Source organism: Erpetoichthys calabaricus, chromosome 13, assembly GCF_900747795.2.
Source record: "Erpetoichthys calabaricus chromosome 13, fErpCal1.3, whole genome shotgun sequence".
Lineage (NCBI taxonomy): Eukaryota > Metazoa > Chordata > Cladistia > Polypteriformes > Polypteridae > Erpetoichthys > Erpetoichthys calabaricus.
This window is the reverse complement of record NC_041406.2, coordinates 56,444,128-56,516,216: the sequence shown is the minus strand read 5'-3', so window position 1 is coordinate 56,516,216 and position 72,089 is coordinate 56,444,128. Positions and strand designations below refer to the sequence as shown.

The window sequence follows — 72,089 nt, the reverse complement described above, 5'->3', positions numbered from 1 at the left end:
CTATGTTTGCATGCTACATGTTCATGCCAAAAGGGTTACATGTCTGCTCCATCCCATGCAGAATTTCATAATCTAGGCATATATTCAGTTGCATTCCCATACTTAGATTAAATTAAACCAAAACAGATGTCTTAACCTACAGCTTCATGAACAGCACTGAAACCCATTAGTCTCTTATGCTTCTGTATGTCCCTTCTGAAAGGCAGTGTTTTGTTGACACTGGCAATAGAGGTGAATTTACTGCAATCTACAATATATGACCATTTCCATTATAAACTGCATGTCTTCGTTTTAGACCCCACTGGATGGTGAGGCAACTGTTAGCATTGCTGTCTCAGAGCTCCAGAGTCAGAGGTTCCATTCTTTGTCCCACTGTGCAACTCTAATGTTTTCTTGTGTGTATGAGTATACTGTAAATACTCTGGTTACTTCCCACAGGCCAAAACACAATGTTAGGTTAAATAGACACATTAAAGGACAGTACACCAGTAAATGCTAGAGGTCCATCCACAGTTACTTTATGCTTTGTAGTCAGTGCTACCAGGAGAGGCATTACCTCACTGTGACCCTGTCTAGAACAAAGCAGGTCCAGGATAACATATGAACTAATACCAACTTGATAATAAAATTTGTCAAATGTAACAGTACTAGATATCAATAATAGTGTTGATTGGCGAAATTCAGATTTTGCCAGGTAACCTTGTTCGGCAAATTTTTCCATTAAAGTGCACCACATGGTAGGTTTAGACAATCTTTTTTCCTGGCACCTCATGATGCTTTGCGAGACAAGCATGACACCATAGACCAGTAGCAGCCAATGCTGGACAGGACAGAAGCCAGGGCATAATGCTGATCCAAGTAGTTGGCAGTATGCCGGATTAACCAGTATATCAGATGAAAACCTTATTCTGCTATGGATTTAAGAAGAACTGTTTTACTAATGTGATAAAAAATTAGCTGAATACATTTAAACATCAAACATATAGAAGGAAACTGAAAATGTGCCTGTGTATTTGTTTCTTAAAGGAAATGTCTCTTTGTATATACGTGAGCCCCCCCTTTAAACAGTATTACCAAGATTGAAGTGCAGGAAGGAATGAAGAAGAAATGTGCTTTAGTGTTCTGCTTATTTCACAGCAGCTGTTGTGAGCAAGCAATTGCGGTAGGTGGCGGGGGTGAGGGAACCTGAATGTTTCAGTATGAGAGGTGGGGTAAGCCTCAGTGAAATCATGCTTCCTGATCCTGTTGATACGGTTTATAAAAATGTTTTAAGTGTCCTTATAATTCTCTTAATTTTATCTCAGGAAGGCACAGTGATTATCACTGTTACCTCACAGCTCAGGTCACATTTTTGGCCACAATAATCAGTCCAGCACAGCTGATAGACGCGGCCCTAGCTCTTAGGAACATTTAAAAGTAGGCGGAGTGGTGGCTCTGAGGCTAGGGATCTGCACTGGCAATCGGAAGGTTGCTGGTTCGAATCCCATAAAATGCCAAAAGGGACTCTGCTCTGTTGGGCACTTGAGCAAGGCCCTTAACCTGCAATTGCTAAGCGCTTTGAGTAGTGAGAAAAGCGCTATATAAATGTAAAAAATTATTAATTATTATTATTATTATTAAAAGACCACTGCACAATTATAGTCCCCATAAAACGAACCCAGTTTGTCCTTTGCCATTAACTTCTACAAATTTTGTTGAGATTGTTGAAATTCACAACTATTTCCACATTTTTACTGAACTCAATCAAATTCAGTTGGATTTGCTCATCATTAATCAATAGTACTGACTAATAGTTCGTAACAGACTTATTTCTGACTACAAGTGCTGGAATAACTCTGCATTGCCCTCCAAGACATGAGGCAATCTGTTAGGGAAAACTATGTATGAGAATGGTGACAGTACAGATGCTATAGCACCATAAAACTATCCCTTGTAACAAAGAAAAACAGTAAAAGCATGGGCAGCTAAATGTATTGTATTGATTGGAGAGTGGGGGTATGTTGATACAAAAAAAAAAAGTGCCGTGGGACATATCACTTGAAAGTTTCACATTTTATTATTAGAAAATATTATATTTCATTTGACTTTATTGACACTGATCAACAGAAAAAATTCAAATCAACATTAAGAGATTTCTTCAAAGTGGTCAAAGTGATGAAAGCTGAGCTTTTTCCAACCAAGCCTAGAGTTCCATATTTCTTTTTTCTACTCTTCCTAATAATATCGTCAGATACTGAAAAATGTCTTGCTCTAACTAACGTAAGAATTGGTTTAGACTGGGTCAGTGAGAATTTTATCTGCAGATTTTAGTTTAAAACTCTTTGTCAAAGAGCTGTAATTTTATAAACAAACTAATTCAGAATTAAAGGAGGACCCCGCTTCAATATGAAAAATACATTTAATCTGTTACTTACTCTATGTTGTTTGTAGTAATGCCCAAGAAAAAAGTCATCACATATTTTTTAAGAATATAGATAAAGTTCTAAACACATGAAGTTAATAAATTAAGCATTTACAGAAAATCCGCTTCTGAATGGCTGAGGAACAAATTCAAACAGGACAGAGCTTTTTGAATTGAAGAATTTACTTTATCACATGTGGCTTCTGACTGTGATGTGCTGTCACCTGAAGTTGGATACATCTAACTGTAGTGCTTGACAAGGACTAGGCGATTGCAATTTAAGCCTCAATAACGAAATTTCAGAAGTATAGAGGGTGTGCTTACCTACCGATATGACTATATTTACCCTGCTCAGTTAATTTATTGTATTATTAGCAGCAGCCATACTAACACTGAAATTCAATAGTTCCGTTTAAAAAACAGAGCTTCAGTTTTCAGTCATCTTTCCTGGCTTTATTTTGCTTCCATCTGCAGTTACAAAAGTGAACTGCATCAGAAAGGCTTCAAATCAATTACATACAAAATATACTGGAATAAACTGTTTATATATATATACACACACACATACAGGTGCTGGTCATTAAATTACAATATCATGACAAAGTTGATTTATTTCAGTAATTCCATTCAAAAAGTGATACTTGTATATTAGATTCATTCATTACACACAGACTGATGTATTTCAAATGTTTATTTCTTGTAATGTTGATGATTAACTGACAACTAATGAAAGTCCCAAATTCAGTATCTCGGAAAATCAGAATATTGTGAAAAGGTTCAATATTGAAGACACCTGGTGCCACACTCTAATCAGCTAATTAACTCAAAACACCTGCAAAAGCCTTTAAATGGTCTCTCAGTCTAGTTCTGTAGGCTACACAATCATGGGGAAGACTGCTGACTTGACAGTTGTCCAAAAGACGACCACTGACACCTTGCACAAGGACGGCAAGACACAAAAGGTCATTACTAAAGAGGCTGGCTGTTCACAGAGCTCTGTGTCCAAGCACACTAATAGAGAGGCGAAGGGAAGGACAAGATGTGGTAGAAAAAAGTGTACAAGCAATAGGGATAACCGCACCCTGGAGAGGATTGTGAAACAAAACCCATTCAAAAATGTGGGGGAGATTCACAAAGAGTGGACTGCAGCTGGAGTCAGTGCTTCAAGAACCACCACGCACAGACGTATGCAAGACATGGGTTTCAGCTGTCGCATTCCTTGTGTCAAGCCACTCTTGAACAAGAGACAGCGTCGGAAGCATCTCGCCTGGGCTAAAGACAAAAAGGACTGGACTGCTGCTGAGCGGTCCAAAGTTATGTTCTCTGATGAAAGTAAATTTTGCATTTCCTTTGGAAATCAAGGTCCCAGAGTCTGGAGGAAGAGAGGAGAGGTACAGAATCCATGTTGCGTGAGGTCCAGTGTAAAGTTTACACAGTCAGTGATGGTTTGGGGTGCCATGTCATCTGCTGGTGTTGGTCCATTGTGTTTTCTGAGGTCCAAGGTCAACGCAGCCGTCTACCAGGAAGTTTTAGAGCACTTCATGCTTCCTGCTGCTGACGAACGTTATGGAGATGTAGATTTCATTTTCCAACAGGACCTGGCACCTGCACACAGTGCCAAAGCTACCAGTACCTGGTTTAAGGATCATGGTATCCCTGTTCTTGATTGGCCAGCAAACTCACCTGACATTAACCCCATAGAAAATCTATGGGGTACTGTGAAGAGGAAGATGCAATACGCCAGACCCAACAATTCACAAGAGCTGAAGGCCACTATCAGAGCAACATGGGCTCTCATAACACCCGAGCAGTGCCACAGACTGATCGACTCCATGCCACGCCGCATTGCTGCAGCAATCCAGGCCAAAGGAGCCCCAACTAAATATTGAGTGCTGTACATGCTCATACTTTTCATGTTCATACCTTTCAGTTGGCCAACATTTCTAAAAATCCTTTTTTTGCATTGGTCTTAATTGATATTCTAATTTTCCAAGATACTGAATTTGGGACTTTCATTAGTTGTCAGTTATAATCATCAACATTAAAAGAAATAAACATTTGAAATACATCAGTCTGTGTGTAATGAATGAATCTAATATTTAAGTTTCACTCTTTGAATGGAATTACTGAAATAAAATCAACTTTGTCATGATATTCTAATTTTTTGACCAGCACCTGTATGTATATATATTTTATATATATATATATATATATATATATATATATATATAAAAATCAGGAGTGGTCTCCCTTAGACCTCCTTGTATACTCAGATATAGGAATGGATATTTGAGGAGTAAACCGCAAAACAATGATTTTTATATTATATAAATTAAAGAACCATCAACAACAAATCAAAATAAATAATATATTGAACAATTATTATAAAAGTAAATTTGAATAAATTGGACTCTGCAGCAACATGAATAAAACATAGAAATCTAAGTTTTGTACCTAATACTTGTATGCAAAATTTAGTTGACCCAAGTAAAAGCGTACTCAAGTTATCGTGTTTACATACTCATACTCACACACACACACACACACACTTCCAAAAATGGCATTTTCAGACTCGGGGAGGTCTAAAATGTTGTGATTCATCAAAATCTCAAAATGGAATTTTTGGAGGATTCCAATACTTTCTCGTATATGCTTTGTGCAGCATCAACTTAAATTTTAACTACTACAAAAGCAATTCAGTATTTTTAAAAATCAAACTATTTTTTGGGTGTAGAAATGAAGCCTTAGCACAAGACAAGGTAGTTATCATTAATGAAAATGAAGTAAAACAACTAAAACAGCATTTTGTTAACCAAAATAAACATTAAAAACAGAGTGAAAAATGACAACTGAGCAAACTGAAATTACACACTGAAATCTGAAAAAAATAAATTAAATGGGAGGAAGCGATTTATTTATATATATATATATATATATATATATATATATATATAAAATTTGATTTGTGATATCATTTTTAAGAGTCAAGCTTCAGTTCAGTATTCACTGTGTAGACTTAAAACACAATGGAATATTAAAATATTAAAGACTGTCAAAATATTAAGTATTTTAAAGTCTAATGCAAGGATGACATATTTATTACATCTTTAATTGCCACAGAACACTTGCCATAGAACATAAAACTTCACCAAAAAATAGAAGCCTTACATAATACTTGCTTCACTGACATCAGAACTTCTTCTCAACACTCATTGTGGTCTTTACAGATTTTTTTTTGTCAAGAACACCAACACGTCAACCTTTGCTGGTTTCAGACACACGACCACACTGTCACTAGCACTAAACTAACCCCAGTGTGTATGCCTTATAAGGATTTAGTCTCTTCTTCCTGACTGTTTTTATGGTTTGCTGTCCTAACAAGGATGAAGACAAATAATGGCCAGTCAGTTAGTAAGACTGCAACAGGCTGAGTATAAGGGCGGAGTGGTGGCTCTGAGGCTAAGGATCTGCGCTGGTATCCCGAAGGTTGCCGGTTCAAATCCCCATCACTGCCAAAAGAGATCCTGCTCTGCTGGGCCCTTGAGCAAGGCCCTTAACCTGTAATTGCTCCAGGGGCGCTGTACAATGGCTGACCCTGTGCTCTGACCCCAAGGGGTATGCGAAAACTACCAAATTCCTAATACAAGAAATTGTATAAGGCGAAACAAAGAACAAAAAAAAAAAAAAAAAAAATAGTGAACGAAGAAGAACATCAAGCGGATATATATAAAAAAAAAAAAAAAAAACTTGTTTTATTATTTTGGGGGTGACCACTGCAGAGTGGGCAGTGGCAGGGTACATTTAATATCACGGCATTCAGTTATATAAAAAAAAAAAAAAAAAAAAAAAAAAAAAAAAAAGCGCCAGTTGACACCTTTGGACTTGCTAGGAAATGTGTGATCATCACGGTATCAAGTCAGGGTCATACAATCTACTTTTTCGCCTTCAGTCTATTCAGATACAAAATTATACTTTTACATCACTAGAGAAGCATTTAGAAAAATTGCCCCAGTATACTTGTGCCAAACCCATCACCCACACCAAATCTTAAAGCGAGAGTTTGCATTTCTGTTGGCGGGAAATAGCCAATACGAATTTCTAATTTTAAATATAATTAATCCTTTTGCACTTTTTTTAAACAAAGCACTAATTTCAAAATAAATGAACAGCTGAGATGCTGACATGCTAATCAATGAAGTTCTAGTTTAAAGAGATGATTTGTAACGAGAGGTTGGTGTCACTTCAAAAGCAGACAAGCTCACGTCAGTGCAGCAGACCTCTCACACAGATGCCAAACAACAGAGTTAACTGAAGAACAGCGTTAAGCGAAGGCCTCCAAAATAATCATAAAACCAGCCAATAAATGCTCTGCAGTCTTTAGAATGTTAATCCATTGCTACAGACTGTACTAAACCCACTGGACATGAGAATTGCGCATCACCAAGCCAGGCAGCACATATTTAATAAGGCAAAATAAATAAAGCAGCGGTTCTGCAGCAAGCACCTGTGACAATGCGGGTTCCGCTCCATGCTCTCATCTTCCTTCTGGGAGCTCTGAACCCGACACCGTTGGAAATGTCACCGATGAGCTGGACAGTGAGGCACAACAATGAAGCAAAGAGGATGGTGCAAAAGTGCAAAGTACTTTTATTAAAAACTAAAATCAAAGTATCCAAATAAATAGTGCAGTACTTCAAAGTTAATAAAAAAATAATCCAATAAAAACGAGTTAACAGTGGAGGTTAAAATCCAATAAAAAAAAAATCCTTTTTAAAACCAGAGGCTAAAATAATGGCTGGAAGCTGTCCTTTTAAAAAACAGATCCCGGTGCCTTTCTGCTGGCAACTCCCCTGCTTCTCCCATCCAGACTATGCACCAGGGGAGCCACCCTACCTGCAGCCTGACCACCTTTCTGCCTTCTACAGTTGGTCTGTTCGCCTTTCCAATCCCTGGATCCAGTAGGCTTCACCTGACCATGACTTGGGCTCCCCAGCGACCAGGGCGCTCACACTGGGGCTTTCACGTCCCAAGTCCCGATTCCCGCTGCCTTCTCGGCCTTATGCGGCGAGCCATCCTCCTTCCAGTCACTACCGCTCTTCACTAAATGCTCAGCGGGAGCGACCACAATCAACTGTTCCCGTGGTGCCGGCCAAACACCCAGGCTCACTGCTCAGTTGCACCTTCGCTCATTCACACACCAGCTTTCTCCTCCCTGCTTCCTGCTTTCTTCTTCTTCTACTCCTGTAACCTCTGTTCATCTTTTTCCGTTTCTTCCTCTGCATCATCCGCCTTGCACTTCTATTAAATGATCCGGGGACATGGATCAGGTGTGACAATCAGCAGCTCCCGGCAACAATTACGGATGCGGATGACTCCTCACCTGTGCACTTAAGCGAGGACCATCTGCATCACGAATCACCCGGGAAACCGCTTCGGCCACACTACCACTCCCCCTCTCTAAGCCACGAGTGCGGTGACTATTTATTTAAAAAGTGGCCTTTTTGACTTGAGCTGTGGACCCGCTACACCACAGGACCCACAAGCACCTAAGCACAAGAAATCAAAATAAAACCCAGCACCATATGGAGCTCCCTCAGAACAACTTGGTTAGGATCGTCCTTGCCCAGATCATGTATGAGGATATTTTTTTTTTTTTTTTTTGTTAAATTGATGTGCTATGCTTATTAATCATTAACATTACACATTGGCAACTTTGGATGCATGGGCAACCTCCTCCCAAAGTTAATGCAGAGTTACTTATTCGCACCAATTAACGATTTTGGATATGATATTTGATCATACTTGCTAGAATGGCACCTAACAATTTAAAATCACCAATTCAGTTCTTTATGAATCAATAAGTATGCACATTTTATACGAAAGTATTTTTTCCTGAAAGAAAAAAAAAATTAATGGGTGGCTCTACTGATCTGTTTGGAGGGTTCAAGGCGCCCTGAGGACCACCCAAAGCAACAGGTCAGACTTTTGCATCAAACAGTACAGCAGTGAGACAGAAACTGCAAGTTTTAGTAATGAAGAAAACAAGCTAACCATTCAAAATTCCGAAAAGGACGATCATGGAAGCAAAAAAACAGATTTGCATGCACATCTAGAGTAACACAATGCCAAAAGCAGTGCGAATAAAATTAAACAACTGTTCTTTTACAATCGAATGTCAGCTTTTGCCTTTGAATAAGACTATTTTTTATTAATAAATTCAAATTACAATTAAATAGCAACATTCAATCTAACAGCCCTATTGGCCAGACACTCTGCATAACATATATCCTAAATCAGAGCCCTTGCGATTTGCTAATCGCATTGCTTCAAATCACAATTTTGATTTGAAATTGGTGTGCAAATGGTGAAGATAATAGAAACTTTTGGGGTTTGCTGGAATATGATATGGAGATAAACTCAGTCTTCAACAAAAACACTACCCTCTTCCCCGATAAATACTTCAGACAATAAAACCCCCTAATGTTATACAGTGCAAAAGAAATATGTGCACTAGTAGGGTGTACTTACAATGTGTTCTCTCACCAAGCACAAATGTAGACACTGGAGTCCTATTTTAATGTGTAAATGTATTCTGACTGAACATGGTGGTAGGAGTTTCTACTTGGAAGAAGCTTTTCTGATCTGAAGCTAGACAAGTTTTCATCACTGAAACAATTTAACATTTGAGATTTGAAAAGGCTCTGTATTAAATTTTTTTTTTTTTTTTTTTTTTTAAATTGCACAATAATTGAATGTAGAGAAAAGCCAAGCAAAATGACACCTTTTATTGGCTAACTAAAAAGATTACAATATGCAAGCTTTCGAGGCAACTCAGGCCCCTTCTTCAGGCAAGATGTAATCAAGATGTTACATCTTGCCTGAAGAAGGGGCCTGAGTTGCCTCGAAAGCTTGCATATTGTAATCTTTTTAGTTAGCCAATAAAAGGTGTCATTTTGCTTGGCTTTTCTCTACATTCATAATGACTAACACGGTACAACACCCTAGTACTAAAAATAATTGAAGATATTTATTACAAAATATTGTATCCATTTTTGCCAAATTTAGAAAAAAACATCCTTTTCGATTGTAATCACCTTCAATATAGAATACTAACAAATTTTAAATCTTTGTAATATATGATATAAAAATCAGTATTTTCCAGGAAAATGCAGTATCTAAGAAAAAACTTTCAATAAAGATAATTTTCCGTACCCACATAAACAATGAACACAATTAATAAATCAGAACAGATTAAAACAGAAACACTAGGTAAAGAAAAAGGAAAAGACAAGGATGATGAAGAACCAAGAACCAAAATATCTTCAGAGGTACTGAGCAAAAAATTATCATGAAGAGGGTATCAAGTAGTTTTAATCAGAAATATCACAAAAATATGACAGTCGCCATCTGTAACCTTTAAGCATTAATAGCAAGTACTTCAGATCAGCTGTGTGCACAACTTAACAGCGCTTACACACGAACCATGCAGAAGGCATGACCCCAAACAAGAGGTGATAAAACAAGTGGAGGAAGAAGTAGGCAAGTGCCAGCCATGTGCAATCATTATTAAATAAATAACTCAACAAAAGTAAATGAACAACACCACTAACACTGCCTTCAGAGAAACTTGGACCAGTTATGTTAGATATTTGGAAGGTAGGCACTGACTGAAAGTGGCTAATGCTTTAAGAAGAAGAAAAAAAAAGTATTTGCTCCCTGCTAATCTCATAAAGGCAATCGCTTTGTTAAAATGTGGTGTTAAACTAAACATATGCCATGGGATGGGTGCGACTATAACAGGTGTTGTTGCATGTGTTTATTTATTCTAGATGGTTTACAATTTAGCATTTTAGATATTTTATGTCAGACTATGTGATAAAAGGGCATTGATTAAGTTAGGGAAATACTATTTAAGTTTTACATACCAATAAGTTAAATTAATTTTGCAGACTGATAGACTGGAAATAACTTTACGTACCCGTTTATATATAGCCTTCCTCTAATAAGAACAACTCCCACAGCATCAGCATCTAACTGCAGGACTTCAAACTCCAAGCTATCCCCCAGTTTCCATCCAAATTCTTGCCAAGTAACTGCAGACATTTGCCAAGGCTTTGGTATAGATGCGTTGAAACATCCATGCACGAGACATCCTATGTGTGTTGGGCTTACTTTGTTTACTATTCCCTATTAAGGAGAAAAAAAAAAAAAACATTTTAAATTACATATAACAATATTTACCTGGTATATTTGCATAAACACAGTACAAAACTAGAAATAATAATCAAAGCTAAGCTAAATTGTCCAAAGCATCTTATCTCAACTTGATTAACAATAACTTATTACATCTATGTTTAATGTTGTGTGTGTTGGGCCTTTACATACACCTATGGCTTGTTTATGTAAAAGATAAAAGGCCATTTTTGGGTTACAGGCTCTGAAATTGTACTGCTACAATGAGAATAGAAACACACACACACAAACATAATATTAACTGCCAATTTTAAATTAGTCTGGCGAGAGTTTGTGTATATGTGGATGCATAAGTGTGCATGACACCTTACCTAAGGTTATTTCTGGAAGGTTCCAAACCAAAATCTTAAACTGGATTAAGTAGATTAAAAAATGGAGGGATGGCCTAATTGTTTAATCATTATATTTATGGATTTACAGGGGATGAAATGAACCATATATTTTATTATTAATATCGTATCACTCATTTTCTTTGGACTGCTCTATGGTTGGAAAAAAAAGAAACAGATTTAAAAGTGGAAGTATTAATTATTTGAAATCAGGTTAATTGAAACAAAATCCATAGCAATTGCCAAAAACATTTTTTATAACTTTTGCTTTTACAATAACATACACTTTAATCAATTTAAGCTTCTCCAAGTTCCTCAAAGAAATGCAATCAATTTTAATTATTACAGCATCCTTTCCATGGCATTCCCATTGATTCACTATATATAGTTTCTGCCATAATTTCAGTAGCTCAAGATTCCCTCAAGATTTATTTTGCATTTTCAAATATTTACAATACATGATTTCACCGAAATGTAATCAGGAAGTGGCTGCATTTCACCAATCTTTATTTTCCCACCTTAAAGACTCACAAAATTATGAAAAAGGACTACTAAAAGAAAACATATAATGGGGAAAGGAGCAGACTGAGTACTTGTTTATGCTTTGTTAACACCTTTCTGATAAAACAGTAAACTGACATTTTAAAAGCATTTCAAGTCAAAACAAAAAATATCACTAAGATATAAAAATGGCCCGATTTACCAATAAAATCCATACAATGTGTTAGAGTAAGATCTTATAAGGGGGAGCAGTTTCCCCTGGGGTATATTTCAATCACAGTGTTTCTTTCCTCCTACTGTACAATTCATTTAGATAAAAACTACCAGTTATTAATTAAGGACTGCAATCTAGAATGCTTATCTTGTGTGAATCCCAGGTACAGAAAGTTTCATGATTAGGGAATGAATTACTATTTGACTGTACAAATATAAAAAATATATATTTTTAAGTAAAAAAAAAAAAAAAAACCACAATTTCTATAAACACATTAAGATAACTCTGATAACTGTTTACAAGTGTTAAAGTAATTAACATATTTCATTTACAAAGAAATGCCTGTCTATACAAATAAAACCTATTCACAAGTCAGTAGATATAACTCTAGGAAGTGTCAAATGCTTCTGCCAGTACTCCCTTCTTCAAAAACATTATCACTATATACTAGACCTAATAATAATAATCATCATCATCATCATCATAATACAGATAACACAAATAAACTGATTAAATAAAAGTATGGATGGAAAGTTAAATGTTGCTCTATACATGCACATAACACTCCCTGAACAAAATATTAGGAAGGCTGATTAGATAATTGCATCTACTGGCATATCATGTGGCAGTTGTGCAATGCCAAAAAATAATAAATAAATAGGCACACCTGAAATGCCTAACGGCTGGACTGTTCTCAGCTGATAGAAAGGCTACAGTAATTCAGATAACCATTCTGTACAACTGTGGTGGGCAAAAAAGCATCTCCGAAGGTAATGGGCTACAACAGCAAAATATCACATTGGATTCTACTCTGGTCAGCTAAGAACAGAAAATTGAGGCTGCTGTGGTCACAGGCTCACCAAAACTGAAAGGCTGAAGAACATAACCGCGTCTGATGAATCTCAATTTCTGCACAGATGACAGGATTAGAATTTGGTACCAACAACATTAATCCATGTGTCAACAGTCTAGACTGGTGATGGTGGTGTAGTGATGTGGGGAATGTTTTCTTGGCACACGTTGGGCCTATTAATATCAATTAGCACTTGAATGGCACAGCCTATTTGAAAAAATTGTTGCCGACTACGAGTATCCCTTCATGGCCACACATCTTCTAATGGCAGCATGCTGGTTTCAGATACATGATAATTATAATTAGTTCAGTATCCTTCAGTGACCTTCCCTGTCTCCAGATCTGAATCCAGTAGAAAACTTTTGGACTGCTGTAGAACGGGCGATTCACAGTATGAATGTGCAGTTGACAAATCTACGGAAACTGCGTGATGCAATCATATCAAAAAGGACAAGAATCTCAAAGAAATGTTTCTATCACCTCGTGGAATCCACTTCATAAAGAATTTACTCTGTTCTGAGAGCAAAAACCGACCGTATCCATTATCAGTACAATAATCCTTAGAATAACCTTCTCAAAGAGTATAAATGTGAAACCGTTTGACTGATTATTGCAGAAGGTTTTCTTTTCGCTCATTTTGGCATAAGTAAGCACGTAAAACAGGCCCGATACATACCACTAGTTTCCGTCCTTTGCCAGGTCTGAAGATTACAAAGTCTGCTTCTATATTGATGTGAATGTAGCCTTGATCATCGTGGATATCCCCCAAATCTCCCAGTATTCGTATGTTATCATATGCAACAGGTACACCTTTTAAACTTTAAAAAGACAACTGTTAACACACCACACACACACAAATGCAAATGATCCATACTAAATCATTAGGTACTAAACAAAACTAGTTAAAACAGTATACTTGTTTGCGTTTTAAGTTGTCAGAAAATCAAATTACTTGAAAATGCTCACTTTATCTTTCTGAACGGCAAACAAACATTAAATACATACTATATACATAATACGTCTAGGAAAAAGAAGAATGTGGGACTGCATTACTAAAGCATTTTCGGAATACGATTGTTGAAAGTTTTCTTAAGTTTACTTCAGGTTAGAACTGAGATAACTCACAGGAAATGCTAAGATTAGAAGGGGAAACTGGAAAACACGTTCGGCGACAAGCCTACCTTTCAGAATATTTCAGCAGTTCCGCACTGAGTTGCTCCTGAATGCCTGTCTTCTTCTTCTTAATGTAAATAGGAGACAACACAATATGCCTTCTGTGAGTGTCCACCACTAAACAGGAGTAAGGTTTGTCGATGAAATTACAAGCTTCAGTAAACGAAGGAATAAGACAAGTCAAGGGTGCATGTTCTTTTACTTCAGAAGTAACTCCTTCAGAAGCTGTCTGTTCCGAAGCACATTCATTAGCTGACTGTTTCTCATTTTGCTGTTTACCCTCATGCTTCTTTTTCGCCATGCTCCCTACTGTCGTAAAGAAAGTGGCCTTGTGCCGTACAGCGCATTGTTATGCAGTAAAGCGAGCCTGTTTTCGAATTTCCAAGCTTCTGCTGTCGCAGAGGGGAATAATTGAATGCTGCAATGAAAATAAAAACGTGTTACGACATTATTTTGTTCATTTTGTAATATTTCTATTTGCAGCTATTTTTTATAGCATTCCTTGGTGCTCAGTCGTTTAAAACTGATATCTTTTCATGTTTAATGTTTTACTATATTGCTCTGGACTTTCTAGTAAGCTTTTTATGGTCTGGCACTAGACAGATAAACTATACTGTTTCTGCCACCTGTTTGGAGTGTATCAGTCTATCAGTTTGTCTATGGAAACAAAAATTTGATATTTCTGTAATTTGGGAGGGGGGGACTGCCGAAAGGCATTTTACGAAACTTGAAGCTGGTATTGTCGGAGACGAGCGTCCATGCCTCCGCCAGCCAAATGCCAGTTAACTACTGTATACTGCCAAGCATTAAAACTATAAGCCACCAAACCTGGAGAAACTCATGGCATTAAACTCTTGGCAAGGGATAGATATAAGGAGCTGCTGAAGCACCATACGTTTCCCTCCATCCATCTGTTAGGAAAAGTTGCTTATATTCCGTTGTTTAAATTTCTTATGCTCATTTGTGAAAGAGAAATCACAGTGGAACGTCAGACATTTCTAGAGATTTTATTTATGGCCTTGAGATGTTAATGGATGCCCACTGTTGGGTTGCACACCGTCTAAGTCCTGGATGTAATAAACTCCACTGACTTTATTTTTCATATCATCAAGCCTAACTTGACATTTTGTGAGTGTGTGTTTGAATGTGTCCAGCGTTATGCTAGGGTGACCATATTTTTTTAACAGTTTTGTAATCAACATTGAAAACGTGCCTCACAAGTGATGAATCTTTATTACTTTTTCTAAACAAAATTTGATCAAGTTCAACTTCTTATTAAGCTTTGAAAATACTGGCATGCTTGCTGCTTCTCTTTCACAATAGCAACAACAGAACAAAAAGAGTCTTATTTATTTATTTATTAAACAGAAAAATTATTAACCTCTGGTGCTAAGACAGTTACATACATCATAACACAGGAGAAGTCCTCATTGATTGCAAAAAATGGTCAGATTTAATGATGCACTTTGAAACCCAATGAAGCAAATAAACATTATCTCCCATATCCCATACATACTGTAAAGCCTTTTTATCCACTAGGCTTTTCAGTTTGGTGTAACTATAATAAATTAAAAAAATATCATCATCTGAAGTTACAGTTTTTCACAGAGAATTAAGATCACAGTTAGGATTAGTCTTTGAGCTTAATTTTCCTCATAGTGTTTCTAATATTTTAAAAGCCATTGTTAGTTACCATACATTTATCAGGGCAAGATATTACATTTTCAGTTCAGAAATGCTTTCTTACTTTCTTATAATTCCCCAATGTTAATAGTTCATAAAAAATATGTGCAAATAATAATGAAATGAATGATAAAAAATTATTATGGAGACTCAGGCCCCCTTTGGATCCTGAGCCCTGGTGTAATGTATTGGCTGACCCCCCTCTGGCAGAGATTATATATTTACTGCAGAAACACAGTTATTTATTTTAAACTGGTCTATATGCTAGCACATTCATTATGGGAATGTTTTCTACTTATGATTTGGTGTTTAATCATAGCGCAGGTCTACTCTGTCCTCATAGCCAGCACCAGTCAACCCATTAGGTGACATAGGCAGCTGTCTAGGACGCCATCCTCTGTTGGGCACCAAACTAACAAGCCAATTACGCTTCGTCTCGGACAGTGAAATGCATTGTAAGGTTTATAAACTCTTCTATGACTCCCCCCAATGGGACGACACACGTCCCGAAATGCAATCGCTGTGTCTGTCTCCATTTCTGGGGAAACCGCAGACTCCCAACACTGCAGTGGCTCACAGCAAAAGCAAATCTAATTTGATCACGTTCGCGCTATAAGTTCTTGTCGTCGATAGTGATGCAAGGAACATTATAAATGCTGGGAACAGTATTACTTGGCCATGACCCTGCCTGATTGCAGTGTCTTTGTATAGGAGAGTGGTAGATCCTGCTACAATAAATAACAGCGCTTTTCCTGTTTCAAGCTGAATAATGCTAGTTTTGCTAAAATACTGAGCCTCAGCCTCATGTTTTGGGGTGCAAGACAGGGACTCACACGTCACTGCATGTACAGTAGTGGTAGAGGAAGGCTGCTGAAGAGCATTTCCGGAAGCAGTGAAGGTGAAACGAACAATCAGAACATAAAAAAGTGATTTTTTTTGTGTTATAATACTGACAGCATAATATGTTATAGTTCTAGTGATAGTAAATCATACAAAGGTGATGATATTGCATAAAAGGTAAACTCTGATGCCACTTCTGACTGAGCTGTAACAAAACTGGGCAACTTGTAGAGCTGCCATTCACTGATCTCCTGTGTAAGGCAGTTAGCCATGTTTGAGTTAAAAAGATGTGCACAGAAACCAATCCTATACTTATTACATAATTACATTGTACTTGCTGTTCTAGTGTTGTGCCAATTCAGATTTAGGCAACTCATAAGCTTTGACCTTACACAATATTTTTTTTGTGGTTCTCCTATATCAATGCAGCCCAGAGCCTCCACCTTGGAGTTCCACATACCTGGAATTACTTCATAGACAATCATCATTTTTTGAGTCACATAAGCCTCCTACAATTCTAATATTAACCATAGTGTAACTGGGCAGTGCATTGGAGGTCTGCAGCTAGTCTACTGGTGCCCATTGGAGTCAACTCTACCTACTTGGAGCTCCAGGGTGGAGGCCCTGGGCTGCAGATATTGGAAGAATGGTTCAAGTACGGGGCCTCCCTCACTCATAGGTCTGCTTCATAAAAGTATTATCTGGACATAGATATCACAAAGTGTTGTAGCGGTCTGAAAGGTTTTAAAGAAATGACCAGACACTCCGCCTGAAGTTACCTTAGTGTCATAATAATTATCTAATTAATCCAACTTCCAAAGCAGGCTGTAATGAGTATCAAACATGAGGTTGCTGGTCATTTGTCATATGACAATGTCAAAGAGTTCTTTACAGCTAGTAAATCAAGGAATTAAAATTGTAAATAGAAAAGTTCTCATTGTAATTTCAGTCCTTGCATTTTAAATGTCAGTTGTGAAAACAGAATAGTGCCATTTTTAAGTGATATAATGTACATACAGCAGTTCCAGAAATAATTGTGTTCTTTTATTTATTTTTACATTCATATATTTTTAATTGTGCATTTTCCTCAAATCACCTGTTTAAGATTATCGCTAATATAATTGTTTCTTTGTGTTGACTGTGCATAAGTTTATGTTACCATTACCTTGGTCAATTGTATTAAACAAAGGCATCTGTGTTTTTACATCCATTTGGGGGGGGGGGGGGGGGGGGTTCAAGGGGCAAACCTTGCTTAAGGCCGTACATGGGCTTTGACCAGCACTGCTCATTGCTGTGTAGAGATTCCTCCATTTTCTTCTATCAACGACTACTACACACTATTTGCATTACTAAGTTATGGTGCATGCAAGTTTTAAACATCTACAAGTCATCCAAGGTTCAGTAAATGGATTGATGCATGCAGCTCTTTTATAGTCAGTTTGACCATTGGATGTATGTGGGGCATAACCGTGCAATTGTGCAAGTATGCCATATGCAAAGGTGGGACCTACAGAGTATGTTCAAAGCAATGCAAGTACACACAGGACGTACATTCAGTATAGAAAGTAAATGGCAACATGAAAGCATCTTCAAATCCCAGGCATTTTAAGCTATTTGGAATTCAGGGCCTGATGCATTTTTAGGTCCCAAAAAACAGGATATGTCTGGGAAAAAGAGAATGTCTAGTCACTCTAATTAAGCTGGCACCAAAGGCTAGCTCCTTTCCTGGGCCTAATGCTGTTGAGTTAGGCTATAGCGCCCTGCACCCTAGGTACAGAAATGACAATATGTGGATTGAAAGATATACATATCCATAATAAACTAGATAACGAAATCTGGGCCAACACCTGCTGGGAATATCTTACTAAATATACTTTTACTTTAACACTTTATTTAGAAAGCTAACAAAATGATTATATCAAGTCATGATTTCTCTTAAAAACAGAATTTCTATAATATTTTTAGTTTATATATGAAATTTTTGAATAATTAACAATATCACAATACCATAATTAAATTTAAAAATCAACAATATTGTAAAATGAAAAATTAGATTCAATGGATTGAAAAGTCACCTACAGGCAAAGAATTGTACTATAATGTCTATGTTTATCAAAATAATAAATTCAGCTTATTTCTGTTGGTTCTTCTTCAGAAATGTTGATTAAAGGTTTTACACATGGTGCACCTTTTACACTATTAGTGTAAGTGCATCATTATCATTTGAAATGCTGGTTTTCCAAAGAAATTAATTAACTTGAATAAAGGATAATTTAAATATCAAGCAGAAATTGTCAACTACAGTAAATAAGTGCAGCAAATTAGTTTAATATCATTGTGGCTTAGTTTGGCAGTGTGACCCAAAACTTCCTGATCTCTGTTGGTTTCGAATTGTCAGGCATGATTGTTTTCCAATTAACTAATATCAGTTTCTTTTAGACTATCTTGGCTCAATCCATTGACACTGTTCTTTTGGTTTCTGGTTAATGCACTCTTGGTGAATGTTACCTATACACCTAAGCCACTAAAGCTTTTTTGACAATCCATTAGCAGAAACATTCAAACATATATCCTGTTCATTTAATCTGCCGAAAAGTTTCTCACTAAGACTACAAAATCCGAGGCATTAACTTTTTGAACTCAAAACCACAGTTTATTAAAAGGGTTAATACTCTTGCGTACTTCTTAGACGCATGAGCATAAAGAATTCTTAAATCTTTCATCTAGCAGTATAGACTTCAATTTATGACACCCAGCTGCTTGCTTTCCGTTTGTGGGTTTCTCCAGTGATGCCCAGGTGTTGTCCTGTGGAGCAATTCAAGAACAGCAGAAATACCCCTTCCCTGACCTAAAAGTAAGGATTCAGATGCAATGAAGAGTGAATAGATGAGTCACGCTATATCAAGATGGTACAGGTTTTAGCTTCTTCACCACCAGAGAACTAATTTGGGTCTTTCCAATGGGCACTTTTCATTGCCAGAGGAGACAAAATCAGATTACGGAGGCCTACAATGGCTTCAGGTGTTCACTACAGCAGTTTTCATAACAATTAACCATTTTACTATTGCTAATGGAACATGCTTGTTTTGTCTTAATTTTAACTGATTTACTTTTTTTAAATAATAACCCCTAACATTTTCATTTTTCTTAAACCAGGAGCCTAACAATAATGAGATGCAAAGTGAACCAACAGAGGACAAGTTAACCTGGGGGACTCAATGGAGGTTGGTCAATTCAGGACCAGGGCTGCAGACAGTTCAGTGCAGTATAGGACTGGAGACAGGGAGTAGTGTACACAGACAGACTGTATACTGGCAACAGTCACTTTTGTGGGCATCCCAATAAGACTGGGTTGTTGCCACTAGTGGATGCTGCATGTCAATTCTTAATTTCTGTTCAAACAAAGTAACTATAATTTTTTGCACTGGGGGAAGCTGCACCCCCTAATTTTATTAGAATCCTTGGAAGAAAGGTACTCATGGAGTGGTAGCACAGTGGAAGAACGATACTTGACAATGGTGACTTTATTATGGAGGCAACCTAAGGATGACTGGAACTTTAATTGAGAACTGGGGTCTGTGATTACAGTGGATTAAAACCTCTTTCCAGTCTCTAGATAATTTCAGATTTTGAAGGATGAACACTTGACTGGAAAGAGGAAGACAGGCCAAAAGAGATAGATAGATAGATAGATAGATAGATAGATAGATAGATAGATAGATAGATAGATAGATAGATAGATAGATAGATAGATAGATAGATAGATAGATAGATAGATAGATAGATAGATAGATAGATAGATAGATAGATAGATAGATAGATAGATAGATAGATAGCCTTGGAGGCTGACAAAGGTTTAACATATTAGTATCCCTCTTTATTACTTCACTGGATGAAAAATAATACTGTGGATTGAAATGCTTCACTGACCACATTACTGTTTAAATGCAGTTGATTTGGCCATATAAAATGATTCTTTGGCTTATTTTCTTCATCCATAAACTTGTTCTTTTTTTTCTTCACTCTCATTGTTTTCATCTGTAGAAGAAAGCCTGCAGGGATATATAATGAAATGGACACAGTAGCATGATGCAGTGAGACCACCAACAGCATAGTTTTAGTGGAAAAAAATAGAAACAGCATTGAGACATTCATCCTGTGGATTTGCCTATTTTAATGTTGCATTCAAATGTATATGAGTGAAGCATATATAACATGTAAATAGGTTGTTTAGGCTCAGAGAGCAGAGCCACATAAATATGTCTTTTCACTTTTGGTTATATGTATAATTAACTAAATTCATAAAACTGAATATTTCATTAGAATAGCGTTATTTCCATTTGCTTCATTCCATTGCCCCCTATACAGCCACTGATTGTTTAACCTTGCTAATGCCATTTTAGATTGGGAGAAAGATTGAACCCTCGCACACGGTAAAAGGTAACTCTGAATGAAGTGCCAGTTTGTAACTTGACAGGCTCACACACATATATTCAAAACTGCATTACATGCATATCTTTAAGATAAAATAGGAAAGATACACACCCTGACAAGACCAACAGACATAATTTGAATATGTAAACTAATGTACTCACAGACAAATGAACACAGAATTAAACCTGTTTCCTGTGAACTGGGAAACAGTAGCACTAACCAGTGTCTCATCATGCCACCCTTTATGCAATTACGGATATGAAAATGATCATTTAGTTAGACATCTCTTATCAATATAAACACATTAAAAGCACATCTTCCTTATCTTTATTGATATGTTTATTGCTATTTTGATTTGTACTGTTCACATTTTTTAATTTTTATAAATTTGCAATCTCTTCATATTCAGGGATAAATGAAGTTCTAGATGAAGGTCTTCTTCTTTCTTCTTTTTGCACCTGAATCTTTGTCTGATATTCAACATAACTAAACATTACAAATTACTTACTGTACATCAAACTGTAATGTTTACTGAAATAAAACAATATGTCATATTTTGAAAGGTTGTTATACATGGTACAATGCAGGTAATGACTGGATATTTTTAGTGGCAAGGCCTTTGCCTATAAGTTCAGTCATTATTGTTTAGAGCATATATAATCTAGATCACACAAAAATGATTAAACCAATTTTCATGAAATTTTGTGTAGGTCACCATTGGTCCAATGTAAAATCCAGGCTACATGGCATGTCAAAACTTTTTTTAGGAAGGGTGGTTGTTATTATTTGGGGGATAAAAAAATCATTACTACAGAACGCTGAGTTGAAGTGCATGAAAATTTGTGCGCATATTACTGCTGGTGCTACTTAAACTCTAGAGTTTAAGGTCTTTCAAGAATTCAGTCGAGAGATGGGGTTGTAGTGGGGCAGCAAAACCAAAACTGTGTCATCACGCCAAAATGCAGATGAATTAATGAATTTGGCATATTGTTTAGATTTGGCCCTATTTATAGTGAAGACTACATTCCACATCAGTGGTAAAATGGCAACGATGATGGGTGGTTGTGGCATAATGGGGGACTTACACAAAAATGGCATTTCACTTAAAAATGGCTAAGTCTGCCGTTACAAAATTTTGCATTTACCATACAATATTGTTCAAGCAGTTAAAAATACTGGCTTCTAGTTTCATTGAATTTCATTGGGGATGCACAATGAGATAGTCAACACCACAAAAAACATACATTACTCCAAAACAGCTGAGTGGATTTTCATTAAATTTGGATGCACATTATATTACAGTTAAGCAACTTAATGTGTAGAAATTATGGAGCTGCAAAACTTTTAACATGGATAGGAGTTCAATAAAGGCAACAACAAAATCAACGGTAGTTTTGCCCATATTAAATGCCATATAAATGATTTGATTATTCAACATGTCATCTACTTTAATTATGTGGGATGAAACATCAATTCATTAAACCACAGCAAACCAGCAAATGCAAAGAATTACCATTCATTGTTCCCACCAAACCAGTAATTACTGCAATTATGCTATCCAACCTTACACAAAAAAACAAAAACTCAGCTCGTAAGAGCAGAGAAAGAGAAAGTTAGCAGAAAGGTTGTGTAGATGAAAGGTGGGACATTTGGATTTCAGCCAACAATGAGAAAAGATCCATCCATCCCTTATCCAACCCGCTATATCCTAACTACAGGGTCACGGGGGTCTGCTGGAGCCAATCCCAGCCAACACAGGACACAAGGCAGGAAACAAACCCCTGGCAGGGCGCCAGCCCACCACAGGGCGCACACACACACACAGACACACACTCACACACCAAGCACACACTAGGGCCAAATTGGAATCTCCAATCCACCTAACCTGCATGTCTTTGTACTGTGGGAGGAATGAGAAAATATTCAACATTTAAGAGCTAAAATATTTGCTTTCTTACCCTTAACCAATTATACAAATATATCTGATGACTTGAGAAAGTTGTAAAGTGACCCCCACCCTATCAAAGTATTGTGCGACCGCATGCCACATTCAAATTAAAGTGGATACTCCAACTAAAACCAATTGAGACCAACTTCATTGAATCTTCTAGGATGAAGCTTAAAAAATAATTGGAAGAACTTAAGAACATTTATATTAGATAGAAGGTTCGATGGGGGCTAGGGGAGTTTTTGGCCTTGGAACCCTTTTTAATTCTCTGGTTTCTTGCCCCTGGAGTTTTTACATTTTTTTTTTATTTTTTCTGTCTTCCCCCAAAATGTGACAGTAATATCAGGCTTATCGTTAGAGACATAAAAATTAAGCTGTAACGAAGGATTCTAATGTATCTTTGATTTGTATATCGGTTTTATGTACGTGTATATTGATTTATTCTTATTTGTTAATTTTGGTATGCCATTTATTCGTTCTTATCATATCTATTTTTAATTTTTTTCTTTTCTTTAAATATTTTTCTCTGATTTCTTGTAAAGCACTTTGAGTTACATTGTTTGTATGAAAACGTGCAATAGAAATGTTTTTGTAATGATGCTTCACAATGCAATTCTTTAGAATACAATTATTTAATCAATGTTAATTTAATACAAATAATGTAACATATCTTTCTTAAACCCACTTAATCAAATTTAGAATTGTAGGGGGCTACATTCTATCCCTGAAGCACTGGTTGCAAGGAAGGAAACCCCCATGGACAGGGCACCAGTCAAATGCAGAAACAACTAATGCTAACATTCACACAATGACCAAATTGTAACTGCCAATCCAACTTACCTGCTTATATCTGGGGATATGAAAAGAAAACTGAGATGCTCTCGGAAACAATGGGGGGCATGCAAACTCTACATGGAGTTCTGAGTACAGGATTAGAACACAGAACATTTGGTCCACCATGTGTTTTAGAAAAAATAATATTACATAATATTTACCTTTTTTCACTTCCAGTCATTTCAGTTCTTCTGGGGTTAATATGCTGTAAAATACAAGTTGCAGTTGAGTGCAAAATTGTGCACTGTCTGCATAAATTACTTGAATGAGAACTTAAATCAAATCACCAACAAACTCTGCCAATGGGCTGCTCTTGATCCATTTACAGCTATGAAATGTGAAGTAAAGCTACACTTCTTGTAAATAATTAAATATCAATAAAATACTGTACCACTTTAATTTGGTCAGTGCCATATTATTTGTTTTTACTATTTTTGACCCCATTTAGGGCATGCCTGGTATAAATAATATGGAAGAATATTGAATGCTTTGAGCGCTGTGTGAAAGAAATGTAATTGTACATTATGTACTGATCACTTGGTAGCATTGCAAACATTTACTTTATTTTATTTTGCTGGTGTGAATTATTTAATTTAGTGGAGCGTGATGCCAGGGATGTTCATTCGATTACGAACATGCTTTGCTTCTATGACTAAAATAAAAATTAATATCTGAATAGTAACAGTGCCGCAGAGTTTGTATGTCTGCAACACATGAAGCATCCCAGGAAGTGATTGAATAATTTAGTCCAGAATGCTCTGAATATAACACAAAAGCATGAGGAGGTCAGTTTTCAATCAAGCATTTGTATTTTGATAATACATGTTATGAATGTTATGGAGGAGTAAAACAAAATATCTTGTAGTAAACAATTATTTTTGTAGAGTCAACATGGGGTAAGCTGCACAAAGTAAAAAAAGGTGAACTTTATTATTTCAGTTTGTATTTTATTGCAATGACTTGATTCAACTTGTGAGAATAGTCTGGAGACTTCCTGGCTAACAAGAGGTTGCCATTGGCGCAGAGCAGGCTGAATTCCTAGAGAGAGTTATGCTGGCACCCAGAGTATAACCACAGGTGATGCTAGGAGCCCCAGATGAGTGCTTCCTGCCACAGAAGGACATCAGGCAGAGGGACCACCATAAGTAAAAAAGGAAAGGGGAGAGAGACAAGCAGCCTAGATAGGAGAACACAATGCACTCCCAAGATGGTATGAGGCAGGGAACTTAGCAGTTGATGGTGTTATGAAACACTCTGAAACAAAGCTATGCAGAAAACAGAGAAAAGATTTTTATAACCAAAAGATGAAAAAGGCCAAATGGACTAACAAATTTCAGTCAAAAATATAGGCAAAGGTTAGAAAAACAGGTCAAAAACAAAAGTCAAAATTCATTACAAAAGATATAAACCAAAATAGGAGAGAAAAATAGCGTTAACCATTGATTTTTAAAAACAAAGGCAAAGCTTACACAAAACATCTTTTTTAGAAATATCTCAAGGTGAGGATTTCTAAAGCTGCACATCACTAACTTAAATAAGTAGAGCAGGATAATGAAATATGTCATGTAATATACTGTAGGTCACATGACTGGCAAAAGGCATTGCAATTGTAAATAAAATGCCCATACCCTTGATGTTAAGGATGGATACCTATGATTATTGTGAGAAGGTACAAAATAACAAGAAGGTGATTACAAAAGACTGAGAAAATGTCAGGGTTGAGCCAAGGTCAAAAATAGTAGAAAAGAAGCAGCCAATGTGTCAAGTTCTAGGAAGAAGACAAACATGAAAAGAAAGTTAAAACCAGTTAAATCTACCTGACACTAGGCCTACTTGAAAAAACGCTAACTAACACTAAGGACGGAGAGACAGAATGCATTTTCCATTAAGAGATACTGAAGCTGCCACTCACTTCTATATTTATGCTCAAACTCCCGGTGAAATCATTAATTCCAGAAGTCATGAAAAAGTGAATGAGATGATGTGCGAATAATGTGACATCAAATAAATAAAAAAAATATATGATGGTAATGAAAAACCACACCCATTAATCAAAACCAAAAGTGAAAACTAAATTTTAAAATAAATTTCCCATGTACAAAAAAAAGACCAAAATAATCAAACACACACATATTAAGGCATTTTCACATCAAGTTCATTTAGAGCATTGTTTTCAAGCTCTGAAGCAATTGCCCCCATAAACTAGTTAATTTAGGGAGAATATGCCACTTGCACTGTGGTGCAGATTAAGTATACCAAGACCCTTTGGAAACAATGGTTTTGCTGCGGTTTGTGTGAGGTATGAATGTGAACTGACATAAGACCAATATAACTACAGGATATATTATGCATTAGGGGAAACATTTCTACTCGTAATCTACTCTCTATATATAAAATCCTAAGCCTAAAAGTGGTAACGTTTTATTGTCATGTTTTTTGTTACACTTTAAATCGGCTTATTTTAAAACCTACATACAGTATATATGTTTGGTATCATTCTTTTCAGAATTTATCGAACTTTAATGTGATGTTGTTAAATTTTCAGATTCTTATTCCAATTTTAAATTATAAACTAAAATATCAATTTAAATAAATCATTATTACTTCAATAATTTATTTCAATAATTTAATTCAATAAATTACATTATTTTTGATAATGTTTGTATTTTGGGTGATTTAGTTAGCTGAAGGTCGAGGTACGATGACCCATTGCAAACCACATTAGTTTTCACGTGATTTTTCCTGTTATTTCAATGAGTCATTTTTTAAAAAAAGTTTTTTTTATCTTTAAGAATTTAGTCTCTTATAAATACTCATCAAGCATAGTGGACCTTATTTTAACGGAAATACTCCAATCGGTAAGAGAGTAAATATTTTATTTTATAGCTCACTATTAGAACCTTGTGCAAATCACTTAACCTGACTCTCCTCAAATTTTAAAAAAGATGTGTAAAGTTTCCTGATATTGCGAGGAAAATTGGTAAAGATGTCTGCTAATTTCTCCAGTAACTCCATACATTTCTTAATTTACTCTTCTTGCATCTTGCCTCAGTGTTCTCTTCACCTTCCATTCATTCCTTTTTAAATTTCTGACCTGTCATGCATCACAGTTGGTGTTCTAATGTGCCTTCCTGGATTAAAAATAGTGTTGGTTTAGGGTGGTGACAGCTCACATCTTGCATCTTCAGTATTGTTTGCTTTTGTTTTGTTTTTAATATATAGCATTTTGTCTGTTTTTATGACTATAATGTATGTACTGCTCAGTTTTTGAAGAAATGCCAGTAATTGTAGTGGGGGCTTCAATGAAGACACACTCTTGCAGTCAGATGCTCTCACTTGAGCTACTGATGTTCTCTTCTGGCTCAGCCTGATAAGTCACATGCTGTGCAGAACGTTGACCTGATTTCACTTTCCAAGAACCCTTTGTGAATGACATATTCAAAAGAACTGATGTACATGATTGCCTTGCCTTGTTTGTGCTTATGGTGAAATTAGGTTTCCATGTGCTACATGGGGGTCTCTTTGCCACACCCAGTTTGGATGTAAACATCAATAAGTAAAGGGATTATTGTATTGGGGTGGACTGAGATACACACCTTAATATAAAATTAGTGAAGATGGATGTTTTGTGGGGTTTTTCATACATTGATGGAAACTGTCATGATCCACTATGGATTAAGTGTATTTTTCCAAGTTTCACTTTCTGAAAATTTTATTTAATTTCCTATATACATTCTTATGTAACATTTTTGAGGACTTTATTCTGTCTTTTTATGTACATTTTTATTCACAGGAGACATTTTCTATTGAAGAGTTCTTCTAAGCTTTTTCCAATCAGTGATATAGAGATGAACCCAACAGGCAGTGAGTGCTCTGCTACTGCCTCTACCAGCTGTTCTTGATCTGCAGCAGTGGCAATGAATGTACAGTATATCGGTCTACTCGTGAACTGGTCCAGAATCAGAATGCTTTTGGTTTGCCTACCACCATTTGCCTTACATTTCTGGTCAATTTGGCTGGTAGCATAAACACAGGTACTTAATTATTCTTTATGAATACTGTGACAGTTTTAACTGCCAAGAAATCCTGATTGTTTAAGCCTCCCCAGTTAGATGAGGCATGACAGCTGAGCTATTGTATGTCAGCCTGTGCTCTGCTCCATGTCCTTGCATGACAGTAACATTGAGGATACCACTGCATGTATTAAGTCATTTTTTTTTCTGAAATATACGTTGTGAAATGTATTATATATAGTATAGGTTTTCATGCTTTAATTATCTTTGTGACAGCCATAAAGCAACTAACTAAGTACAGCAAAAATAAATGCAAAATTTAATGACCAGGGGCCTCATGTATAAACAGTGCATACGCACAAAAATGTTATGTACGAACGTTTCCACGCTCAAATCACGATGTATAAAACCTAAACTTGGTGTAAAGCCACGCACATTTCCACGGTAGCTCCAACCCTGGGGTACGCAAGTTCTCCGCTCTGTTTTGCAGACTGGCGGCACCCAGCATCAAAGCAGTGCTACTGTTCCTGTGTGGTTACCCTTTCTTTAGATTCACATCCCTGATGCGGCTTTATCATATACACTGAAACTAACTGCATATTGTTTATTAGTTTAATGCATCTGATTGTAATTAACCTGTAACAATAAATGTTCCAAGGAATAGTATTCCAAATACCATAACTGCTTTAGTGTTGTTACTCTCACTGCACCTTCTTTTTCTTCTTTCAGCTGCTCCCGTTAGGGGTTGACACAGCGGATCATCTTTTTCCATATTACTCTCACTGCACCACTCGGAGTATTTATATCACTATATCTGAGTGAGGAATCACAGATCTACAGCAGAGAATTATCGGTATACAGCATCAAGCACACGCTGCCTCAGCCATGCTGCCTATTTGAACTGCTCTCACTTGGCAAACGCTTCAAAGCCTTTCCTGTACGGACCTCACGGTTCAGAAACAGTTTCATCCCAAGAACAATAAACACACTCAATCAGTCCATCAAGTGCTCCTTGTAGAACTGTTTGTACTTATTAGTACAATTACCTCACTGTAAACTTGCGATGCAGTTATAATATTGCACAACCTGAGCCACTTTATAAAGCACGTATTTACATATGATGACAATATTATTTTTAAGATGAAATGCAGCAAAATATATTTATTATATTATACAGATAAAATGTTAACATCATTTAAATAATCTATATTGTTAATAATTAAACATGTGAGGACACATTGCCGCAGCGCTAGCTAGTTCAGGGACTGTTCCTGCCTCGCGCAGTATTCTTGCTGGTGCTGACACGACACTGGAAGGATAGATGGATAGAATAATTAAACACGTACTACAAAGATATTTCAATGTTCCTTAAAAGTTTTGAAGAATTGACGTTCTAAGCTTACAGATGGCTTAACATCTATTACAGAGCTGATTGTGTGGCGATTGGGTATTTGGAGAAAGAAAAGTAAGGACATGAATTGGGGGTTAGTACGTTTCAAAGAGACAGTACTTCTACAATAAAGTATTTCATCGAAGGTCGCGCATGGCGCAGCAAGCATCTTGCGTGAGACATGAACAATCACTGTGCCACCATGTTCCCATGTTTAATAACACACTTTAACTCCTATCATCATGAAAATTATATCACATATACATCTCAATATTTTAATTATTCAGAGAGCTGTAATATTACGAATGTAATGGATTCTGTGTCCTGTCGGAGGAAGAGAAAGCCCAGAATCACGTAGTGATTCACACACATAGAGCACATAGAAGATCAAATACAAAACAAAGCATTTAACATGCTACTTTAGTTACGATAGGATTGAGAAATCAGTAAATTAAACGATTTTAAGATGAAGTTTTTGATGTTCTACTTTAATGACAAAATAAACTACGTGATTAAAGTGGAAATTTAGAGATTAAAGTTGACATTTCATGCTTTTACCCTACTGTGTGCCTTTTTTTTTCTCTGTACCCTAATAAGCTTTCATTTGACACTCAGACAGTGGGCTTCGACTCGCCTTTTTCACGGCGACTTTGATATGTTACAACTTCTTTTTTATTTCGGGCACTGTGCGACTTTGTGAACGTGAGCTTTCGAGTTTCTCTGACACGCTATGTCACTCGATCAACTTCCTTTTGTTGTTTATACCACTGTTTAAACCAACAAATAGTAAGTTTTTCCTTGCCTCCACCTGGTATTCATTGAAATTCTTCTTTTTTCCCTCTTGCTTTTGCCATTGCCTTTTCACAGAAAGCTGAGCTTAAGGGTTATTTATATTGATTTGCATATTCAAAGGGGCGGGACAGAAGGCGCGTGCACGTGCATTACTTTTCACGCTGACTGGGATTTATGTAGCGGAAGAAAGTGGAAGCTGGCGTATGCACAGATTTTTTGCTGTGAAATGGTATGGCCCGGACACACACAGGAGGACACGTTTTCAGCCATCACCACATGTTTATTTACATTAATATAATACAAAGTTTTATGTGCACTGCCACCAACAAACCCCCACAGTCTCCCCAAAGTCCAGGCTTCAGTAAGCCACCTCTCTTCTTTTCTCTTTCACACACACGTCAGGCCTCTCCTTGCCGCGTCCTCTCCGACCTCGTCCAACTCCTCACCCGACTCCAGCCTTGATTGCAGGGAGGCGGCCCCTTAAATAGGCAGGCGGCTGACGACCACACCCGGCCACCTGCGACAATACTCCCCCGCACGCTGAGACCCCACGGGGCCAGCAGCCCATCCCGCGAGGACAGCTTTTCATCCCAGGGCCCGGACCTATATAATAAAAAGAAAAACAAGGGGCGGAGACGTTGCCCTGATGCGGCGCCTCTGCGCACTTTCTCTGTGCGTGGGCCAACGTTCTCCGCTCCGACCGGCACCCCGATGCTCTCATTCTCGGCCTCCCCATCCGAGATCTCCGTGGTCCCCGCCACGGGACTGCCAACTGGAGCACACTCTCGTTTCGCCTCCCAGCCTGCGGGTTTTCCCTCTGCCTCGGCAGAGGGCGGCCCTTCGTGGGACGTGTGCACCCAGCAACATGTCCTCCCATATCGGAGGAGCCAGCTTTCATTCTCCGACTCCTCCTCTTACTTTGGGACTCCGCGGCGGTTCGGGTCTGCTTATAGGAAAAGGACAGCCCCTGCCCCACCGGCGTCCGTAGCTTTACGGGGGCGGTCCTACTCACCGTCCCCGCTGTGCTCCTCCGGTCAAAAGTTTCAGCGCCGCACCGTTCCTCTCTCGCCAGCGGCACTTGTGCTGCTGCGCCCGCCGTCCCTTCTGATCCTCGTGTCTCCGCCCGGAGGGCACATCGCTCGGGTGGCGGCAAGCCGACCAGCAGAAGGCATTTCTCCAGCTGCTGCAGGATCGCTGCCAAGGAGAGAAAGTCAGTCGATGGTGTGCTTACCTGTCGATCAGCGCCACTCGCCGACTGCTTCCTATGGGCCCTTTCCTCCGGCCCATTCGGGTTTCTGGCTGGCACGGGATGGACATTCCCTGGTCCCACCTCCATCCAATCGCTGGCGGGCACACAGGACACGCTATCCAACCCCGTGCCTGTTGCAAGGAGGGACTTCCGGTCGGCGGCCATCTCATCCTCCTTCCTCACATGAGGACGATACTCTATGCAGCTCCGCGGCTGCTGCGGCTGTCAAAGCTGCAGCCCTTCCTTCTCGGCAGCTCCTCCTGCTGCCGCCGTGTCTTTGAGCCGCCCCTGTAATACATAGTCCATGGGCGGACCGCTAACGGTCCGGGCAGTAAACTGTCCCTGCGGGGTTGGGTGCACCTCGCCCCTGCGGCACGTGGGTGAGCTCCCCTGCTGTGCCGGGCCTTCCACAGACATTTTTAACAAAACAGGTCCCCACCTTGACCTAGGTGGAGGATCCTGCCGACTACGCCACTGTGAAATGGTACGGCCCGGACACACACAGGAGGACACGTTTTCAGCCATCACCACATGTATATTTACATTAATATAATACAAAGTCTTACGTGCACCGCCACCAACAAACCCCCACAGTCTCCCCAAAGTCCAGGCTTCAGTAAGCCACCTCTCTTCTTCTCTCTTTCACACACACACGTCAGGCCTCTCCTTGCCGCCTCCTCTCCAACCTCGTCCAACTCCTCACTCGACTCCAGCCTTGATTGCAGGGAGGCGGCCCCTTAAATAGGCAGGCGGCTGATGACCACACCCGGCCACCTGCGACAATGCATCTGGATTTTTTTGTGCGTAAGCACATTTCTGCTTTTGTTCGTCATGTTATAGTGTGAATTCTACACATGGTGTTATACATGAGGGCCCTGGTCAAGATATGGTACAGTCTGTGAGAAATTACTAATGCAATACCCTATGGCTTTTGTAAATGCTTGATTTAGTAAATTAGCATAGTCAAAGAGCAGGCCATGGAGGGCACTTATAGCAATGATATTTTAGCCGTGTGTTGATTTTAGCCTAACTGTTACTCTGAAATGTCTATTTATTTTTAACTTTTCCTTTATGTTCACCATATTCTCTGATGGTTTGTAATTAGAAAAATTAAATCTTCTTTGGCTGCAGCAGGCCCCCTCTTGTCATTGCTAGCTTATATAGTATATGCCTCAAATACTGCATTAAAAACATGAAAAAATACTGTATACACTTATTTCTATAATAATAATAATAATATTTTTTGAGCAAATCAATACTTAAAAAAGCAAGACAGCAATTAAATATGGCTCTATGGCTAATTTAAAAAAAAAAAGTATGGGCACCCCATTATTGTTACAGTAGCTGCAAAAGAGTTCAAAATGAAGGCTCAAGCAATTATTGCAATTTGTGTATAAAAAAAACAATATAAAGTCCAAATGTCTTCTATTTAAAAGTTTTAGTGACATTCAAAACAAACAGTTAACACAATAAAAATGAAGAAAGTTGATAATGCATATAAAATAGAAAAATGTCTTTTTATGATGTTTTGCTTAAGGCTTAAGTGTCTTTTATATGTTACCTCATACACTATGACTTACGTTTTGACATATGTATATATGGTCAAAAAACTAAATGCCTTTATACCTTTCTGTCTAACAGTTCATGTTTATTATATCTGTCTATCTATCTACAATCTGAGATTGTTCTATTGTCTAAATACAGGAATATAGCAGAGCATTAACAATGTTCCATTATTATTAACATGTTAGCTTATAGGAGGGAAACAGAATCTTCCACTATCAGTGTAGCCATGTTGAGCAAATACTTACATGAATTTACCATTACCATTAACTTACTGTTTGGCTATTACAGTTACTCAAACATAAGTATAAAGGATTTCTTGAATCAAAAATCCAGCATATAATTTTTTATTTAAATTCCATTCATTCCTTAACCCATTATTGAAACTGCTAATTGTAGGCATATACAGTGCATCCGGAAATTATTCACAGCGCATCACTTTTTCCACATTTTGTTATGTTACAGCCTTATTCCAAAATGGATTAAATTCATTTTTTTCCTCAGAATTCAACACACAACACCCCATAATGACAATGTGAAAAAAGTTTACTTGAGGTTTTTGCAAATTTATTAAAAATAAAAAAATTGAGAAATCCCAAGTACTGTACATAAGTATTCACAGCCTTTGCTCAATACTTTGTCGATGCACCTTTGGCAGCAATTACAGCCTGAAGTCTTTTTGAATATGATGCCACAAGCTTGGCACACCTATCCTTGGCCAGTTTCACCCATTCCTCTTTGCAGCACCTCTCAAGCTCCATCAGGTTGGATGGGAAGCGTCGGTGCACAGCCATTTTAAGATCTCTCCAGAGATGTTCAATCGGATTCAAGTCTGGGCTCTGGCTGGGCCATTCAAGGACATTCACAGAGTTGTCCTGAAGCCACTCCTTTGATATCTTGGATGTGTGCTTAGGGTCATTGTCCTGCTGAAAGATGAACCGTCGCCCCAGTCTGAGGTCAAGAGCGCTCTGGAGCAGGTTTTCATCCAGGATGTCTCGTTATATTGCTGCAGTCATCTTTCCCTTTATCCTGACTAGTCTCCCAGTCCCTGCTGCTGAAAAACATCTCCACAGCATGATGCTGCCACCACCATGCTTCACTGTAGGGATGGTATTGACCTGGTGATGAGCGGTGCCTGGTTTCCTCCAAACGTGACGCCTGACATTCACACCAAAGAGTTCAATCTTTGTCTCATCAGACTAGAGAATTTTCTTTCTCATGGTCTGAGAGTCCTTCAGGTGCCTTTTGGCAAACTCCAGACTGGCTGCCATGTGCCTTTTACTAAGGAGTGGCTTCCATCTGGCCACTCTACCATACAGGCTTGATTGGTGGATTGCTGCAGAGATGGTTGTCCTTCTGGAAGGTTCTCCTCTCTCCACAGAGGACCTCTGGAGCTCTGACAGAGTGACCATCGGGTTCTTGGTCACCTCCCTGACTAAGGCCCTTCTCCCCCGATCGCTCAGTTTAGATGGCCGGCCAGCTCTAGGAAGAGTCCTGGTGGTATCGAACTTCTTCCACTTACGGATGATGGAGGCCACTGTGCTCATTGGGACCTTCAAAGCAGCAGACATTTTTCTGTAACCTTCCCCAGATTTGTGCCTCGAGACAATCCTGTCTCGGAGGTCTACAGACAATTCCTTTGACTTCATGCTTGGTTTGTGCTCTGACATGAACTGTCAACTGTGGGACCTTATATAGACAGGTGTGTGCCTTTCCAAATCATATCCAATCCACTGAATTTACCACAGGTGGACTCCAATTAAGCTGCAGAAACATCTCAAGGATGATCAGGGGAAACAGGATGCACATGAGCTCAATTTTGAGCTTCATGGCAAAGGCTGTGAATACTTATGTACATGTGCTTTCTCAATTTTTTTATTTTTAATAAATTTGCAAAAACCTCAAGTAAACGTTTTTCACGTTGTCATTATGGGGTGTTGTGTGTAGAATTCTGAGGAAAAAAATGAATTTAATCCATTTTGGAATCAGGCTGTAACATAACAAAATGTGAAAAAAGTGATGCACTGTGAATACTTTCCGGATGCACTGTATATAATTTCCACATTTCAAATTATTACCCTTTGTTTCAGATTAATTTTGATGTGATGTCAGATTGCTTTAAACACAGTATGCCATTTATCTTTTAATAATAAGCGTCATTAAGAGGTGAAAAAAATTTGTAAGACAGTCTTACAGTGGGGTACAAATAAAAGAAATGCAACAAAAATGGCTGACATTTTAACTTCTAACATTTATCTTTTTATTATAACATATCTTCTATGTCTAACATGTTTAACATAAAATACAGTATAATAAGTTTGTTCTGAAATTAGCTAACAAGTATGTAAAGAAAGGATCTATAAAAGAACAGAAAGACAGGTCTATCACTTACCAGAAAGATAGAACCATCATCAAGGCCGATCAACACAAGTGGTTGCATTAGCGCCCACCGTATAATAGGAATGACCCATTCCACCTGCTTACAAGACCTGAGCAGGTGGCTATCTTCAGACTCCAGACATGCCACAGCCACTTACAGTAAGCCACCACCACTGCACCAAGTTCTTGATTGACCAGTCAGACCAATCCCCACGAAAAATGGGCAGCTAGACAACTGAGCTTCCACTGCAAGACTGTCCGGTGCATGATGACATGAGATGCCAGATCTGAATGGAGGAAGCATCAGTGATATGGATGCTGTATTGTACAGCAACATTCATCCAGGAAGCTGAATTGCCCATTCAAGTGAACGACAAGAAGAAGAAATACAAATACACTACAAACCCCTGTTGCAAATTAATTTCAAAGCACAGTATGGAGATCCTAAAGTACTTAATTTGGGAGATTCAGAAGTTTTCAGAGTCTAAAATTCACAGTTCAAAGAAGAAATGTAACACCTGTCTCCATTTTAGTCCATAGACTTGTTTAGGTAACTGTAGCTGTGATTTTAATGTAAAAACTCTCCATGGTTTAAATTTCAGAATTGTGCATCAATAATTGACTTTGAATGTCATCAAAAAAAAAGTACTGACAGTTTTGATTCATTATCTTTGACCAAGGTAGGATTATGGAAGCATTTACTTTCATGTAAGAGGAACCTGGAGCCTCAATTCTCTTCATTAGTGTCACAGAAACACACATTTACGGACATCCCCAGTGTTAACAAATGCCAATCTTATTGTCAGGACCAGCTCACAGGCTGTGAATGAGAGGTTTAACTTACTAAAGGGAATTACAGTAATTGTATACCATTCAGATAATGCAAATACGTATATATTTTTTAAAAACACATCAAAGGGCACTTAATACAATATGGCAAACCAAAAACAGCTAGGAATAGACAACAAGGACCCATCTCCTGTATTAGTCATTAAATTTGAGTTTAGTTCCCACAGGGTAAAGACTCAAGAAACAATGGTGGCTTACAACCATTACATTTGGAGCTGTGATTCAGAATATCAACATAAGCTGATTGGCAGGTAGCCCCTCTCAATTGAGGGAAGGTTCAGTGAGGTTGAATGTAATAGGGCAGAGAATGAGTTTATTATAACCACAGCCCCTCAGGCAAAAGCAAAATTCACCTAGCTGGGCTGAAGTGTGCTACATTATCCCAATGGATATATGAAAATGCACAATGAAATTCTTACAGAGTTGTTTATTTACAATTAAAATGGATAATTAAAAACTGAAAGCAAAATTTTTTGAATTTGTTAATTAAAGATATATTGATTGGCTGCTGTAAGACTTCCTGCAAAATCCTATAAAAGCACTTTTGTAAAAGTAACACTTAAGAACACTCAATTTCTGCCAATGTTTAGACCAAAAATCACTAATGTTTTAAGCCTCATTAATTGCCAGTGTAATGGATACTGAATAAGTAATAAGCAGAAAGTACAAAGGCATCTATTCAGAATGTTTTTGGATGCAACTTAATCAAGGAATCCATCAATTTCTTAAACTTGTTCCTTCCAACAGAGTGTTGTAGGGATGTAGCAGATAGTGCTGTTACCTCCAAACATCAACCCCAAATCAAATCCAGCCTGGACAATATCTGCTAGGTGAGTTTTTCTCTTAGTACTGTAGTTTTCCCAAAAAAGAAGAAGGAATCAAAATTGTTGGACGAATCAACAATCTTACATACGCAGACGATACAACATTGATAACAACTAGTGCAGACGGAATGAAGGAATTATTACGAAGCGTCAAGCCAGAAAGCTCAAACATGGGACTGCTACTTAACATAAAGAAGACAAAGATATTCACTACTGCTAGATACAACTGGGACACATTTGAGGTGGACAGCAATGAATTGGAAGTTGTAAAGGACTTCAACCTACTCGGATCAATGATCACTCAAGACGCAGCAACAACACCGGAAGTCACACGGAGAATAGCTATGGGCAAATCATCAATGAAGTCACTGGACAAGGTCTTTAAATCAAGGAACATTTCACAATTGACAAAGACATGGCTCATACATAGTTTGGTCTTTTCTATGGTAACATACGGATGTGAAACTTGGACAATAAAAAAACAAGATAGAAGAAGAATCAACATCTTCGAAATGTGGTGCTGGGGAAGGATGTTATCAATACCATGGGCGGCCAGAAGAACAAACAAATCAATTTTGGAGCAAATCAAGCTGGACATATCACTCGTATCAAGGATCACCAAGCTACGACTTGCCTACTTTGGACATATTATATGAAGATAGTGATCACTGGAGAAGGATATCATGGTCAGAAGAACACAAGGAACAAGGTGATGAGAAAGACCAGCACCTCGATGGTTCTACACAATCACAATAACAGCAGAGAAGACCCTGTTGGACCTATCTAGACTTGTACATGATCAATTTTCCTACAGATTGTTCATCTACAGTATCAAGTCGCCATGGCTCGGGATCAAGCTGAAGGCCACTAATAATAATAACTGTAGTTTTCCTTCCACATGCCAAAAACATATTTTAGATTAATTAGTGACTCTAAACTAATGCAGTATGGATGAGATTGGGAGTGAATGAATGAAGTGACCCCCTATTTAGGTTTGTGCTCAGCGTTGCCTGATAAGCAGTAGTACACCTACAACCCTAAACAAGATAAGAGGGTTAGAGAATGTATGAATGCATGGATGGATGGATGGATGGATGGATGGAAGGGATGTATATAGCAAGAAGTATAAAAAATGCCATCAGTTTGAAATGAAATTTTACAGACTAAGCATTTGCTTGTTATTACTTCTTATTATTTACTAGCTCCCATAGAAAATAAAACCTGATTTTACTTTGTACACAAACATTAAAAGGAAGTCTTATATGGTACATTAATAATAATTTAAAAAACACCTTTTAAGAATGTTTAATTTTTTCAAATACATTTGAATCAATCAAGCAATCAATAAGTTTATCTATAGAAAGCATTTTACATTATGATTTACAGTATATACACTTTAATTGTGCATATATATAGTGTAATATTAGATATAAATTGGGAACATTATTAATGTGAAAAAATAAAATTAATTTAGCATAACAAATTGTTCAGGTATTAAAATAAAAACATTTTAATAAACCCATTGTGAAGAAGTAAGGTTTATTTGGATAGGTAATAAAAGTCAATTTTTCAAAGGGAAACAGCCCCACATGATGAGGATTTTTTAATTATAATTTTTTACATTGACATAATTTTAGATGTAAGGTTTGAACTCATAACTGTAGATAATTACAATAAAGGCCTGCAACACATACTATGAGTCATTTCACAATGCAACAATCCAATATTAGTGCCAGTTTTGAAATAAAATATTATTTCAGTTCTAAATACTAGGAAAAGCCTGAGTAACCAGACAAAAGTAATTATCAGAAAAAACTTGGCTATATTTTGAGATGAATTGACTAACTTTCTTTGCTGTTGGTAAACATAGGAGCCTTAAATGTTATCTGCAGTTTGTAAATCTTAAGGTCTAGCAGCTTACTCAAGTCCTGAATGCCCTCTGGATGCATTTAGTGCAGTTAACTGAGGGAAACAATGATCGTCAGAAAACTGCTAACAGTAGACACTTTGAAGAGAGCAAGGTCTTTCTAGTATAGCTCAGCAAACTGTTAAAGACAGCCTTTTTGTGCATGCTGCTGTCCATGGTGACTTACAGTAGAGTATTGCCAAGGTACTGAAACCTCCAATTTATCATTTAAGTTACTTACATTTTTGCTATAATATTTGCAAATTTACAAAAATTATTAGAACATTCTACTACCAGAACTAACCTTCCATCAGAGATTATTTTTGTAGCAAACAGCTATCATATATATAAAAGTAGTAGACAGAATTAAGCCTCACAATCATAATGTATGCTTCTTTATTATATTTTGTATATATAAAAATATTTCATTCTCTGCTTAAAAATCCCATGAGTATGCATTTTTACACTTTCCTTGCAGTATGTCAGCATTTCTACTTGAACAGTTCATAGTCTTAAAAGTTAAGAAACAAATAAAAACCTGCTAAGCTTAAACAAACCTCTAGCAAGTGCTCATCATAATTCATTTTTTACAGCACTGCTTCCATTTTAAAGTATTCCTGTGTTTAAATTGATCATTAGCACAAATCAGCAGAAAAAGCTGACAATCAACAAGCAGATAAACGGCTGATATTTATACAAGAGAGCATTTTCTGCTTTCAGAGACACTGTTAATGCTTACTTCCATTGGAAGAAAAACAATTATTTGCATTGTATCCAGTCTGCAAAGAATGGCATGACTTGGTATGTCATCTTGTTTCAGGATGTTATCCATAAAGAAGAACCAAATCAAGTATGTCATAATTGTATTGCTGGCTTTCCATTGTGCATAATCTGTGGAATCCCATTGCTCATGTTATCTGGGAGCTCCTGTTAAAATATAAACATTGATAGACAGATAGACAGACATGGAGTGAGAAGAGTTAATTAACAATATAACTATGCTGCTATTAACAAGAATTGTAGCCAAATATACTGCAATATCTGCAATTCATATCTAATTATTTTTAAATAACCCTGAACAGCCATTACAATAACCATGCACTAAACTTTAACTGATACTCAAAATAATGAAAAAGCAATGAAGAAACTGTAAAAAATAGGTACAATTATAGTATATCAATCAGCAGGATTTGCAGATATTAATGATCCCATACTGAACAATTGACTGTTTACTGTTTCCAAGTTAATTATGTGACCTTTCCAAAATCCGGAATATAGCACTGTAATGGAATAAGCAAGCAGACAATATTGGTAAATACTTAATATTTAAACCATTTACAGATAATTATATTTGATCTGACTTGTTTCCACTAGAGGGCAGTCAGGGAAACAATACAATTCTGAAACAAGCCCAGAATTTGTTTTTAACTATAATACTGTAAGCTCCTTTTTTAAAATAAATAAATGAAAAATCTACAGTGGCAAACAATATAAAATGCCTGATAAGTTAGGTGAGAGCTATTTGCTGTTATACTATACATTCATTGATCAAAATGTGAAATTATATATTACTTCACAATCTTTTTAGCAGTGTTATTTTCTGACATTTGCAGCATCAGTTCAGGAAATGACAGGTAATGAACTAAGTTGCTTCAGAAAGAGGATTCTTTAGTACATGAATACTATATTCAGTAAATTGACTATACTTCTCTGCGGTGGGTTGGCACCCTGCCCAAGATTGGTTCCTGCCTTGTGCCCTGTGTTGGCTGGGATTGGCTCCAGCAGACCCCCGTGACCTTGTGTTCGGATTCAGCGGGTTGGAAAATGGATGGATGGATGGACTATACTTCTTTTTAAAATGTTGTTTATTATTACTTATTGTATCTCTGAAGTATTTGAATGGTTTATTTGTTTATGCAGATTGTATTTTATCTGTAATATATTATTATTACTCTGTTATCCCTATTATCATTAACTGTTTCTATTACACAAAATGTTCCACTTGAGAGTATGATAGATTTGCACAAATTAAGGTGATATGTCAATATTATCCATCCATCCATCCATTTTCCAACCCGCTGAATCCGAACAGGGTCACGGGGGTCTGCTGGAGCCAATCCCAGCCAACACAGGGCACAAGGCAGGAAACAATCCTGGGCAGGGTGCCAACCCACCGCAGGACACACACAAACACACACCAAGCACACACTAGGGCCAATTTAGAATCGCCAATCCACCTAACCTGCATGTCTTTGGACTGTGGGAGGAAACCGGAGCCCCCGGAGGAAACCCACGCAGACACGGGGAGAACATGCAAACTCCACGCAGGGAGGACCCGGGAATCGAACCCAGGTCCCCAGATCTCCCAACTGCGAGGCAGCAGCGCTACCCACTACGCCACCGTGCCGCCCTGTCAATATTATATTTCCTTTATTAGATATATACGCATATAAATTAACTTCTGGATAACATAATATTGTCCAAAAATAACACAAAAATATTTTTTAGTATTGTGTGGTCTTTCAGTTGCTCTGTAACATACTAGTCAGTCAGGAGAAAATAAAACCACAAAAAGATTTAATAAACCTATCCATAGACAGGAAAATGTAAAATTCTTATGAAGCATATTATTCTAAAAGCATAAAATAGCAAGTTAAACACTGAAAATTCTGCATCAAGGTTTTAAGCGTAAATGATTGTCAGTTAAATTGCAGTCTTTGATTTGAGAAGCACTAGATTTTCATGTTTTCTTACCTTTTCAGTCATTTCATGAGAATGGTGGAGAGAGTGCTCTCTTTCCAAAAACATCCTTTGTTGTTCATTGCTAGCAAGACGACAGGTGAGCCAGGCAGAGATTGTACACACAGCTATACCCAAGCATGCAAGGGACATTGCAGCAAGATGCAGCGAGTAGAGCGCGGATGATTGTTTTACTAGTGCTCTGACGAACTGAAAATTTAGTATTCCTCCAATCAGTCCACAAATACAAAAAGCAGAAAATAATATCATCTGTAAGCAAAGAAGCAGAAAAAAGTGAAATTATATAAATAAAAGGAATATATTTTATTACATCAGCACACAATGGTTTTCAATATACACTTCACTTAAGATAACATTATAGGACACTCCTAATATGTTATTATTATTATTACTAATTTATATTTGAATAACGCCTTTATCCAAGGTGACTTATGAGCTTACAATACAATAAAATTGTGTATAAAACTTGTTTACAACTAGAGCATAAACAAATTTAGTGATTTGCTAAGAAAAGTTGTCCCTTATGTTCAGGGCCTTAGCTGCTACACACACTGCCTGTTTGCACCGCCATGAAGGTTTCTTCCTTATGCTTTATGCCTCTTCTATACCTTTACGGGCTCCTCTGGCCATTTTTTCACATACAGTATATGGTGCTGGTGGTGTTCTCTCTCCTTCTAACATTCTACTACCTGTGGTCCATCCACCTGTTCTGTAACCCACAACTCCTTATACCTCATGTTATCTTACACAAATAAACAAAATTTTCTTTACATCTACCTAAAACAGTTTATGAATATACTTTGTGAAACATTCAACCTAGTAAATTTAATATAGTTGCAATTTTCTTTTTTTGTTTTTGCACATTTGACAGCCAAAAGTAATAAATATTTTTTATCAGGTCATTTCTTCTGTAGAGAAGAAAATTATTATTTTTATATTCTTATGCCTATGTTTATTTATTTTTTGGTCATTATACTTTTATTTTATTTGGACTAGAAGGAAAGAAAGAAGGGATCAGATGATGATTAAGGAAAATGGACGACCTGGGGTTTATGTTGGAAGTGGATTCAGAAAGATCTAAAAGTTCAAAGATGCCACATTACCAAATCCAAAAGGGTGAAATTTATTGATTAGTTTTTAACAGCATGAGGCATATATGCAATGACATATACGCATATCATAGCTGCCACTGTGTATGACTTCATGAGTATTCTGGTCAGATAAATATGTCACATATCATATGTAATATACACCGGTCATAACATGTCTAGCTTGTCAAGATCACAGCTCTAAATCAAAAACGGTATATACCCCATTAGTGTGGTGCTTAGCTTTGCTGCCTCACAAGTTCATCACCCTAGGTTTCAATCCTATACCAGGTTGTTGTCTCTATGGAATTTCCTCAGTCACCCTGTGTCTGCGTGGGTTCCCCCACTTGATATTCTTCTTTTTTCTCATGCATCCCCAAAAATATGCAGATCAGGAAAATTAGTGAGTCTTAACCCGCCCAGATGTGTGTCACTGCCTTACAATTGACTGGCACCCTGTTCAGGGTTGCTTTCTGACTTTGTGTTGTCCCGTTTTGACAGTGTACAGTAGGCTCACCCCATAATCCTGAAATGCATTAAGCAGATTTAAGAATGCATACATTTGCAATTTCTTTACTATAATCTTCTTTATTATAATCCATCCATCCATTTCCTAAACACATTTCATTAAGGGGCCATAGAAATATAATTCTATCTTTATAATAAGTAGATCTGATAATCCTCATTATAAAAATACCACATTTTTTTTATTAAATATAGAATACAACTTCACCACATAGCATTTTATATTACAATGTGCAACATAATCAAATAATAAATCTAATGTTCTACACGGTCTGTAAATGTTGTCAATGGCAGTCATGGGTGACGCTCTCCTGCTGCATTATCACCAATGATGGTATTTATAGGTACTTATCATGAAAGCGTCTTAGAGTTACTTTTCAACACTAAAATATCTTGAATCAATAAAAAAATGAGCTAAGTTTCACCTCTGGAGAAAGAAAAAAGAATGTAAAAAAAGAAGAAAAATCCAGATGTTAGTGTTAGGTGCAGTTTTTAAAATGTTATCATATTGTGCAAATTCCCATTCGGTTTAGATGAAAGGTTTGTTTTCTGTTGACAAAGATATAATTACAATATATTTTAAGTTGTACTAGTAAATGATTGTTTGACAATTCAAAAAATGATTATGTTTGAAAAGGTATTATGAATGTTATTATTATAAAAATAATCTAAGAGATGTTTGCAGTTTTTTTAATAAATCATGTAAGACATTAGTGAATGACTTCTGTGCTAGTAATATATATTATCTCATTTATACTCTCACAGAACACTGAAATTCATTACATTTGGTATTTAAAGAAATGATGTTTGAATAACAACGAGTAAAATCTCATAATCCTTACAATGAATGTGAAAGTTGGAAACCTAAATTGAGTTAAGTTAAGTAACCAGAAAGGCCGTGTGACTGGTATTTTTGATTAACTTTATGCTAATCACCTGATTCTTCATTCTTACTTAAATAATTTTACAGGCATAAATATTAATGAATTTGTCCGTCATTATAATCTTAGGGGATAAGGGTTCCTATAGAATGTAAAAAAAAACTGAAATATTCTCCAGTTAGTCATTTGGTTGCAGTGTGGGCCAGGCATCTGTGAAAGTGTATTACATCAATGAAATGGTGCTATAAAGGAGCAAAAACACTTCTCAGAAAAGGTATACTTGTAGTCACACTCTTGTCATTGCCTTTTACTATCACTTCCAGCACTGATGATCTACTAATTTATGGTATCAAAAAAGTGTATTTACCTATACTATAATATTTGTTGGAGCAGTAACATTAATAATCATAATAATACTGTTTTGTCTTGGTAGAGAATTTCACATCACAACAAATACCAGAGCCAACCATTGGTCAAGGACATTTATTGTTTCCCAGACATGGACTCAGTCCCAAAACAGATGTGAGAGAATAATTTGGAGGTAACAATAGTTAAGCATTTTGGTTTGCAGTGCACATTGAAATGTATAAGCATTTGTTTTACAAATGTCATGAAGAGACTGCTGAAATGGTCAAGTAAACAACCAGAATGTTCCAGGGGGATGTTTCAAGAAACTGTTTGATGTAATGTTATTTCATGCACCTAGTAAGACTTTCTAGTTGCTATGTATACAGTTTTCATAACAGAATAAAAGTTAAATTCAAGAGATATTGAAGAACAAGGATATAATTAAGAAAGACTTTTATTTTCGACTGGTTTTGCACTATATTGAAGCACCTCATGTCTTTTCACCAATCAGAGCATGATATGTAAGCATTAATTTACCACTATTATGCAAATTCAATTGTTTATAAAATGCCCAAAACTGACCATTCTGATTTCTTTGATGAAAGCTCCCTCTTCAGCATTTGCCGAAGAGGTCATTAAAGATGCAATGGACAGGTTTAATCCTGCCTGGCTTCTGACTCAAAGACATTTTATGAAAAGGTCCTCATTAAGAACACCATTTCTTTCTTTAATATTCTCTAACTGTAATTTCTTCCACACAGATCTGGTTTAATGGCCATTTTCTGAGTTTACCCAGGTTGACCGATTTCTCTCTTTAAAGTAGGTGTAGGAATGTAAAATTTTATGGTCACATGTCTTTCCAAACAGTAACCTACATCACCTTTTATGACACACAAGAGGTTGGGGAGACATTATTCTAACCACAGGTAACAGAAGTACAAGTTCAGCAAAAACAAATTGACATACATGCATTTTTCTGGGGTAAAAACATGAACACTGCTGACTTTAAAACTTTAATTGGCTACTTCGGTGGAAAGAATTTAATGGTTCTCTTTCAATTGTGTAAAAGTCATTTAAAAAAGGCAGGGATTGGGATGAATCTTAGTCCCATGACACTCTCACTCCATCACAGTGCGATGTGTGAGAGCTTTCTTGCATGTTGCAGTCACCTTTACGCCTACATAATTTACAATTCTATTTTTTAAGTCGCTCCAATGTAAATTTGAGTGTTTTCTGGTAAATTGTGTAATTCATTGTTGACTCAATGTCAATATGGTGCTCAGGACAATAGCCCCACACCATAATGCTTCTATTAAAATTGGTTACAGGTGGTGTAAAGTTCTTCTTTTCAAAGATTTTTTTAGTAACACACATGACACCAGGCACTGCACACAAATTACTCAATGTTCATACATTTGTTAAGCATACATTGCTCCAAAGGTCTTATTCTCCACTAAGATGATCTGTTATGAAGTATTTATGCTGAACCTCTATCTCACAGTTGATTCAAGTACCTTCTGCTTGACTGTGAAGAGATGCCTTTGGATCATTTGATGTTCACTTAAGGTTCCATAAGATGTCTTTGTAAATCCTTCATTAAACCTTGTGAGATAAATTCAGTGGGAATACCTTACTATTTCTAGATTGCTGGTAAACTTGAATCTTCAACATCTGAATATAATCAATTGTCCTGTGTAATAAATTATTTTACATTCCTTCGAGATTGCTCTTTAACGTCTCCTAGACATGTGGTAATTAACAGTTTTCTTCTGATGACCTAATAAATCTGAAATGATGTTAGAATGATGTGTTAAATATTACCTGTATGTGTAAATTCATCTTTATATAAAGTTACAAGTTACTTCATATAAAGTTCCAGGTTTGGTGTCGACATTTTTTTGTGACATTTTTTCTCTGTTTTTTGCTGATTAAATCATAGCAAAAGTGCAATCTTTCAGTTGTATTTGATAGATTAGGTCAATTTAATCTACTAATGGCATAAAATAAAGAACATACTTCCTTATGTTAACACGTTTTAAAGGATGTACTGTTTTCTCACATCACTATATAATTTATTTTATTGTCGAAAGCTATAATGTGCCCTTACTGACTGAGTTGTCAATGTTATTAGTTCTGTTTCTCCTAACAATTAAAATATTAAATGATTCTTATTATAAACTGTTTTCAAATGATCAAAAAAGTGAAACACATGGTCAGTCATTGTCCAACCTGCTATATCCTAACACAGGGTCACGGGGGTCTGCTGGAGCCAATCCCAGCCAACACAGGGTACAAGGCAGGAACAAACCCTGGGCAGGGTGCCAGCCCACCACAGGGCCCCGGGCAGGGTGCCAGCCCACCACAGGGCACACACACACACACACACACACCCACACACCAAGCACACACTAGGGACAATTTAGGATCGCCAGTACACCTAACCTGCATGTCTTTGGACTGTGGGAGGAAACCCACGCAGACATGGGGAGAACATGCAAACTCCATGCAGGGAGGACCCAGGAAGCGATCCTAGGTCTCCTTACTGCAAGGCAGCAGTGCTACCACTGCGCCACCTCGCCACCTGAAACACATGGTAAATTTCATAAATACCTTTACTGTATAAATAATCACTTTCATAAATAAACAGCTAACATTTTGTAGTTATATATTTAACTTGGTAAAAATGAAAAGGTTAGCAAGCAAATCTGCATTATCAAAGTCTTCATTGGACTTTTCAATCTTAAATAAGCTATGAACAGAAGTACTTAACCATACAAATTCTGAAAATAATATTCTTAACAGAAAAAGATTCTTCATTGCCCTGGTTTCAGCTGTTGAGATTATAAGTAGCTAAACTAAAAGTTAAAATTGACTTATTTATTGATTAGCAGAGATTTTAAGGGTGTTACAGAAGGGAACACGGATTAAACCAAAGTCAGTAACAGTCTGTCATTTTCAACCCACTTAGTCCTAAACAGGATCGCAAGTTCTGCTGGAATCTATCCTAGCTATCATTGGGTGCCAGTCAGGAACAAAGAGGAAAATCCTGTCACAGTATAGTACATAAAGAAAACTGACAAAAATACTTTTTCACTGAGTCATGATTCATTACATTTCATTATTTCATAAAAAAGAAAGGAAAGACAATTACTTTTAAAATAACAGAACATACGGAAAACTTGATTTTAGTTTCGATATTGGGCAAACATAAGATAATGACACTATTATGGCAGGCAATAAATTTAAGTTGCTGCCAATCACACAGTACACTGACATGCATTTTCTTCTGATACCACTGGTTCAGAAACAATGAACATGCAGTGACATGGGCAGTAAACATAGATCAATACCTATAAATATGCAATATTTGATTAAAAATTAAGTATGCAGTATTGGATTAAAAAGAAAACTATAAGATACAAACATGGAATGCATACTAGACAGAATAGGTAACAACCAGTTATACCACACAAACTGTAGAATTCCACCAAACATCAACACAAATAGGCTGATGGTATACAAGCAGCTCACAGTGGATCTTAGCCACAGATCAGACCAAGCAAAGTGCCATGAGTTAGCAAATTAATGACCCAAGGTTAAAAACAGTTTATATTGTAGGCCCATTGTTATGGAATGAAATGTTAAAATATCATTGGCTAGATGGACCAGAAACTTCATTATTGGTTTGTGGGATCTGGCATTGAAGAAGGGTGTTTTCACTTTGATATTTCTTGTTATAACTGTCATGTATGAGCTGTGTTGTGGTCCCACTGATGAACGGAGCCCTTCTAACCACCCACTGTTGGCTCTTGTGGTCTACCAGAGCACATTTATCCCACAAGACAGTCTCTATGCTCCCTGCTGTAGAAGTGGGAATCTGGACTACAGATTCATGTTGATGCTATTTTTTTTATGAGATAGGTGTTTTTGAGGAACTATGAATAATCCTCACTGATGCGGACCTCCTATGAATGTAAAGCTACTCATCCTTTTCCCAGCATCCCCATTAAAGGCAGTAGCAGCTTAACCACATCTACTGATGTCAGCAATTAGGTCATTTGCTTTGCTTATACTGAAGAGCAGTTTGTGGTTATTGCAGTGGAGTTTAGACTTTTCCCCAAAGGCTGGTTCATCAATGCTGGTAAAAAGTCCCAAAAGATGTGTGTCCTTATCAAAACTAATGACAGAGTTTGTATCATACTTGGGAATAGTTTCATGAGGTAATGGGGAGGACTGTGCTGAGCTCACATATATAGGGCTGAGATTATAAGTATTCAGAGTGAGAATTTTAGAACAGTTTCTCTTGGACCCTGAACTTATAAAGTATACCAGTCAATATGTCCTGGATCCAGTTGCACAGGATGACCTTGAACTTTGTGACTAGTTTCAGAAGAATGATGACTCTGCTGAATTAATATCAATGAACAACCTTCTTTTCTGATAGTCCTTTTCAAGTTGGAATTTGAAGAGTGCTTGTTTAGGGCTTCAAGGTAAACATCAGGGATCACTGCAAAGAAAAAGCAGAGCCCTACAGAACCTTGATACTAAAGAGAAATCTGAATAGAAAAGCATATATTGTCATTCGAGTGAAATGGAAGGCCTACCACCTAGGGCAGCAAGTCATTTAATTATAGAAAGAGCCTAGAAAATAATTACTCCAGCAACAAGAACCAGCATAATGGTAATGAGCGGATAAGAACAGTTTTATAGGAGTCCTTCAGTCAAGCTGATAACAGCAGACAGGCCTGTTACGGTATGTATGACCCTCTGCTGCCTATTATGGTGGGGTCTTGAGATTGAAGATGCAATGGAGGAAACCAGATGAAGTTCTAGGGACCTCAAAACTTTGAGAGGGTGTGCCTGACTCCAGAAGTGATTATAGGGATGATCCGGGAAGTGATCCATGACTGCTGTCTAAACCTCCATCTTGCTAGATCACTGGTGAACTTAGAGTTGGGAGGACAGCTATGTACAACAGCTCAACTGGCAGAAAGAGAATAAAGCAGTGCAAGAAAGAAACAACGGGAGGTGAGAGCTGCAAGAAACCTGAGATACACATAAGTGGATAACTAGCTGAACCAGCCATTGCATCTGGTAGACAGGACACAAAAGCTATGTTTGGTAAAGCCACAGGATTTTGTTAGCTCAGTTTACTTTTGCATATCTTGTGTTTTCAAAAAATTCAACCCCTTCTTTTATTATTGTTTTGTTAAATAAACCTTTAGCTTTCTTGGTGTTATCTAAGTTTACAGTTCAAATGTTGCCCTGGAGATGAAACAAACAAACAGAGATGAAAGCCAAGAAGTCACACAAAAAAAAAATTGGAACTGCCCTTTTCGATGGCTCTGAGCAGAGGAAGGGGGGGGGGGGGGGGGGGGGGGGGGCGATCAAATCAGACAAATATGTGCAGGGGACATCTACAACTCTCTAAATCAGGGTGCAGTACCACTCCAGTACACAAAGTGGCACTCATGGTAACATTGTAACCTCTTTTTCCCATAGACGTACGGACATCTGGCAATGTCCCACCCCTTCCGCCATGGATGATATACAGTATAAGATCCCACAAAGCCGAAGGTTTGTGTTCATTTCTGTGAATGGTGGAGCCTAGAAACGGGAGGATTGACCACAAGTGTCACCCCATTCTTTTCATTTACTTTGCCCTTTTTTTCAGTCTGCCAGCTACACATTAAATGGGGTTTGTCATAAGGTACCTCAAATTTTCATCTTGTTTTGTGATGTTCTTTTACATACTGATTTTGTAATTTCTGGATTAACATAACATTTTGATTCCTTGCCTCAAATCATTAATGTATTTGGAATTTTATGGGCTTTTGCTGGTTTAGATAATAGAAAAAACTAAGCAGAAAATATAAATATACATATTATAATAATATGCTAAGGTAATTTCACATGAAGTAGGTTTAAAATTTTCAGAAGTGGTTAGAGCTGTTGTCTCCCATATCTATATTCTTGGGTTCAGGTCTTTTTTTGTGTGAGTTTGTATGTTCTGCTTGTGGCCTTCTCTTGGGTACTCCAGTTTTCTTGTACGCTCCCAAAGATGTGCATATTTTAATATCAGATGATTTTAAATTGGTCTTTAAATTGGAGCTTTGTCCTGCCTTGTGCCTGATGCTGTCAGGATAGGCTCTGGCCCAAGCAAGCTGAAGTAATTAATCTGCATTTAGAATGTATTACATACTATAATGTGGTTTATTTACTATATTCTACATTTTGAATATGGATATGATAATTACTTCTAATAAGAGGTGTATAAAATATATTTTAAAAATAATATGGGAGTTCAGAGATTTTAAGGTAATTCATATTCATTGAAATTTGTCATAATGTGTCATGTTCTATGTGGGTATATGGCCAGGAAAGAAAAAAGAGAAAAAGCAGTGAAGAAACTTGTGAATGTTGACAAATTAAATAAGACACTAATGGCTGCAAAAGGAGCTGATGAGATGATTTTGATTCCATTTTGACAACCAAAGTTTCCTGCATCACTCAACATATCAGAGGTGTCCTCCCGCCTATCACCACACCACAAACGTTAAAAAAGAGCTGATCTTTATTTATTTATTTATTTATTTTTTTTGACTTTCATCTATATTGCTGAATATATAATAGCTTTGAAATTCAATATGAAGACCAGGTAGCTCAAGTAAGAAAAACGCAGTATTTGCAGGTTTTTTTATTTGGTCTGTTGACACATGAATTTGCCTGTGTAGAGGTTTTACATTTTCTAAACCTTATTGAAAAAGTAAATAAGAATCTGTTTCAGACTCAGTGTTAATTAATGACTCTACTGTCGGAAAAGTGCAGATGTTGTATATGAGTGCTCAGTTTTCACTGTCTTTAAACAACTTTTAACTTTCACTGTTCATACCTCAGATATGAGATTTATAGTCCTACAATTGTCCTACAATTCAAGAGAGCATAAGAAACAGTCTCCTGGTTAGATGCTCACAGTATGAAAGCTACTACTTTACAAACAGTCTATATGCACTATTCTTGATAATGCACACATATCTGAGGTATGAACAGTGAAAGTTAAAAGTTGTTTAAAAACAGTGAAAACTGAGCACTCATATACAACATCTGCACTTTTCCGACAGTAGACCGATTAATACAAAGAATGCATCAAGGGGATGGTTAAATTACAATTTATTACTTTTGCAGTGGAGTGGACCTGATTCTACTTCCAGCACAAGATGCTATGGACTATACATCTTTTCACTACTTCTATGAAATGGCATTTACTAACTTTCCCTGAACTTGCAAATCTGTTTGTGTTGTTTTAGAAACTTTATTTAGCCATCACAGATTGTCATTTATGACAATGCAACTACTCATTTCAGACCTTTTACTTTTGGCAGGTGCATTAAAACCAGTCACACCCACAGAAGGAGGGGACCATGCAGCACAGTCCCTGGCACAAGCTTCTGTGCTGCATAATACAAACCACATGACTATACCAGGGTATGCCATCCTGTAAACTTAGATTGAAGGCATAAACCAAGGTTGGGGGACAGATCTAGATGAGTAGACAGCACAGAATCCACAAAAAACTATAAATATAAAGCATACCTGATTTAAAATCATAATCCAGCATTCAAGCTCTCTATAAAATCCACAATTACTTTGAACCAGATTGGTTTAACTATAAAGGCCAAGTGTATGATTTCAGATGGGAAAGTTTTCTTTCACATACTGGAAGATGCAAAAACTAATTGATCAAAAACACAGTATGGTTTTCCTCTCGAACAAGAAAAACACGGCTCTGCCTACTGCCTACTGCAGTTCTTGTGATCCCTTGGTGAGCAGAAATGATAACATGGCTAATAGCTGGTTAATTCAAGCTGTGTTACACATTGCTTTAAAACAGCCTTTAGTATTCTGTTAGGCACATGCTGCCCAGATGTGCCCACAAAAGCTGCAGTGTACATATTGCAACCCCCTGGCCACCTGCTGGAAAAGCTGAAACGCAGGACTGCAGCAAGGCATATTGCTCTATAATGCATAACAAGCCATTTGAGTCAACGATGAGGAGTAAATTTGGATGAGCAGGCAAAACAGAAACCACTGTAAACTGGCAAAAATGAAGAATATTTTATTTATTTCCATAATCCAATAGGCAGGTCCAAACAGAAACATGCTAAACAAAAGGAGGAAAGCACAAGAATCTGGTAAATTTACTAAAAGCACTAAACAAAGACAGAGTCCAAAAAAAAGCAAAGAGTCACAGCCAGCCAAAACAAATCCAAGGCTAATAATTGCGGCTCACCTCCTTCCATCCTACAGTAATTATTTACTTAACCTGAGATTGGTAGGGACATCGTGCCCGCAGCACAACGCACACTTCCTTAAAAAGTTAAAACAAAGTTTAAGAAAATCAAGTTGCGTTCCCATTGCCAAAATTGCCATTTCTTTTCTTTTGTATTGTATTTTCTTGGACTATTCACAGGCTGTTCAGATGAATTTACTGTATATGCAGCTTTCTTTTAATTCAAGATACTGGTGCAAAAATCGTTCCAAGAGCTAGAAAGTACAAGCACATACTGTAACTCCAGTTCTCAAGTCTGGATTCAGTACCTCCTTCTTACACAGAAAGCCTTAAATGGCCCTGCTTACTTATCTGAACTCATTGTTACTTAGTAACCAGAGTGTGAATTAAGATTTTAAGATGCCAGTCAATTAAAGATTCCAAGGATTAATAAAATTACAGTGGGAGGTTGAGTTTTTAGTTACAGGACACTGAAGCTGTGGAATGACCTGCATGCTATTATAAGAGATGCCTCAGTCTCAGCTTTTAAATCCAGGTTGAAGACACACTATCAGTAACACATACATACTAGAGCTGCTGATGAACTGTGCATATGCACCTTTGTTTGTTAGTCATTTGTACAAAAATATAAGCATTAAAATAATTAGGAACTGTTACTAACCTTCCTCTATTCTGTTTCCCTTTTTGGTCTTTGCTGTGATACTTGGTGCAACTGCTCTACTGTCAAACTGTTTACCTGCTCTTGGAAAAGACAATTGAGATACTGGTAGTCTTGAAATCAATAGATGTAAAGATTTTGTCATCAAAATAGATGGCTCAGTACAGAATCTACTATAGAATGTCCAGGAGGGGGTGGGCGGACAGTGACTGTGTCTGACTTTGTTTGTGATTATCTCACTTACAATAGACCATGGGTCTGGGCTTTACCATTTGTGTGCCTGCTTAGTCTGGAGAGAAGCCGCATTGAAGTCCAGACCTCAGTCAGGTCAGGTAAGGCAAAGTCTCAATTTGGTATTTTGAGGAAGCAGATTGTGACAGCCTCTTTGAAGCAATAGTTTGTATTTTCCTTTTCATTTCGAATTGTTCTTGTTTAACATTTAGCTTTTCCACATTTTAAAAAAAAAATATTACATTTGTTCTAAATTTTTTATGGCAACTAAATGTGCTTTTTTGGATTTTTTCAATACTGGAGAATCCAAAATAATTGTTCATTTTCTTATAAACGGTCCTTATAATAATGTTACTTTTTGTTAATGTTATGTTTTGTATTTACAAAAAATGCCATTTTCATTTTTAGAGGGGTTACCATTTTGTGGCTAGGATTTCATGATACAATAGCCAGATGCTAGCGGGCCTGTCCCAAGAACTGTGTCCATATGATGTCATCTTGGAGCGGGTATATAGGCCAGGGTTGAGCTGTAGGTTTTGTCCAAAATTGTGGACCACTTCTAAAAAATACTTTGGCTTGTGTTACTATTACTTATTCTGGTTTTCCCTTATACCTTGGTTTTCCTGACTTCTGATTTCTAGTTTAGAGCCTAGAATATCTTCTGATAAACCGTTATCTCCTGATCTCCTTTTCTTGCTCTTGTAGCCTGCCACATATTCATCACTGGATAGTACATTTAAGGTTTTTAATATATTTTTAAAATAAACCTTAATATTATTACAATGACTTTGTACATACATATTTCTACCAGGGCTTTTTATGTTGTTCCTCTCTCTTTTGAGATTAATATGTTTTAGCCCCATTTGCATGTGCAGGGCATAAGCCTGCTTCTTGAGTATAAGAGGCAGGACTACATTATGTTTCTAGGTTACGCAGGATCTCTGAGGCATAGTTTTATGAGGTGAAGAATTTTTTGAGTCTTGTTTGAGCACTGAACATACTGTATTTGCAATATTCATTTTATTATTTAATACTCTATTTTGATTAAGGCCTTGTTCATCTACTACCTACAATACAATACAATTTATTTTTGTATAGACCAAAATCACACAAGGAATGCCGCAATGGGCTTTAACAGGCCCTGCCTTTTGACAGCCCCCCAGCCTTGACTCTCTAAAAGACAAGGAAAGACTCCCAAAAAAACCCTTGTACAGAAAAATGAAAGAAACCTTGGGAAAGGCAGTTCAAAAAGAGCCCCCTTTCCAGGTAGGTTGGGCGTGCAGTGGGTGTCAAAAAGGGGGGTAAATACAATACAATACACAGAACAGAATACAATATAATAGTGCAACAGAAATATTACAAGTACAGAGCAGAATTCCTAGAACGTATTCCAACAATATTTGAATGACATTGAGTAGCATTGATATAACATGGATCCTTGCATTACAGGAAGCAGCTTTAAGACAGCATAATGAGTGTTTGGACATGGCTGGATACTATGGATGTGACAGAAGTGCATCAAGAACTACCCATGTACTCAGAATCAAAGATCCAGAGTGTAGCTGAGGCATTTAAAAAGCAATACCACCTCAAAAGGGTCATACAACATTTGGATGAAAACGCTTTCAGCTTCTCACACCTTAGTCACACATGTGTTTTGCAGTTCACTACACTACTCAAGAGCTGAAAAAGGACTTAAAGAAAAAGAAAACCATGAATAGGCATTTGGACATGGATAGTTAGAGCATACAGCATGTGAACTGCTACTGTATAAAATATTTGTTGGTAAATACAGTAATGTACCTTATCAGACTGTGCTACATTTTCTTCTAACAGTGACTTCCAAACAAAACTAAACAGTCTGTAATCAATCACAAAAAATTACAAATTTAAAAGACATTGTAACTTATATTTTATTTTTGTGTCTGACTTAACTGAACTCATCTTCCATTTTGACATAAGCATGACAGAAAAGAATAATAACAAGAAAAAGAATAAAATCAGAAAACACTGAAATTAAAGGGGTCCATATGTTCATTGCGTTACTCCTGAATTAAATAAATCATTTTTATTTCTGCATTTATAAGTTTGACTAGACCTTGTTAGGTTTTCTAAAATGTTTTATTATACTTTCTGAATTCATGAGCTAGCACAATAGCACTACCATTTGATATCAGAACATATACACTTTCATTCAGTCTGAGGTTTAGTAATATACACATATTTCTCAAATAAAAGAGGAAAAAGGTTTAAAGTAAGATACCCAGCTATATTTTTTGAAGTGGGTTCACTGGTGCTGTTTTACAGTGAATAGTATGAATTATTGGAAAAGATTTGCTGTTATGTGAACCAAAGTACATAAACAGATAAAACAGTCTACGGTTATTTACTTATTTGTTAATAAGTGAATCACAAGACTTTATTCATTTTAAATATCACTCCTCTGCTTTATATCTGGAAACATTCTTTTAAACAGGCATGACAGTGGCATTTGACACCATCATTTGATGTACCCAGCATTATTTTCACGACATACTGCTTAAGGTCTAATTATATTAAATTTTAATGTATCATGACCAAAATTGCTTGCAGATTTGCACAAATAAACTTAAAACTCTTTCTGGCACTCTATGAAAGGTGGTTAAACTAGTAAAATCTGATAGGCATTTGCTGAACATTTGTTGAACATTGCTGAAATGTTTGAATTGGGTGAACACTAAGGTTCTTTTCGTCTCATTCTAGTAGATTAGAGCCAGAAATATACACAGTCGCTTAAAAAATTCAGCTATTGAAACCATAGTTGTGTGTAAGAGTGCATTCTTTATTACAAAGTTCAATATGAATTGAACTAAGTTCACTTTCCAAGAATTTATATACTACAAAATACAGGACTTGGAGAGATTAAAAAAAAGTAGAACACAGTAAGAAAACAGACTTTAGCTCTGTCTTCACAGGGTGTTAGCCCGTCCAAAGACACGGGTGACAGTAAAATGCTAATACCCTCTTTTCCATTACAGAGCCACACAGATTCAGCGCCTGTCCTGACAGCATCAGGTATAAGGCAAGACACAACTCTGGATACAAGAGCTTTCCAACATAAGGTATACATACATAAACACCTAAAGTCAGTTCAGAGTTTCTTTGACACATGGAAAAAAACAATGTTCCCATAATAAAAGCAATCAAGACAATGGAAGGATGTGGCAAATCCACATAGATAAAGGGAGAGCTGGGAATGGAATGGAATGGAAATAGAGCCAAGGTTCTTGTAGGAATCAGCAATGCTTACCACTCCTTCATCCACCATGATACTTAGAGTCACATCAAAAAAAAAACTATGAAGTAAACTATAACTTTACAATTAGCACAATGAACAGGGGGAAGCCTGCAGCTCTAGGAGCAAATCTGACATAAAACCAGATCAGGCCAGTTTAAACACTGGTCCCTGGAGCTGTGAGACATCAGAACAAACTCTTCTGCCAACCCATAGTCCATAAACTTACAGCACAAGTACTCACTGAATGAGCAACTGTGATATATACAGTGCATCCGGAAAGTATTCACAGCGCATCACTTTTTCCACATTTTGTTATGTTACAGCCTTATTCCAAAATGGATTAAATTCATTTTTTTCCTCCGAATTCTACACACAACACCCCATAATGACAACATAAAAAAAGTTTACTTGAGATTTTTGCAAATTTATTAAAAATAAAAAAATTGAGAAAGCACATGTACATAAGTATTCACAGCCTTTGCCGTGAAGCTCGAAATTGAGCTCAGGTGCATCCTGTTTCCCCTGATCATTCTTGAGATGTTTCTGCAGCTTAATTGGAGTCCACCTGTGGTAAATTCAGTTGACTGGACATGATTTGGAAAGGCACACACCTGTCTATATAAGGTCCCACAGTTGACAGTTCATGTCAGAGCACAAACCAAGCATGAAGTCAAAGGAATTGTCTGTAGACCTCCGAGACAGGATTGTCTCGAGGCACATATCTGGGAAAGGTTACAGAAAAATTTCTGCTGCTTTGAAGGTCCCCAATGAGCACAGTGGCCTCCATCATCCGTAAGTGGAAGAAGTTCGAAACCACCAGGACTCTTCCTAGAGCTGGCCGGCCATCTAAACTGAGCGATCGGGGGAGAAGGGCCTTAGTCAGGGAGGTGACCAAGAACCCGATGGTCACTCTGTCAGAGCTCCAGAGGTCCTCTGTGGAGAGAGGAAAACCTTCCAGAAGGACAACCATCTCTGCAGCAATCCACCAATTAGGCCTGTATGGTAGAGTGGCCAGACGGAAGCCACTCCTTAGTAAAAGGCACATGGCAGCCCGCCTGGAGTTTGCCAAAAGGCACCTGAAGGACTCTCAGACCATGAGAAAGAAAATTCTCTGGTCTGATTAGACAAAGATTGAAGTCTTTGGTGTGAATGCCAGGTGTCACGTTTGGAGGAAACCTGGCACCATCCCTACAGTGAAGCATGGTGGTGGCAGCATCATGCTGTGGGGATGTTTTTCAGCGGCAGGAACTGGTGGACTAGTCAGGATAAAGGGAAAGATGACTGCAGCAATGTACAGAGACATCCTGGATGAAAACCTGCTCCAGAGCACTCTTGACCTCAGACTGGGGCGACAGTTCATCTTTCAGCAGGACAACGACCCTAAGCACACAGCCAAGATATCAAAGGAGTGGCATCAGGACAACTCTGTGAATGTCCTTGAGTGGCCCAGCCAGAGCCCAGACTTGAATCCGATTGAACATCTGTGGAGAGATCTTAAAATGGCTGTTTACCGACGCTTCCCATCCAACCTGATGGAGCTTGAGAGGTGCTGCAAAGAGGAATGGGCGAAACTGGCCAAGGATAGGTGTGCCAAGCTTGTGGCATCATATTCAACAAGACTTGAGGCTGTAATTGCTGCCAAAGGTGCATCGACAAAGTATTGAGCAAAGGCTGTGAATACTTATGTACATGTGATTTCTCAGTTTTTTTATTTTTAATAAATTTGCAAAAACCTCAAGTAAACTTTTTTCATGTTGTCATTCTGGGGTGTTGTGTGCAGAATTTTGAGGAAAAAAATGAATTTAATTCATTTTGGAATAAGGCTGTAACATAACAAAATGTGGAAAAAGTGATGCGCTGTGAATACTTTCTGGATGCACTGTATATTGAGCAAAAGCCAATGATGGTGATGCCTCACCCTTAATCATTCTAGTAGCTCGAAATGTGACCAGCTAGTGTCCAGAAGTATTGTAAGCTAAGAGGAATCTAATGCAAAATATCTAGTAACTAAGGGATAGAAATGTTCTGCTCTTGACAGTTTTACAGCAAATTAGCACATCAGTATAATTAAACATTGATGATTAAACTGCTGTACACTAAGTATTGTAGGCATACATCACATTCTTACAAAATACACATTTCTAATAAACACCTAAATGAAAATGAACTAAGGAAATTTAGTGTTTATGTATATCAGCCATAATGAGAACACAAATTAAATAATTGTCTATTTCTGAACTTAACGAGAGAAAAACTAATAAGATCATGACAAGAATATTCACTTCTTTACCACAAAAACGTACATTTGACAATTAAAATCGAAAGGTTTATCCTACTGTAAAAAACAACAGCTACATAAACTAAATACAATGCTGTATAAAAACAAAATACTAAGTCTTTATTATTAATCATTTCTACAAACTCAACACAAGTAAATATATACTTACAATAAGTCCAGATTTCTTTTTGGCACATAACACACCACACAAACCACATATAAGAAACTGCAGATAAAAGGAATAAATACATTATGCAATGCAACAGCATTAACGTATAATTATCTAGAGCAAGCACACTGGTATTACATTAAAAGTTAAGCTACTGTACTATGTTCATCATTTAAGCTTGTAAACCACAAGTCTTTAACTGAATTACCAAAGAAGGTGGAATATTATTATTTTTTTGCTTGCTAAGTAGACCATTATACTTAAAATAACACCACATTTCTATATTTATTTGCATGTGAGGTAGAATCATTTTCAGATCCCTTTGTAATTTTGATATAATGTGCTTTATGAATGATTTTACATTCTTTCATACAACATACAAAATCATGCGGAATGGCTTATGCAAAGTAAGGAGTCTATTGAAAACTGTTTTAAAAGTATAGGAGTTGAGGGATAAAAGGTGAAGGTCTTTTTGTTAATGTACTATAATATATTCTCTGTATAAATCAAAAAATCTGATTATAATCCTGATAATGAATATCCTTTCAGCCATATCTCCATGTTTTGAATCTATTCATTTTAATTTAAAGGATGCAAGAGTTAAAATGCAACAAACACTCAATTAAAAACACCATATGTATAAATGACTAAGTAAATTAATTAATTTAAGTTTTAGAAACTTTAAGAAAAAATGTATACAATTACACAAATTTCTGTTATTTTGACTTGAAGCCTGGTATTTTGGAAGGACTATTTTGTTGCAGAGTATCCCAATCTTTAATAACTAGTTCTCATGAGGCAGGGACTATTATGTAATATTGACCATGTTCTTCTTAATAAAGATCTCCTAATGTTATCATAAAAATCATTCAACATATTAATTCATTATTAAAACTACAATGAACTGTTATGTAAACTTTATGTTAATAATAAGGCTTACTGTGGAAGAGCAGGAATGCAAAGACCAATAAATATTTATAATATATCCTTCACATGACTGTGTGAAAACAACCAATTACGGAAATAAAAAATGAATTTGCAAGCTCTTATCCGTTTGTATCATTGAAGTGCTTGCACTAGGATTCAACATACTTTATCAATGAAGTAGGACTTCTGTTGGCTGACTGCGTGAGCTCTTTGCCACCATATTTTTTAATGCTTTTGAAATATAAATGCTAATACTTGTCAATAACTGTTTTAAATACATTTTGAAGTTATACACTATAGAGAATGTGTTAATATGTGATATGTTATTTCATGCTGTGGCACTAAGAATTCAGTTTATTTCTCACTAGATTTAAAACATGCATGCTTTTTGGCTTGCCCTCAGTTTAGTTAAATGTTTTTTTCCACAGCGCAAGGAAACAAAAACTTTAATTAAAAATACACAAAATGAATTCTGTTCAAAGAAGACAACACGTAACTGCATGTCAAGTAGATTTTCAGAGGTAATTCAAGAGGTATTCATTAATATCTCTTCAGCCAGTGAAGAATAAACCTCTCACATTGCAGCCTTCCCTCATGCTCAATCTCTTCCTCACCTGGGACTATGAGAGATGTGGCAGATGAGCACATTTCAAACTATTGCAGATCTGCCCTTAGAGTATTTAAAATTCTTAACACAGCACCCAAAGTAGTATTTTCAGTAACTTTTTTTTACTTAAAATGTTAAAATATCTTTCCATCCTCCACGTATTAGTACTCTGACATTCCTTGCCATTACTGAATTGCACAATACCACATCAACGTCTGATGCTACAATTCATGCCAAAAGCAACAAAAGGCAGAGATGTGTGGAGTGTGCTCTATTCAGATAATAACCATACAATTGTAGTTCACCGACTTTTGACTAAACGTGCATAGTTATGTTATGCAGGTACTGTTATTGGCATCACTTTAAGTTTTTCTTAATTAATTATAATTAGTTAACATAAACATTTTTCTTAAAAGAAATATCCTTGATTAAATGCCAGAAGAAGAAATATACGATTGAATATGATTCTGGAACAAACCAAAGTCTGTGTGCAACAAAGTCATCTTTACATTCACCTGTTTACACAATGAAAGCCTACACAACTCTTCTACATGTAGCACTTTTCGCAACTCTGTTCTTACGAAACACTTCAATGAGATGACACATTATTAACAAGCATGCACCTGGAGACGGCTTAAGGGCGGATGAGAAAGAAAGTGAAATGTGTAACGTACGCACACCCCGCTCCATACCGGAGAGGAGTCTCCCAGCTGTGGGCTCTGCTCGCCGCTCACCCGGCTGATCCCCACCGCTCCCAAGGCAATGCTGGATACCCCCAGCCCTATCTCCAGGATGGAAAGCACAAGCAGACAGAAGATGATCTTCCTGCTGGTACACATCCTCTCTTAGGCATCATTCCTATAGATGACAAAAACAAAAATAATAAACGCCTTTTCTTTCTCATCAAATGAAGATAAAGTGAGACGGTCAGACTGTTCAGACGTTACCGTATTGAAGCTGTATACAATGTCGATTGGTTTCCTGTCACTTGAGTATTTGCGCACGTTTCCTGCACTCTTGCATCCAACTTGCAGACTCAGGGGACCAGGCTGACTGCGTGAACTCTTCGCCACCCATCCCTTTGAAATGCACGCAGTGAGTCGGGACGGGCACGCGCAGTCACGCATTGTGATCGAGCAAGCTAATGGCCACGCTGCTCCGTGGGTCACGCGTGCATGTGACCGAGCCAGCCAGTGTATTGGAGAGCAATATTGTATGTGACCAGGCTAGGACTGATAAAAGCTCGTTTTTATGGTAAGCTTGTAAGCGCATGTGCATTTTGTTTGAAATTATGTTGGATCGTATTAGAATAATACTGAAAATATTTCTTTAATGCTATTCGTTACTATTTACATTTATAACGTTTTCATATTTTTTTCTTCTTAATTAATTTTTGTTAATTTTATTAGGGCAGTTTTCAGCTTAATTTAATGACTTTTAAAATTCCTGGCAACATGTGCTACTTTTCAGTTATACAGAAATGCTCATGTATCAAAGCATTGATTTCACTCAGCTGTTTAAAGTAATCTGGATATACCTCCAGCAACTGGATTACTGTTCCACGTGAGGAGGAACAAAATAGCCTATTATAATGTAAAATTCAGGTAAGTCTGAAAAAGAAACGATAAAATATAGATTGGAAATGCCAGTGGGAGGGAACAGAAATGTTTAAAAACTCCCTTACCGTGGACTATTTAAGTAGTAACTGTGATGATTACTGTAGCCGTGACAATGCTGACATGGGGGCGTGTCGCGTGGGCGTGGTCACACAATTGCCAGAGAGACGTTCTCGAGGGACATGTCTCTAGACAGACAGGGAATCAATATACTGTCTTCAGCCTGTCCGTAGACCCTAAAATCATACTCAACCTCGACTTTTTAATATAACTTTGCTTATTAACTTTAATGTCATGATCAGTGCTCCTTGTTAATACCAACAAATCAAAAATTGACAAAAACCTTATAGCTGAATATACTACTGTCCAGTTATGCATGCAGGCGAGGGAACTGACATTGGATAATTCATCAGGCCTATTATCTTCACCATGTCTAGTCTGACGCACTCATCCAGCAGTTACTAGGTTTGTATTAGTTAAAACGTGTAATAAAGCAGAAAAAAGTCATATTTGTTAAGGAAAAATGGAATTTGCGACCACGTGGTAAAAAATGCAATTAGATCTGAACCTTATGAAAATTAAATCTTTCTTGTGATTAATGATGTTAAAAATTTTGGCACTCTGCAAAAAAAAAAAATGGGTAGAACGATGTTAGTCATTGTCCAAGCTGCTTTGTCCTGAACAGGGTTGTGGGGGTTGCTGGAGCCTATCCAGGCTAGCATAGAGTACAAGGCAGGAAAAAACCCTGGAGAGGGTGCCAGTCCATCACAGGACGAACACACACACATGCACCACAATCATATACTAGGACCAATTTAGTGCCGCCAATCCACTGTGAATGTTAGAGGTGGCTGTTGTCCTTTTAAACCCAACAGACAGACACTCAGGACACAGGGTAAAAGCACTAAGAAGCATTTTAATACTTTTTCTTCTTGAAACAGTGTTCTAAGCACCACAGTCACAAATTAACAGGCAAATAACAAGCACAATACTTTTTTATTTCTCCTCCACACCTCCCAGCATGCGTTGTCCACCTCCTCCCAACTCTGGCTCGCTTGCTGGGTTCACAGCAGTCCTTTAAATAGTCCTTGGCCCAGAAGTGCTTCTGTCCTTCCATCCATGTGACTTGCCGGGTCAGATGGAGAACTTGCATTTTCTTCAGCCTGTAAGTACTTTGGGGATTCCGTCCCCATGACTTGGTAGTACTTCCCTATACAGAAAGAAGAAATCCTCAGGTTCTCCTGCAGCGTCTCCTGGTGGCACCCATGGTTCCCAGCAGGGTTGTGAAGCCGAACTCCAGTTCCAATGCTGCCCTGTGGAAATTCGGGGCACTGCTATTCTAGCATCTTAGGGGAGGCAGTGTCCCAGAGTAGCAGCCTTCCCCCATCCTTCCATTGTTTGGGCATCCCGGCCGGGCTGAGCTGCCGGCCGGCCGTCACACCACCTAACCTGCATGTCTTTGGACTGTGGGAGCACCAGGAGCAAACCCATTCAGACACAGGGAGAACATGCAAACATTACGCTGGGAGGACCCGGGGTACAAACCCATGTCTAATTACTGTGAAGCAGCACTGCTATCACTGTGTCCCCCCGGTAAAACAATGTAAACCAATGTATTGAAGAGAAATGGAAACACAAGCAAAGATCATCTGACTAATATCACAAATTAAGTGAACACTTACAGAAGGTGTGTCAAATCCTTGTCACAGAGGGTCAGAGTGGCTACAGATTTCATTTCAATCAGTTTTTTAAGAAGAAATTAACTCTTATGGTTGATGCTGTTTAATTAGACAATGTGCATTTTATTCCAATATTTTGCATGGTTAGTAATTAAAAACTCATATTTTACTTTAATATTTCAGTGAAAATTAACAAAATGCTTTTGGGGACTAGATATTAGTAGGATTCCTGGTCATTCAATGCTGTGTTCTTGTCTTGTGCCCTATACTTACTGAGATAGACTCCAATTTCCAATGATCCTGCTCAGGATAAAACAGGTTCAGAAAATAGATGGATGGATTGATGGATGGAATACACATCTTACTCAATTATAAAGAAAGTTTTGCGTTCACAGTGTTAGTTTCTCAACAAGCAGAGAGCTTAAATGCGTAGTATAACTAAATAATAAATACCATTAATAACAAAGAATTAAAGACAGACACCAAATTAAAATATTTACTGGGAAAATGACTCTTTACTATCATGCCTGGACACCCTATTCTTTGTGTGTGGAGGAAATAATAAAACAGCCTTAAATGATACCACATCATTGAATAATACAAGAGAGGAAGACCTGCCAGAGTGCATAATGACTTGCCAAAGAGTTAGTAACAGTTTTATCTTAAGTACCTTTAATACTAGCGTCTCAACCCACATTGTAACCCAACTTTTTCAAATAATGTTGTGACCTGGGAAGGGTTAATGTGGGGTGGCATCAACCCATTTTGCGACACAGGTATGCCCTGGTAAATGTGTATGGGTTCATGTCTATGGCAGATCACCTGATATAATATATAAAGCTGCATGGTGCGAATAGTTCACTTTGATTTATACTTTATTGAACACTTAAGTCCTCCTCTATAACCAGGCAGTATTCAAAAATAAAATAAACACTGTAGGCCACCTCTTAAATATTGTGTCCAATACTGTTTTTTTAAATTTCAATAAACTTTTCTTTCATTAGATAAACTGCAAAAAAGACCTAATAATCCACTTCCAGATCTGTGAGTTATGTGTTTTGAGGAAAGATGAAAGGAGTTATGCAAGTGACCAGTAACAGTAGATAAAGTAATATTTAAAATCTTCAAGAAAGTAACTAATTTAATACCAAATGTTGATTTACTGTAAGGTCTATATGGGCACATACTGTATGGAAAATGGTTAAGGGTCGTTTTGCACAAATCTAAAAAATATTTCTTCACATAGAGGATTGAAGATATGCAGAACAAATTTCCCAATTAATAGTGTCAATAATTTTGGCACCACATACCCCTTTAAATCTCAGTATGAAATCATTTTGAAAACATTAATAAGATTTGACAAAGTATGCTGGACTAAATAGGTGCAGACTGGATTATGAGAAGTAAATAAGGCATCAAGTTTCCCAAAAAATACAAACTGCCATCTCCCGAAAGGTTTAATCACTTGCTTTGCCCCAGCTAAGTTAGAACCGTCAGTCTGTGTAATCCTCCAGACAACCCCACAAACTGCTCATTATCCTTGTTACCCCATCCAAGCAGACATGATACCAAAATGAAAATGTCAAAATAAGTCCTGTAAGTGATATGAAAGAAGAGAAGCCCAGTAATTACTACATACAGTAATACTCCATTGTACAATGTGCAAATTACTCTGCAGTTCTTTTGTAGCCTAATCTGGCTTAAAACAGAACATGCCAAGGTTACAATTTAATCTTTTCTTTGACTCGTATGAATAAAAGTTTGTTGTTTTCAGAAAGCCTATGAGACATTAAAGTAATGCAATGTGCTCATGTGGTAATTTAAAAATAAGGATTTAATATCAGATGGAGTGCCTGCTACATTACAGAGATACAGTATTTGCTTAACAATGGCTATTTGTAAAAATAAAAACCAAGTGACTCTCAAAAGGGGGTTAATTCACCTCTTAATATTCCCATCAACCGCCATGTGTCCCTGAAGTATTTAATTGTGCAATCAAGTGAATACCCCACTGTCAGTATTGAACTTTACATGTGCTAGAACAAACAAGTTAATTTGTAAGCCAATTGCAAATGTTTCTGCATTTAAGTGTCTGAAGGGGTCACTTAAACATTAATTGACATTTCATTTATTCAGTTAATGCCTTCTTGTTGTTTGAAAATCAGGAAATTGGTGATTGTTTGTTTTGGAGAATACAAATAAGTGTTTCAATATTTCATTTTAACCACTGCAAGCAGAACATCACAATATGAAACTGTAAACATCCTTGGATTTTTTTAGAATATACATGGTAATTTACACTATAATAATTGTTAACTATGTTATAAAGCTTCACTTAAAGCAATTAAAGCAAAGAAAATCTCACTACAAGAGATACCAGATTAAACTAAGTCTCTTCAAAGAGTTAGTTTCCTGCATTTTAATTAAATGGGAATGATTCATAGCCACTGTTCTCTCGTTGTAGTTAATCTTTATGTAGTGGATAAGATTTCTGTTACTGCAATTTAACTTTTTTATTTAGAAAAGGACTACCATCCATTTTAGGCAATTTCCTATTGACTTTTCTCAGTTAATTTATGTAGTTAATTTAAGTATTTATTTGTAGGATTAGCTAAATTCTTTGAACTAGCAGCAAAGGATTAAACATATGATGACCTTACCACTCTCAGGCTGTTAGGGGCAAGTCAGAGTTCACAATGAGCTTGCATTTGTAACCGATTGTACTGAGCAGATGCTTAAGTATTTCATGAAAAGTGGGCAACTATTCACTTAATGCAACATGATTTTATTTTTTCTACATCTGTACATAGTTACATTACATAATGATGTTCAAGCCATTCTGCTGTCCTTATGCCGTGAAAGCAGTCAGTTTTTTGTCTTTTAAGACTTGACTAGAAGAGATTTGTCCATTTTTACACTTAAATAATCAAATGTCATAGGGAAAAAGTTGAAAGGTGGAGAATTGAGATAATCACACACCCTACTCATATTTTTATCTAGTTTGTGATAATTTAAATCTAAAAAAATCTAATGATCTGCCTCACTTTAATATTGGAAGAATAAACAACATCCATGTAGAAGGCAGCCAGTTTTTTGACTGAATCCACTAGTTGTCAAGTATGAATGCAACCCATGCATGAATCATGTAGCTATTAGCCTTCCAGACACCCGAGATGGACAGAGTGGTTTTGTCTTATTTGTAAACATTGTTATACTTTTATTCAGATGGAAAGATAAAAGACACTTGGTCTCACTGAGAAAGTGGAAAAAGGGCAACGTCCCAACAAATGAATTATGAAAGAGTGTGGTGTTCAAGTTTTTAATGGCTTCTGATAAATACAGTTCCTTCTTGGAGAATAACAATGTAGCTTTTTACATTTTTTCATTCCGTTACTTACTAAGATGAATGACATGTACGTTCTAAAGAGTGAAACTGGCATTCAAATCAAAGAATAAAAGTAGACTGGAGAAAATACATCTCATCTACTAATAGAAAGAAAGAAAGAAAGAAAGAAAGAAAGAAAGAAAGAAAGAAAGCATTATCTTGTAATAATTCTAAAAGCAGTCCTTAAGCTACAGTATTTTTAGAAGTGCCTTTATGAAACCGAAATACCCAAGGCTGCATTTTCAGTAACTTATGATGATGGATACTTGTGCTTGCACTTAAAACTAATATATTAATAATTGTATTGTATGGTTTATTTCAAGCAATTATGCCTGAGGCAAGCCCAGTAGAAAAGGTTTACAGGAAAAAAGACTAAGGAGAAACTATGGTGAGACAGTAGTAAAAAACAAATACGAAACATAGCACTTAATTAATGTATTAATGATTGTAATGAATGAAAAATAAAAGAAATAAATAAAATCTTAATTGTTGTATATGCCAAGTACAGTGAACAAGTATAATGAAATTCATATTTAGTGTCTACCTTGCAGAATATAACCATCAACTAACAATTAATGGTATAATTAACAGTACGGTCATGCAACAATACAGAACAATAAACACTAAATTATAGAGTACAAATTACTATGCAATAGCTAATAACATACAGCCTTGGAGTAGTAAAAATGAGGGTGAACAAGTCAGTAGAATAAAATGAAACCCGTTAAATGAGAAGTTGTAATCAACATAGCAGAATAGGAATTAAGGACTAAAATGACAGTTCTGAGATTCAGTAATAATAATAAAGTGCAGTATAATTATTGCAGTGCAGATAAACTAAAACCATGTGAACAGGATGGAGACCACAGTAAATGGCTCATCGATAATTGACACCTCTTGGACCTGGCAGTACAGTAAGTGACAGTGCAAAATACAGGATGTGGATCACAGATTAAGCAATAAATGACAAATTCTGACAATATGACAGTGCAAAATAATGACACATAAATATACAGATCGCTGTAGAGTCAGATAATTGGTACAATGGAGGAAAATCTAGAATTTGTAAGTGTACATTGTTGGCTAATAGTGTCAATGCTGCCAATCAATGCATGTTCAGCAGTTGCATTGCCTGGGGATAATAACTATGTCTGAACTTTAATGTGAAGGTCCACTGTAATTTGGTTTGAGTCCTTCATGATATTGTTTACCTTTCTGTGGCAGCATGTAGTGTAGACATTCTGAATTTCAGTGATATTCATCAAGTGTGACTTCACACTTCTGCATATTGCAATGGATGGCAGGCATAGGCTGGCATCCCAGCTGGGCTGGTTCAAGATTCCTTACCTGGTTGGGAGGCCGGCACACCAAATAGGCAGAGTAGTTAGGGGTGCTGCAGGGACTAACAGTCCATACTTTATGGGAGCTCTGCCTAACCCAAAAGTGCTTCCAAGGTACAGTGTCATGGCACCAGAAGTATTCCTGCGTCCTGGATAAAGATAGCAGCTCTGCTTCAGCTGAGAGATTTGAAGTTGGGAGAGGAGTTGGGCCACACTTGCCAGGGAGAAGTGGAGAAGAGAAAAAGAGAAAAGAGAAGATACATTGTGGTACCGTGTTATATTATACATAGAGAGAGACCTGTCAAAGGTCATTTATAAATTAAATGTTCGTGTTTGAACATGGGACCGTGTTTGTGAGATTGTGTTTAGGGTCTGGGGTGCTGTTATGCCCCCTACTGGTCTCAAGGTTTACCCTCATAATTTTAAAGAAGTGTGGTTAAAGCATTCGTTGACAGATGTAGTCTTAAAACGTCACAGTATTTACTAATCTTAATTTAGTTTTTTTTCCTGAAGTATGAAAGTAATAATTAATGTTGTGCATTTTGTCTCTCAAGTATTAGAGGTTAGTTATTGCTTTAATACTCTGTCTGACCAGCACTAGTGAGGCAGTATACCCATGTCTCTGAAGAACAGTGAAACACTAAAGAAAATTAATGGAGAAAAAAATGTTTTGAAGATTAGAGACATAACTGATGAGAAAATTTCACATTAAATTAAGTTTACAGTAAAACTGGATCAAAAATCATTTGATTAAAAGTGTGGTCTATTTAGGAGAAGTCCCCCATCTTGCTCAAACAATAACTTGTTTTTCTATATTTATTTGATGGAATTATCACCTGGATCTCTTCTTATTTTACTTTCAATTTCACGCATTCATAATTTGGTAGCAATAACATCCTAAGAATGTTGCTAATTCAAGTACTTCAGAATAATGTTATATATGCTTTATTCCCAGGAAGTGAGCCACCGATGTTAAAAGTATATTTAAATTACTATTTTGTCATTTTAAGTAAATCATTTTTAGTCTTAATAATAATATTTTAAATTCTGACATTTACAGACCAAATTCAGCAGATTACTAAATACAATTCAGTGTACAAAATTAGATAACCAATTGTAAAAGACACACTACAAAACATCTGACAAATAGTGGCGTCTGAGAGAACAGTCACCCTTACTTAAGAAGAGCAAAATCCAGTTAGTAAGGTATTTGTGAAGCAGATACATATTTGATAAATGTAGCGTATATGACATTGTTATCTTCGACATTCAAAAAGCTTTTAATAAAGAATGTGTATCTAGTGTATCTAATTATTACAATATTATTTTGAAGAATGAAAAATGGCGAGTATAAGATGAGCATTCTTAGACAGAAATAGAAAACAATGCTAATCCGTTTTAATTAGGCAGTAAAATACCAATTGGGATCTGTGTGTTTTTATATAAACATCTGTAATAATTTAAAGCAAACAGTAGGAAAATTAAGGTATCCATATCCAATTGTGCAAAGTTCTTCATTAAACTACATGCTCATGTTCTTGATTAAAATGTGTAGTCAGTTGATTTTGTACTGTTAGTCTATTTAACTTTGCACCTTGAATAAATATATAAACATCGCAATTGAGGATAATGCACTTCTGCCTACAGTTGACCTTTAATGATGTCCTTCCCTTTGAGTCCAATACCAATATCACCTTAGACATTCTTCTTCATGACACATCAATTAAGTAGGCAGTTTTTGACACTGAAGCTCCTGCCAAACTTGCCTTAATCATCACCTCTTAATCCAAAAGGCTTTTGGTTCAATCGACACCAATGACCTTCAAGAAGTCGATTAATTTTCCAGTGCTCCAAATGCTGGCACAAGTGATCATCTCTGACCACTACGGTGACTTGTGTAAAAAAGAACTAAATGTAATGAATTACTGCTAGTGCAACTGAAATTTAAAACAACAGCAAGGCTAAGATATTTGTTAGGGCTTGTGAGGGTTAGGTTTAGAAATCATTCTTAAACTTAGCTATTCTGTCATATTTGATATCCATTTCAGCTACATTACAGACACACCATGTAATAGTAACTCAGAATGTTTATTTTGAAAAAAAAAGGCAAAAAATAGAATCTTTCATGAAATAAAATTTTACACATGTATACTGTACTAGAAAAAATATTTAGTACATGGAACCTGTGAAAACTTAATGGGGTCCAAAGACACACTAAAAATGGGAGGAAGGAAAGTGGCTGTAATATGCCCAGGTTAACGTGCCTTTTAAATAATTACATTTTACTATACATATGTGTCTGCAATTACATCCCTTACACATCCCATGGTACCACTAGATTTTGAAGCAAGTAATGTGCAGCATTATTTCAGTAAAGTTTTCATCAGAGATAGGTTCATAGGGTCAAGTACAATAGCATTTTGTACTGTACCTTGGTAAACAGTGCATTGTAATACAATATCACTGTTGTATACATACCACAGGAAATTATGTATCATAAATAGGGCCATAGAATGACATGTACTATTGCATTGCATGACTGTACCATGTATACCAAGGTACAACTATCTCCACCTATCCTTTTTCAGAACTTGCTGATTACAAATGTTGGGCGGTGTGGAAACGAGCCTATCCAAAAAGCACTGAGTGGTTATTAAGAACTAACCATGAACTGGGAACATCAGTTGACTGTGGATTAAATACAGTACATTCATACTCACTCATAAAGGATTAATTTATATCTGTCAGCCAGCTTATCATGCACATCTTGGGAAGGTATGAAGAAAACTGCAGAATCCATGGAAGATTCACAGAAATATGTTGAGAAACATCACACTGCTGGTGACATTCTCCTAGAGCTGTGTGTCAACACTGTGCCTCCCAGTAAAGTTATCTGAACTTAGGAAATTACCTAGGAATATAAAGTGTCTCATTTGAGTTGAACGGGGTAGACCATATGCACTGAGGTTATACCACAGTTTATCTTTTTTGACACTTTTATTATCATTAAATGCTATGACACTTTTTACAAGAGATATGCTGAGCTATAGTATAAAATTATTTTATTTCACTATGGACCACTGTTTACCTGTAGGCAGAAGTTATTATGCCTGAGAAATATATTTATGACTATATGTAAATAAATCATAAAAATGTTTCTAATTCACATCATATTTCCTGAAAAATGTTGTTAACCAAGCTAATTAAGAAATATTGGAATTGTAAGCATATTAGGAAGTTAAATTGAATTACTGGCAAGATTATGCAGATTTTCTAACTGTAAGCATTCTCTTTCATTGCGACATAAAACCTATTAGATAAACTCTTCAAAATGACAACAGAAAGCAAACCATTCTTTTTAAAGGCTACTCTTTGGGGGTAATATTTGGTAATAAATGAGATCACATTCATTTCACTGGAATATGCTGATGGCTGACAAATAACATTTAAATTGCTCTGAGATATATTGGTCTTTCTTAACAGAAGGTTCAAGTGGAGGACAACTCTTCTTCATTCATTCAATCAATCATTTAAGCTTATCCAAACAAGTAGCTGTGCTGTTTAAAGCCAGGCCATACTCTGTGTGTTTAGTTTAAGTTTTT

General features: G+C 36.9%; 2 protein-coding genes across 4 annotated transcripts in view; both read right to left on the bottom strand.

The window, feature by feature from the left end:
• Nucleotides 1–14,064, bottom strand: part of polr1f (RNA polymerase I subunit F) — a 17,378-nt gene extending 3,314 nt beyond the window's left edge. For both annotated transcript variants that reach the window (XM_028818317.2, XM_028818318.2), the window contains exons 1-3: nt 13,733–14,064; nt 13,228–13,369; nt 10,380–10,588 (exon numbers count right to left, since the gene is read on the bottom strand). In XM_028818317.2, coding sequence (XP_028674150.1) covers nt 10,380–10,588; nt 13,228–13,369; nt 13,733–14,025 — 644 coding nt within the window. In that variant the 5' untranslated portion in view covers nt 14,026–14,064. The remainder of the gene's footprint in view (nt 1–10,379; nt 10,589–13,227; nt 13,370–13,732) is intronic.
• Nucleotides 14,065–37,964: 23,900 nt separating this feature from the next.
• On the bottom strand, nt 37,965–61,720 carry LOC114663944 (transmembrane protein 196-like). 2 transcript variants are annotated; one of them, XM_028817898.2, is made up of 5 exons: nt 61,415–61,720; nt 61,142–61,325; nt 58,934–58,990; nt 41,183–41,437; nt 37,965–39,355 (listed from the first exon to the last, which is right to left on the bottom strand). In XM_028817898.2, the coding sequence occupies exons 2-5, from the start codon at nt 61,304–61,306 to the stop codon at nt 39,284–39,286; spliced, it is 549 nt and encodes a 182-aa protein (XP_028673731.1). In that variant the 5' UTR covers nt 61,307–61,325; nt 61,415–61,720; the 3' UTR covers nt 37,965–39,283. The 2 variants fall into 2 exon arrangements, with proteins under 2 accessions (XP_028673731.1, XP_028673732.1); XM_028817899.2 differs by having other exon boundaries at nt 61,160–61,325.
• Nucleotides 61,721–72,089: the final 10,369 nt, after the last annotated feature.

What these genes read in the sequence shown, in the direction of transcription:
- LOC114663944 (XM_028817898.2), bottom strand. Translation starts at nt 61,306, where the DNA reads ATGTGTACCAGCAGGAAGATCATCTTCTGTCTGCTTGTGCTTTCCATC. An exon ending in CGGTATGGAGCGGGGTGTGC is followed by an intron (nt 58,991 to 61,141) that starts GTACGTTACACA and finishes TTTTATCTGCAG; the next exon opens with TTTCTTATATGTGGTTTGTG. An exon ending in CTCATGAAATGACTGAAAAG is followed by an intron (nt 39,356 to 41,182) that starts GTAAGAAAACAT and finishes ATATTTTAACAG; the next exon opens with GAGCTCCCAGATAACATGAG.